This window comes from Erigeron canadensis, chromosome 1 (genome assembly GCF_010389155.1).
Source record: "Erigeron canadensis isolate Cc75 chromosome 1, C_canadensis_v1, whole genome shotgun sequence".
Classification (NCBI taxonomy): Eukaryota; Viridiplantae; Streptophyta; class Magnoliopsida; order Asterales; family Asteraceae; genus Erigeron; species Erigeron canadensis.
Window position 1 is genome coordinate 60173572 of NC_057761.1, and position 62989 is coordinate 60236560.

At 33.1% G+C, this 62989-nt stretch overlaps 5 protein-coding genes and 1 long non-coding RNA gene across 6 annotated transcripts; 5 read left to right on the forward strand and 1 right to left on the reverse strand.

Annotated features, from left to right (window-relative positions):
• The first annotated feature begins 10982 nt into the window (after positions 1–10982).
• LOC122601232 (probable pectate lyase 8) lies at positions 10983–15851 on the forward strand. The gene is made up of 7 exons (XM_043773994.1): positions 10983–11232; positions 11611–11664; positions 12452–12523; positions 13748–14390; positions 14478–14581; positions 14909–15047; positions 15129–15851. Exons 1-7 carry the CDS (start codon positions 11132–11134, stop codon positions 15348–15350), a joined length of 1335 nt encoding a protein of 444 aa, XP_043629929.1. The 5' UTR covers positions 10983–11131; the 3' UTR covers positions 15351–15851.
• Positions 15852–23332: 7481 nt separating this feature from the next.
• On the forward strand, positions 23333–26072 carry LOC122585257. Its single transcript, XR_006321678.1, has 4 exons — positions 23333–23875; positions 24081–24140; positions 25203–25281; positions 25631–26072. It is a non-coding gene; the product is annotated as an uncharacterized LOC122585257 (long non-coding RNA).
• A 3088-nt stretch (positions 26073–29160) lies between these two features.
• Positions 29161–29598, forward strand: LOC122596551 (glycine-rich protein 5-like). Its single transcript, XM_043769159.1, has one exon. The coding sequence runs from the start codon at positions 29161–29163 to the stop codon at positions 29596–29598; it is 438 nt and encodes a 145-aa protein (XP_043625094.1).
• A 5637-nt stretch (positions 29599–35235) lies between these two features.
• On the forward strand, positions 35236–41016 carry LOC122584783. Its single transcript, XM_043756842.1, has 7 exons — positions 35236–35341; positions 35543–35626; positions 35897–36031; positions 36104–36193; positions 36401–36550; positions 37574–39126; positions 40010–41016. Exons 1-7 carry the CDS (start codon positions 35276–35278, stop codon positions 40890–40892), a joined length of 2961 nt encoding a protein of 986 aa, XP_043612777.1. The 5' UTR covers positions 35236–35275; the 3' UTR covers positions 40893–41016.
• Positions 41017–42708: 1692 nt separating this feature from the next.
• On the forward strand, positions 42709–43315 carry LOC122586052 (S-protein homolog 29). The gene has a single exon (XM_043758164.1). The coding sequence runs from the start codon at positions 42748–42750 to the stop codon at positions 43189–43191; it is 444 nt and encodes a 147-aa protein (XP_043614099.1). The 5' UTR covers positions 42709–42747; the 3' UTR covers positions 43192–43315.
• Positions 43316–56391: 13076 nt separating this feature from the next.
• LOC122581242 (probable leucine-rich repeat receptor-like protein kinase At2g33170) lies at positions 56392–59974 on the reverse strand. The gene is made up of 2 exons (XM_043753426.1): positions 57012–59974; positions 56392–56886 (listed from the first exon to the last, which is right to left on the reverse strand). The coding sequence occupies exons 1-2, from the start codon at positions 59920–59922 to the stop codon at positions 56462–56464; spliced, it is 3336 nt and encodes a 1111-aa protein (XP_043609361.1). The 5' UTR covers positions 59923–59974; the 3' UTR covers positions 56392–56461.
• Positions 59975–62989: the final 3015 nt, after the last annotated feature.

Genomic DNA, 62989 nt, shown 5'->3' on the forward strand with positions numbered 1-62989 from the left:
TTTATTTTAAACATATTAAACTTGTATTAAATGTTGACTTTTAGGTGAGGGATCTGTCAATACAACCAATTATTAGACTGGTAAAAGTTGGGGATGTAAGTTAGCACTTTCATTAATTCAAAATGATTATTTCATGGATCGATGGCCGATACAGGTTATGGGGGCACGCAAAGACGGAGGAAGAGGGGGGCTAGGGGGTGCTTGGTCCCCGCCAACAACTCATATTTTTCTTTACAAGATTACTCCACCACTTATAAATGTAATGAAATTCCAATAGAGTCACCCCCAATGTCGATTGATTTCTACATGAAAAAGATGTCATGAGTCAGAAATTTGGGTTTTCTTGGCTGCCTCATGTTCTCTATTAATAATCAAATAAAGAAATAGATTTTTTTTTTCCGCCGATCTACTTGCAGGTGTAGATGGCCAGACGGGTGAGGAAGATGAAATGAAAGTGAGTAGGTATAACTAGGGAATAGATATTATCATATTACTCCATATGTTTAAATCATCTTTCATGACAGCCCCCTGGACTATTATAAGGTTTACTAATTAGTTATTTTAGTTTTCAAAAATCTCATTTAAACCTTACTGTACACTGATGGTTCTAAATTGCATTGTATTTGGTGTATTTGATGTTATTGTTATTCTAACTAAAATACTTAGTTAAATTAATTTTTTTTATCTATCTATATAATCAACTTTCCCATAATTTTACATAGGAAAAGAAGACACAAACGGGCAACAAGTTGTGCCACTAACCCTTTTTCATTAACAAACCAAATTCGTGAAAAAATTAGGAGTGTATATTTAGTTACTCGGCCCCCGTCAACTCGAAATCCTGGCTCCGCCCCTGAGGGCACGTGAATTATTGTATATGAATTGTACCACATAATAACCCAATTGACATGCGATGATGAGCCGATAATTCTTTCATTGAGAGATTTGTATCGAAGTCTTTGAATGAAGTCTAGCGCGCCTGGAGAGATTTAAGTTCAGTATGAACAAATACTGAATTTTACCAATAATTCGATGTCTATTGGTTGGAAGGGTTAATAAGTTTCTGTGTATCGTGGGACTAACGGGTCTTTAATTACTTCGTTCGGCATGGTTGGGCCAACTGACAATAACCTTTAGCTATCGGGTTACCATGATCGATATATATATATATATATGGATTTTGTCCTAACTGAAACCACATCCATTGTATTAGGCCTCTCCTTATAGAAGACACTTATTCCTTACTTCTTACTCACTTCTTCCACTATTCATCAGGTTTCTCTCTCCAATAACACCTCCCTCTTTATACTACCCACTTCTTCACTATTCATTCAATATTTTATTATTTCATTTTTTTACACAAAATTAAAAACAAAACACATTTTATTAATACTTAAACACACATTACATTACTTAAAATTAAATACAATACAATTAAAAAAAATACAATACTGGAAAAAAAAAACATAAAATACATAATAATGATACGGTTACTCTTCATCGTCATCATCTTTGATTGACATTTTTCCTAATCTACGGTAAGCCGTTTCATTGGCCCACCACTTGTCGTATTTTGGGCATTTCACTTCCCACGTTGATTTGCCTTCTCCGCAGTTGTCGTGATACGATTCTGCCCAAGTGCATTGGTCGGTCAACGTATGACCAGCCTTAAAAACATGATCGATCGCCCTCTTCACCCTTTTGCTCTTATCCTGCAGAAAATAAGAATATGTCTCTTCGTGTTTGGAGACCCTGCGACCTGGTGCTTCTATTACCTGAACGTGTTGGTCGCATGGGTGTCTCTTCTTCCGTAGGTAAAGCAGTTCCCCAGAGAGTTCATTTTGAAGGAGGGTGTCCTCTTTGATATCGGCCATGATTCGTGTTTTCATCTCATCTTCGGTGAGACGAGGTCGGTAAACATTTTTATTTGATGATGATGATGAGGCCATTTGGTGAGTGAGTTAGCAGATGAAACAAGTTTGTAGATTAGACACAAGTGGAATGGTGATGAAACTGGTTAAGGTTCTGGGTAGCTATTTATAGAGTGATACTGTAGCTAATCGTTAAGGGACTGTAAATGTAAATTTTTTTTGGTCGTTTGAGGGACTGTAAATGTAAATTTTTTGAAGTTTAAACGTTTGAGGGACTGTTAATGTAAATATTTTGAATTTTGAACGTTGGAGGAGCGTCTGTGACTTCAGCTATAAATACAGTCTCCTTACCAGATATTTCATTTCAAAACTGACACTTTTATACATCTGCAATGGCTTCTTCATCAAGTGCTCCTAACCGAAAACAACGAATGACTGTCGATTAAGTGAATGACAGTATCATGGCTGATATCCTCGACCACCAAATGTGCAAAGACACGCTTGTTTAAATTGGTCTAAAATTTCAAGCGAAAAAAAAAATGGTGTCAAGAACAAATCAAGTATATACAAACGGGGCATTGCACTGAGCTTGAGTGTCAATACTTTACTTATTTGCAGGGGAAGTGTGACAAGATTCAAAAAACTGTGGAAGAAATTGCTTGTGTGGTCATCACCTTGAATGAGTTCATTGACCAAGCCAAAGCAGTTTATGCCTAGAAGAAATAAGTAGGTTGTTTTAATGTTATGTTGTATGTTTTTCTTTATTTCCATTTGTAATGTTATCAAAATTATGAATAAACTTATTTTTATTAAAGTAGACTGATTTTATTAAAATACTTAAGAAGATTACAATAGTAAAAGACAGCACACACTTCAAACAAACAAAACACACTTAAAAATAGTAAAAGTCTACTTCATGATCAAGTGAACAACTAAAAAGGAACAAAGATAAGCTGCCTGAAACAGTACTCGTATCTGAATCTCCTCCCATGCTTCTCCCGATATATCTGATGCGCCGTTGCATAATGTTGCTCATCCTCTCTGTTGCCTCCTTGTGCAATCACCCGTGTCCAAATTGCCTCAAACTGTTTATATTCCTTCCGCATCTTCGACCAGTGACCTTGCAGTTGAGCCTTGCTTCGTGGTCCTCCATTGGTCTCTGCGTTGAACATTTCAGTAACGTCATCCAAAAAGGAGACGACGGGATTGCTCGTTTCACACCTACCCGTAACAGGGTCCGGTCTCCTCGTCACCTAACATCTCGACAAACAAAGATCCTCAGATTGAGTCCACACACTTCTACTCATTGGGAATGGAATGGTTTGTGAAAAATGGTTTAGGGAATGGTTTGAGAAAGATAAAATGGTTTGGAAGTGATATGAAGTTGTTTATTTGAAATGGTAACGTGGATGGGGTATAAATAGAAAAAGAAAATAAAGAAAAAATAAAAAAAGGCATACTAGCCGTTAATTTTTAAAAATTGAAGTTGGAAATTTATATATTTATTTTATTCACCAACGGTAGCTTTGGACCCCACCACCAATCAAAGCCGCGCGTCTAAAGATGGAAGGAACAAGCAGAACGCAGCCCAAGACGTCTCCGTGCTAATTGCGTCCTCCCTTGAAAGTAGGGGTGTTCACGGTGTGGTTTATACCCGGTTAAACTGTAAACCGAACCGTTTAAAAAACCGAAAAAAAAAAAACTGTTTTTGAATTTGGTTTTGGGTTTGGTTTGTAACCGAAACCGAGTTATATATTCGGATTTTGGTTTGGTTATGGGTAAAGGACAATGAATTTGGTTAAACCGTAAAAACTGAATAACTTATATTACTATTATGTATTATTAAAAATATTTAATTCGTATCTTTTTTTTTATGGACAATTATTAATGTATTTTTTACTTTATATGTCTATTTGTTTATCATATTAACTTTTTTTTATGAAATTAAATAAATTCAATTTTAATGAATAATTTTTAATAATGATGATAAACAAGAGTTTAGTTGTTTCACTTATGTTATTTGTTTATCCATATGGTTTAAATTTACTACTTTGGTGAAAATTGAAATTATGAACCTATTTTGATTAATCACAACTTAGACAAAAAGAAATGGTAAATTTGTGTTTTTCATATTTGTTTTTTTCGGTTTTAAACAGAAACCGAACCGAATTCTAATTTGGTTTTCGGTTTGGTTTTTCTATTTCGAATTAGGTTTTAGTTCGGTTTAGGTTTTGAAAAATAAAAATAAAAAAAACCAAAAAACCCGAACCAAATAGACCAAATAACCGAAAACCGAACCAATGAACACCTCTACTTAGAAGCGCGTCGGGTGCCGGAAAGACGTCCTATAAGTTCATAAGGACGGGCCTTAGGGTGCCAAATATAAAAAACATAAGCCATAAAAATTTGATTGAGTGTTAATTAATTATATTTTGATTGAGTGGACAATCATTTTAGTTTTTCTATATCAGTAGACGTGTTGATACGTTTGTGTTTATTACCATTCGTTTTGTCAAAGTGTTGCTAATGGTAGTTTCTAACATAGGTCGTACTTTAATATATATACCGGTCTCTCTTTTCGTTTCTAATTCATTTTCTTAAAGCACACGTTGTGGTTGTAGTTAGGTTAACAAGGTAAAAGGCATTCATCCCAATCTCATCAGGTCATCCATCACAAGAGTTGGTGTTATAGCAGTGGTATATATGGAAGCTCTAAGACGGGTTTGTCAATCTTAGGTAATAAGTAATACTAGTATAACTTTTATAAAAAAAATCTTAATAATAATTAACCTACATTACAAAATATTTCGGGGTTTTTTATTTTTGGTATGTCTTAAAATTAAGACTTTTAAATGTTCAAAATATCCCTTTTACATATAACAATTTTTTTTTATCTTTTAAAATATCTACACTATTATACTCTAATACTAGACGAATAGTTTCGCGATGCGGTAGTGATGGTTGTTGTGGCCGGCGGCATGATGTAGGCGGCGATGGGTAGAGGTGGTAGCGACTGGTGGCTGTGAATTGTTTATGTAAAAGATGTAATATAGTTATTTTAAAAATTAAGAAATATATATATATATATATATATATAATAAATTAATTTCATTAAAGGTGTATGGGGTATTTAATAGTCTTTTGAATAGTTCTAGTTATTTTCGTCAGTGCATTTACTTTACTACAACAAAAATGTAAATTGCACACAATTATTACCTCGCATTTGTAAAAAACTAGACCAATGCCCGGTCGTTGACCGGGTTATGAAATTGACCTAAAAACAACTGATTTGACATACTTAATCAAAACCAATCCACTTAAAAGCATACTTGACTAACCAACTCATCTTACTTATCAACCCGCTAACCTATAAAATCAACTTATTTTACTTATCAACCCGCTAACCTATAACTTGGCCAACTTTGTAAACCGGGGTCGATCACGAGTTGAACTTTTTGAACATGAAACTTTTAATGTTTAGAGTTAGATCAGAGAGTGCAACATGTCAACATAACTGGGTCGTGCTTATATATTATATATTATCGTAATTAAAAAGTCAATATAACAACAAATGGTAATGTAAAAACAATACAAATAAAAATTCAACTTTGTAGTAAAAAAAGGTAATTGGATGGAAATCATCTGATGTACCATTTGGTATCCACTAATTCTGCAGTCAGGCTAGTGTCCAGATGATTCTCAGTCACTTAATAATCCTTTGATTATCTCAAATTTGACCCCCCCTGTAAAGTGGTGGCTAGTGGCTACTGGACTATTACCCAAAGGTTTTCAACTTTGTAGTATGATACACCTTAAACTCTCTATGTTACACAACCCTCACGGATGCCAACAGACAGAAACCGTCACTTACTTTTTAACTTCATGTCCTTACGATAACATTTAAAAAATATTTGGATGCCATGTATTACACGAGCACACTTCTAATCTATGTAAAAACTCTAACATCTAGTTATTTTTGAATCTATGATTACAAAATTTTGCATGTAATGGGCTCCCTTTGGGGGTACCAACGGTGTAAGGCGTTTCGAACCCTAAACATACTGCCCGTTTGGATGTCACTACTCAACTCGATGGAACGACCTTCCCATCCGCCGTTCAAAAAAAAATCTATCATATTCTTTCTTATAGTATTTTTTTTTCTTAGAAATTATAAATTTGGTGTGAGAGTTTATAAGTTTACCATTTACCAAATTAACTAAAATAGAAAACTTCCATTAATTTGAAACTAATCGATCAAAAATGTGAAAATATCAAACATTATTCATCATATATAATTCAAAACTAATTAAATTTTCCCCTCATTGGGTATTTAAAATAGGCATTTCTACTTCGAGTGAGCTCTCTAGCGCGGACACGGTTAAGACAATGTATGCTAGACCTCTCGCTGTCGAATCATGACACGAAATATTCAAGAGAAATTCACCTTTCAAAAAAAAAAAAAAATTTTATCTACTGTAGTGTAAGAATAACTAATTAAAGTATGTTGTTATACATAAACACTCTTATCATTGTCGTATGATTTGTTTTTTTTTAGTGTACTATGTACTTAAATTTTTTAAAGCAATTAGTTAGTATGTTTATACAATTGAAAAGTTACCATGTTTATATCTTTTAACTTTTATAATTTTAGAAATTTGACTTTGAATTTTAAAGGCCAAGATTTAAAGGATTGTGAATTTTAATGGTTAGGATTAAAAGTTAGCTTTATTTTTTTCTCTATGCTATGGTAGCCATATATATATATAATGTGAAAAAAATATGTTAATTTGTTCACATTTAAATTTGTATAAAAAAAATTCACACTTAGAAGTGTGAAAAAAATTAATAAAGTCATATTTTTTTTCACAAGTATAAATGTATAAACAAAATGTTCACACTTAAAAGTGTGAAAAAATGTCAAACATTTTTACACTTAAAAGTGTGAGAGATAATTTGTCACACTCAAATTCCTCGCACTTCCTCTTGTGTGGGGAAATTTGGTGTCACAAATTACTTTCACACTTTTAAGTGTGAACAATTATATATTTTTACATACTTGAAAATGTAAACTTTTTGTTTTTACATATATAATTGTGAAATTTTTTTGATCGTTTAACTTTATTCACACTTTTAAATGTGAGTTCTTTTTCACACATTTATAAGTGTGAACAAATTAATAGATTTTTTTAAAATTTTTAAAAAGTGCGAAGAAATGAGTATTAAGAAATAACATATTTGTTGTAATGTTTTATAGGTAGAAAAATTTTAAAAGTCAAGGAGACAAGTTTGTTTTATATAATAGTAAAAGATCACCTAAATCACCTAAAATACACTTCCCTAAATTACTTGCAATATCCTCATTCTAATGCTGCCATCAGCATCACTGCTACCGATACCACCACCCATCGTTACTCATCTTATGCATCTCAACATTGCATCATCAACAATGGATTGGGCGGATGACCTCCTAACAGTATTATGTTGAAAGTGTTTGCAATCATCCGCAAATTCTGAACCGGCCAAATAAATGGATTACCATCAAAATTTAAAAAATTGCCATAATATCTATTTGGTCCAAAATAAGTATTTTAACCTTCGAATTTATGTAGTTTCTTAAATAATCAATTTTGTTTAAAAGCATGTATTATGAACCTTAACTTCAGCTAATATGGAATGTTTTTAATTACCTAACAATGGCGGTCAAAATAAATTATTTATGCTTGGGCATATTACTACGTATGTTATACATACGTTATAACTGTTTTAAAACACAGTAATTAATACTCGTATTATTTTATTTTATTATTTTATTATATATAGATTTTAAACTCGTGTCCAACACTGGACACGAGACTTACGACATTATTAATATTAGATATTAATACATGTAACTCATAAAATTTTATAAAGTGAAAGTTGAAGATATAAGTAGATACCGAGTGTTCAATTCAAATGCCAAGAATGTTAAGCTTATAGAAAGAAAACTAATGTAATAAAAGAATATTGGAAGTATATACTCTCCTTCATCATTTGAAGACTTATTTATAGACGAAATTTGTTATAAGGTTTTTTGTTTTCTCATCTTTGTCACATATTAGCACCTTAAAGCCCCTTCTCGACTTAACTCGAGATACTGCAATGTACAATTGTTCGTGTGTGAAAACCGGACTTTATAGATAGAAACCAGTTTTAATAACATTGTAAAAATAATTATTTTAGTTATTTGTTTTTTATTAATTAAATAAAATTATGTAAAAACTAAATAATGAAATCAGCGAGAGTCAATTTGATGAAATCGAGCCATATGATTGATTAATAAGTCATTAATTCAACTGTCTTTTAATATATATTAAAATTAAAATTGTACAATTACTACTAAAATCTTAATATATTTACAATAAATTTAATTTATTTTTATATAATTAATTTTATATATATGATAGAACATATTATTGGATATATATTAGCTATTATTTTATTGGATAAACATTAGCTATTCTTTTATCGGATATATATATAAGCTATTATTATTTATTTATTATATTAAAACTATTGGGTAAAAAGTGTAAATTTGTGATGGAAAACAAAAAAGTGTAAATCAAAGTCAAAATTGGAAGAAAAAAAAATCAACATTAAGAAATCGAGAGTTGTGATTGGTCGATAAGTTATTAGAGAAACTGTGCTTTAGTATAATAAAAGATATAGATCCCTAATTGTTTCAATTCTACTATGTCACATTGGTTTTATCGTTTTTTTGGTTATATATCTTATCTCATAATACTATCTTTTGAGTTTTCGATATGGGCATAAATAGCATGGTACCCGCGCAATACGGCGACGGTGGTGGGAAAGGCGGTCTAGTAACTAGTGGTGTCGGTAATGGTACTATTGGTGGTGGTGACGGTGTCGAGCGGTGTAGGTTGTTGTAATTGTGATAGTGAAAACTTTTAAAAGATAAGGGCTTAAAGTGTTAATTCTTAAAAATAAATGTTTAGAGTGTAAATTAACTCATTAAAGGTAAAATATAAAATATGAAGAGTAATTTTGGTAATTCAAAAGTAGAATTATCTAAAATTAAAATGTTTTTTACTTTATAAGAGAATAGAGAAAAGATAGAGACATAGAATAATAAATTATTGATAGGAAGGAAACAAGTCATATTCATAGAACAATAATCTGAAAATATGGAGTACATTTGAACGTTTGATATGAAAATTTAAATAGTCGATTTTTAATTTACCAAATTTGAAAGCTAACCTTCGTACATAATAACATTTTTGTTTTTTTTAAAGTGTGAATTAATTAAAGGGTTTAACATAATTTAGTTATTTTTAGGTAATGACATCATCAAAATAATTAATGGTTAGATCATCATTAGATTAATCCATCCAAAGGCTATTACTTTTTCATGTTAGAATTTAAAAGGCTCTTTTATAATTATTGGTAGATTTATTTTATTAAAGATGAATTTTGCTAAAAATTTCGTTTCACGATTCGACAACGAGAGATCTAGCATATGTTGTCTTAACCGGGTTTGTTTTAGAGATCTCTCTCGAAGTAATGCCTATTTCAAATATCCGATGGGAGGAAAAACCCTTAATCCGCATGAAGGCACGACGGTTAAAAGGGGTAAACCCGGCTCCTTCAGACTTGAACCTGGGTATACCAAGTCAAACCCTTATAAAGGGACTTAATTCCTATGTCTTACCCAAGACTTGAACACAAGACTTTTTGTAAATGGGGATGGTCTTTCAACCATTGAGCTAAAGCTCAATGACTATCTTATTATACAAGTCATATGCCCGCGTAATTCGGCGATAATGGTGGTAGTGGCGCATGGTGGCGGCGGCGGCGGCGGCGGGCGGCGACGACGGCGGTGACAGGTTGTTAGGACGGCAATGCTGGTTAATGTAAAAATAATTGATGAAAAAAAAGGTAGTGTAGTTATTTTAAAGATTGAAAGATTTACGTTCTAAATTATTTCATTAAGGGTATTATAAGTATATTAGATGAAGATGTTTAAATTAATGAATAAAAGAGTATAAATCATCTTTTAAGATTTTAAAAAAATGGTTGATACTTTAAAAGATAAAAATATAGATATAGAATTATAGATATATAGAGGAAGAGTTATTTAAGAACCCACAAATAAAAAAGAACTCAAGAACTATTTTGTACCACACATTTTTTCTCTCTTTCTCTCTCTTCAATTAAATAATAAAATTCACCCAAATCATTCAAAATGTTTTATCTTACAAACCGTAAATCGTTAGACGAAACAAAAAAATGGGTAGTCTTAAAATTTCGTCCTCTTTCATTAGAGATACAATTTGATATACTTTTGACGAATTTTTAATTTTTGTTTTTTTTCCTCTTGTACTTGTGTAGTTGCACATGTGTAGGATCATTGTTTTCACATGTAAATTAGTAAATGAGTATATGTACATAACAATGAAGGTTAAGGTGGAGCCCGTCAATCCATGGCGGAGCCATGGTGGCCAAGGGCAGAGCCTGTCAGTCCATGGCGGAGCCATAACAGCTAAGGGCAGAGCCCGTTAGGTAGATCACCTATCACCGGTCGCCCCCTATGACCTATCACACTCAATGACCTATCACCCCCACCAGCTTTGGTTTATGAACATCCTTAAGGGCGAAGCCCGCTCTGAATCATAAATTTTGTTCAACCTACACATGTGTAAGTTATGAGTAAGTACCAACAAGAAAACGAAAATTAAAAAGTCGTCAAAAGTATATCGAATTCGATCTCTAATGAAAGATGACAGAATTTTAAGACTACCCATGCCTTTTGTTTCTAATAACGATTTACGGTTTGTGAGATAAAATATTTTGAATGATTTGGATGGATTTTATTATTTAATTGAAGAAAGAGAACTAAAGAAAGAATACATGATCCAAAATGGTTTTAGAGTTTTTTTTTTTTATTTGTGGGTTTTCAAAATAACCACCCCTATATATAAAAATATAAATATTGAGTAAGTATACAAACGACGACGGGACGTTCTAAATATGTTTTTTTCTTTTAATAACTTTGGTTAAGAAAATGAAACGGAAGGAATGGAATCCCTATAAATGCGGCCGTTACTCTCTCGTTATATATAGAGAGAAGAGATATCTCCTCTCTAAAACCGCCTCCTAACATAACACAATACAAAACACACATTCTCCTTTTTCTTAATTAGAATTTCCCCCCAAACACAAAAAACACACACATTTTGGTGGTTTTGAAATAAAACAAACAAATGGTAATGGCTGCTCAGGTCCTAATCTCTGTCTATTGTTTGGTTTTACTCATCTCTGTTTCTTCTTCTTCTTCTTCCACAAACAACCCCCCTGCCACCAGGTACCTAATCTCAATTTTGCTTATTCTACTACTATTTTATATCTACTTGTTTGTTTTTTTTAAATGTTAATAATGAGCATTACTCCTTTCTAACATAAATTTTGTAATCCTCTACATTTAATTTAATCTGTGATAGCTTAAATTAAGCTCACATCCTTTTTGTATATTTGTTATTATAAATTAAAATAAAATGATATTATTTGTATTTTTATTTATATCAATTTTGTCAATGTATGTTGTTTGTAACATAATAAATAAATGTCTTTAAATTCACAAATAGAAAATTAAATTTGATATCTTCTTTGTATGTTTATATATTTTAAATGTGTATTACAAATGAGAAAGGAAAGCGGGCTTACAATTTTTATAATGTTACAGCACAAATGAGATGAAAGTGTTGCAGAGCTCCAATTACTCATCAATGGCTGCCAGGTAATTTTCAAGTACAAAATTAAGAAACTCAAAAAAAAATAAAACCACTGAGTCGACTCGTACTTGACTCGTGACGCGGAGTCTGGTAGCATTTTTGACGGTTGATTTTAGTTGGTTGTTTTGTGAGCCATCGGATGTGCCTCAGTAATTCATCCAATGCTACCAATAAACATTTTTTTTTTTTTTTTTTTGGGGTGGGGGCTAAAAACAACATCTCAGCCGTACGTTGAGTTTGTTTTAGATCCAACGGTTAATGTTATTCTTATTTGCATTCTTCGGATTTCCATCCGTGTTGTGTGTATGTGTTTCAAAACAAAAACATTACATTATTTTTTAGGCACATTAACACAGAAGAGTTATTCTAAAGAATATAAATTTTATATTTATGATGATCAGTTATTGTTGTTGATACATAGAAAGAAAGTAATTTAAGTTTGAGCTTCCGGTGCTGGTGATATGGACTTTTATCCGGGTTTTCTCATTTACCCCAAATCTATCATTAAAAAAAAAAATATTCTAACGGTTTTAATCGTAACAAACTAACGGATGTTTTCTCTCTCTCTCTCTCACACACACACATTTGACATTACATTACGGTGTGTCGGTAGTTCATGGAATGCGTGTCACTTTCAGTCATTTATTATTCAAAATCCGTAATATCTTGTCATATAAATTCCAAATTAATAAATTTAAAATAATTATGTCAATCATAATGTTTTATTAAATATTTTCCTAATTTGTAAGTAACACAATTATATGTTTGTATTAAAATGATTGATTGATGCAGAATTAAGGAGATTGAAAAGTTGAATGAATATGCAGTGCAAGACCCCGAGGAAGTTGTTGCCATGGTTGAAATGTACATTTCCCTCTTTCTCTCTCTCTCCTCTATTTCTATATTAAAATTAGCAGATTGATGAATTAAATTTTTTACTTTTTGTATATTAATGGGGGACTAAATGAATTAAATATGTCACCAATATATCACACAGCTTGTGACATTATAAACACACATACACACACAAACACTGAAATTGAAAGTGATGTGTATAATTAAGGGTGTTAATTACATATTATAATAATGAACAACGATAGAGGAGGGCAAAGTAAGTAGCTGAAAAACCTCCGATAACAATTAATGATGGAGGCATAGTTGCTTTCACTGATCACAATTGGAATACTTGATAGATAGATAGATAGATAGAAGATGGGGGAGGTAGGTTGTCGATTATTGTTAGGAGGAAGATTCAAATTTAGCCATATAGAAAAGAAAGAATAAAAAACAAGATAGGATTCAAGGTAGCTACCACCATGTGCTCCTGCTGTCTACAGGAATGTCTAACCACATGCGAGCTTTGCATTCAAATCCTTTCCTTTTTTGCCTGCCTTCACATACATACATACATACATAATAAAACTCATACCTACCAATTTCCTCTCTACTACGGAGGGAGGGAATCATACTTCAAACTTCTGCTTTTTACATTGCCCAAAAACCGGTATTTGAGGTGGACCATCAACCAAAAACGTCGGGGGTTTTAATCTTAATTATGAGGGATAAATAATTATTTGAGAGAGTCAAGGGTGCTCTGCCAGACTTACTTTTATTTGATGTATTGTCATAAGCTTAAATGTGACCATGTCTGTTAAGTTTCAGGTAATTAGAATGTCAGTATGGTCATGTACAATCAAAATCAACCAAACCAGGCTCTTTTTTCCCCTTCATATCTGTGAATATTATGAAAGCTAAAGAATTCCTAATAAGTATCTTAATATAATTTGCTATCTTGTCATGAAGCTGTGCCTCTTGCTTGTTGGTGATTATATATATAAGGTACAATTTATGTCACACCGACGAAATACAGCAATATATAGCTCATTTTGTTTATATAGATTTGTGGTGGACATTTCACAATTATTGAGAATTATTGCACATACATCAGTTGGTCCTCCACATTCAAAGGGTAAACATTATTGCATAGTAATATACCAGATGAACTACATCAAAGAAGTTTTTAAAAAAAAGAAGACTGCAATAAATATCTTTTTACCATAATGATTGGGTGAGGTTAATGTTGAGCAGGAGTATGAGAAACAGCACACAGAGGAGAAAACTCGGATATTTTTCATGTGGTACTGGTAATCCAATTGATGACTGTTGGCGCTGTGACCCAAACTGGAGACGCAATCGCAAGAAGTTGGCTGACTGTGGCATTGGCTTCGGTCGGAATGCAATTGGAGGCCGTGATGGAAGGTATTACGTTGTCACTGACCCCAGAGATGATGACCCTGTTAACCCGCGGCCTGGCACCCTACGCCATGCTGTTATTCAAGAAGCGCCATTGTGGATTGTCTTTAAACGTGACATGGTCATTCAACTGAAGCAAGAACTTATCATGAATAGTTTCAAGACCATTGATGCTCGTGGGGTCAACGTACATATTGCTAATGGAGCTTGCCTTACAATCCAGTTTGTTACCAATATTATTATCCATGGTTTACACATCCATGACTGTAAACCTACTGGGAATGCCTTGGTGAGAAGCTCTCCTTCCCATTATGGTTGGAGAACAATGGCTGATGGGGATGCTATTTCTATTTTCGGGTCAAGCCATATATGGGTTGATCATAACTCTCTATCTAATTGTGCTGATGGACTTGTGGATGCTGTCATGGGTTCAACTGCTATCACTATTTCTAACAATTACTTCACCCATCACAACGAGGTGCGTTATCCTTGTTATATGAAAATAACACACAGTACTAATTACCATTGCTACAACAGAAATCTAATAATTGTAATTTTAACACAGGTGATATTGCTGGGACATAGTGACACTTATTTTAGAGACAAGCTGATGCAGGTGACTATTGCCTACAATCACTTTGGAGAAGGTCTTATCCAAAGAATGCCAAGGTACCAAATATAACATTAAGTTCAAAGAAATTGGTTACTAGGCAATTTCAACTCATTTACTATGAACGGGTCAAACACGTCAAATGGGTTGAGACTTGAGAGTCACCCAAAGTTTATCTTAAATAGTTTGCAATCTACTATGTTAATTAAACTATTTTTGTTACTAATTCTAACACCTTAATTAGAATTTGCAAAGAAATGCACAATCATGGGAACAACCCAATCTGGCTCGACCCATACCAAGAATGACCCGTTTTGACTCTTTAGCCAACCAGGCCATCTTGTCACCTTTAGAAAAAGTGATTAATTATGGTGAACAAAATACAGATGCAGACATGGGTATTTCCATGTGGTGAACAATGACTACACCCATTGGGAGATGTATGCCATTGGTGGAAGTGCAAACCCAACCATCAACAGCCAAGGCAACAGATATCTTGCCCCTGTGAATCCTTTTGCAAAAGAGGTACTTATAAAAATTTGATTATGCTCCTTTTATTCAACTAGAACTACCACTTAGATGATTAAAAATGGTTATGATATTTAGGTTACCAAAAGAGTGGACACAGATGGAAGCCAGTGGCATGGATGGAACTGGAGATCAGAGGGTGACCTACTTCTTAATGGGGCTTATTTCATCCCATCTGGAGCAGGAGCCGCTGCCAGCTATGCACGGGCCTCAAGTTTGGGTGCCAAGTCCTCTACACTGGTTGGTACCATCACTGCTGGTGCTGGAGTTCTTAACTGCCGCAAAGGTGGTCGGTGCTAGCAATCTCAGTCCTCACTCTATTTGGTAAAGCGTCATTTTCGTTCAACAATTTCCATTTTCGCATATAAAATATAGTAATACGTATAGATTTCAAATCCACATATGCCATTACATCACCTCACCTGGCAAGTGAACTTTTTACACATTGCTTTTGGTCAGTTATACTTATCCCATTAATATCTCCCTATGTTTGTTGTGCAACCTCAACCATGCTTCTGTTGAAAGAAAACAAAAACGATACCTTGTTGATTTCAAGGAGTAAGGTGTGAAGTGTTGTCCATCCCTTTTCTATCTTTTTCTCGACCTCAGGATCTAACGATCAATCCTGATTGTTCTTCTTTAAGTGTTATTTGGCTTATGGGATCGGAATGTTTTTTCTTTCCGTCTTCTTCAGTCTCGTGCAATTTTAGTTTCTCGAGTCATATAAGTTGTAATGTGAATTTCAAAAGTGTAACTTGAACCATCAACTTGAATGGAAAGCTATTATTTGTTTATGGATGATTGATGGGATCGTGTTTAGTTTTGAGTTATTTTGTTAATGGTGCAATGTTTTAGCTTCTGTGTTTGATTGTTTGGGTATTCAAGCAACTTGTTAGTGGTAAAATTTTCGAGGTTGACTTTGTCAACAATATATGAGCACGATTACAACTCCTGTAAATACTCCAAACGAAAAACATCCAAATCTTGAAAAACATGCCAGATAATACATAATAAAGTAAAAAGAAAAACAAGATGTATTGCGTTCAACAAAAGTACCATATGCTTAGAAGCTAGGTTACCTGCACGCCCAATACGGAGAAGATGGTGACGTCGGGTGGTGGTGTCGGTAGTGGTGGTTGTGATTGGTGGCGGCGAAAATGGCGGTTATGGTGTGGTTAAAAATTGCACATTTTTTTCACAATCAAGTTTATTTTATTGTATTCATGCTTTTAAGAATATCAAATACTGTTCCCATTATTGATTCTCAAGTTTAGTTGCTGGGGATATACAATAGAATACGACAAAACCGGATATAAAATTTTACATATTTTTATAATTTAAATTTGCATCACTTAAATAGTTAAATTTGCATCCTATTGTGTGGGCTCTACCCCGTCCCTTACACTGCATTGTTGAGTTCATAATAGATGGACATAATATATGGAAATGGCAGGAGAGGAAATGAAATAAAAGTAAAAGAAAAAATTATAATTGTTTATTCTTAAATTGAGAAGAAAGGAAAAGAAAAAGAAAAAAAAAACAATTTTACAATAGTGTCATTTATATATATCAAAGTAAAATATATCGTGTTTCTAACATATTCATTCTTGTATTATACTACGAAATAAACATTTGTCTTCAAATAAATATCAATGGTTAGTTTGTTAGATAAATTTTGCTCCAAAAAATGAACCATTAACAATGGAGAGAACATGAGAACATGACCACTGAAATCTAGCTACATTTTTCTAAAACGTGAGTACCATTATACTTACTAAATAACCAACATGAACACTAACTAATCCATACCAAAATGTTGTCATGTTAATCCTAACAGATTTGATGCACATACAATGACTAATAAAAAAAAAAGAACTTAGCTTTAACAAACTTAAGTGAGGCAATATGTCAAACACCTTAACTACATGGATATACAACCAAGCAAAAATATCTAGTTTTATACGGTATAAAATTTATCCTATTTAATACTATCATAATTATCATCACAACAATCTTTAAAAATAAAATTACAATATCTATGACTTCCTACTTTTTTACTACTACAAACTTTAGGCCGATCAAGCCACATGAACAAAAATAATGATCATTAAAAGGATAAAAAAAAACATGAACAGTAATAATGATGATTAAAAGGATAAAAAAAACCTATCAAACCAGTAGTTATGGATAAAAATTGATATAAAGAAGATGGAATACCTGGAGGCGGAGAAAAATAGTGCTACTTTTGCTAGTGGGGAGGTGTATTGTGAGTAATAGATATAAGAAATACAGAACGTGCAACGGTTATTAGAGGATAAAGATGTCAATTTATATAAAGCCTTGTTGCTATCCTCTCTAATCCTTACTAATCATCTCAATATTGGAGAGAAAAATCTGGCACAAAAAATGCTTGTAACTCCCCCCTCTAATCATTCCCTCTCAATTCTTTTCCACACTAAAAAAAACTTAAGAATTTTTTTTTTTTAATTTCCCTCCCCATTCCTTTGCTTTCTACATTAATAAAAACTAAAGATTACAGCCTTAAGGATTAAATTCATATAAATATACATTTTGACATACTTATATTGGTCAAACATTACTTCCGCTACGTAGAGCAACAACACCTACAAGGCTACAATAAACTCCCTTGGCTATCCTACTTCTAACACTATTTATCAGTTTCTCTCTCTTTTAGACACATCAAGACACACCCCTCCTTATAACCCCCACTTTTAACACTATTCATCAATTATTATATTATTTCATTTTTATTTTTCACAAAACTAAACAAACACATTTTATTATAATTAAAACACATTTTATTATTAAAAAACACATTACAACACTTAAAAAAAAAAACATAAAACACATTACATTTATTTTAAAACTTAAAATTTAAACTAAAAAACATAAATTGTGAAAAATCACATTATTAGGAAATAAAGAACTACGCATTCCGGGAGGTTCCAAACATGTTCAATCAGAGCATTGCGGAGTTTATGATGAGTCCTTTTATCTCGCAACTCCCCGTACATACGAAGCTGTGTTGAACATCTTTCAGTCCACGTGCGAGTTGGGAGGACAGTATTAGCTATCAACTCTTCTTCAAACTGTGTGATTGCGCGCCCGTTATCTTCAACGATCATGTTGTGCAGAATCACACAACATAACATGATACGTTTTATCTTGTGAAAAAACTGAAAGTGCTTCGGTAGCGGTCGAACGCCGTTAAACGAGTGTAAATATCTAGAAGACATACACTCACTTTAGCCGATTCTGATTCTGAATTAGGAAAACAATGTTTACCTGATTCTGAATATATATACTTACTATAACTTTAATATAATATAATTATTATAAACATAAATAAAATATCTAGAAGAAATCCATCCATGACTTTAGCCGATATACATTAATATAACATAAGAAATCTATCTATCAATTTCATTAAGTTATACTTTGTTTTCATTAAGATATACTTTGCCATTTTATTTGATTTTTAACTTTATTTTATTATTACTTAATTAATGATGATGATTAGGCTAAAATATAATTTTTAAATTGTGCTTTAATGATGATTAGGCTAAAGTGTAATTTTTTAAAAGTATGCTTAAAATTATGAATTTAATGTAAGTATGACATCTAGAAAAAAATCTTACATGGTATGATTTCATAATTGCCACATAATCAAAAAACATATCCTCTCTTAGTTTTATAGAGAGATTTGCATATTACGGAGTAAATTTTTATGTATAGACTAAAGTAGTAGAGTTGTAAACTACAATTTCGTTTAGGAAGATAATTACTCCTTTTAACATATATATCTTCTTAAAAATTCGATCTCCATAAGATCATGACGCATATGTGTTGGTGATAAATGAAATATATTTTTATATGTTAGGATTGTAAAATGAAATATCTATTTTGTTAAATATGTGTTGATAAATGTGAGATATATTTTTAATTTATTTTTTAAAATTTTTTTAATACTCTCCCTGTCCCACTAAATGTATCATGTTTTTGAATTTTTAAAGTTTTTATTTATAAACTTTGACCCTTAAATATTTTAATTTGTGTTATTTAATATTTGATGCCAGTTATATGAATTGATTGAGTTTTAAATGTATATTTTATTCGTATAATTTTCATCGAATATTATATAACACTAATCAAAATATTTAAGGTCAAAGTTTATATAAGTTGACTTTAAATATTCAAAATATGACACATTTAGTGAGACGGATGGAGTAATAAATATGCTATATAAAAAATATTTTTTCTGAGAAACTATTTGAAATAAAAGAAATGTTATGATTAAGACTTTTTTGTATATTAAAAAATTAATTTGGTTGGGTTGTAATGAGAATGTAAAAGTTGGTTTTAGTTGGGTTAAGAGAGAGAAATTAGTTTTTTTAATGAATAGTAATAGTGAGTTGAGTTGTGAATGAGGATGATATTACAAAACCACTAATGTATTCCTTATTCCTCCCCATCTTTAAAATAAGCAAACAACTACACGATATTATATTTAACACCCTTATTTATCATGCATCCCCAAATACTTTTTTTTTCCCACTAACTTAAATATTTTCACCTAATTATTTACAACATACATTTATCAATAATTAAATTAACTATATCACTCTTTTTTAAATCAATTACTTTTTACATTAATACCTACATTGAAATTGTTGCCGCAACAGCCGTCGTCATCACCCGTCGCCGCCACCACAACCTGTCACCGTCGTCACCCCACTGGCGCATTGTGCGAGCATTTGTCTAGTCCTTTTTATAGAGATACTGTTTTAAACTTTGAATGTTTTTAATTTATGATATGACTTTCTTAAGATATATAAACAACTCAAACTATGGGTAAGGGTAATACGAGAATTATAATAAGGGTGATAACTTTAAGAATCACTATTTCAACTTTTTTTTTTTTGGTATGACTTATTACTATTGTTTCTCAATAAAACTTATTAAAAAAAATAAGAATAAAAGTAAAAATTTAAGAATAAAATAAAATTTATGTAGGTTATATTTATCCAAAAAATTTACACTTATTCTGTGCATACGTCACATCCATTTTTTTCACACTTAAAATTGTGTATATATACGTGAGCATTTTCTTCACACCTATAAAAGTAAAGTAAAGTAAAACCCAATGTCGTCTTCTATGGGTTTTGGGTCATAATACCGTCTTTGACGGTGTATGGGGGAAGTTGATATGTAGACAGCCTTACCCCTACCAAAGGTAGAGAGCCTGCTTCCAGGTTCTACCCTAGGTAGAAAAGGACCTCTAGCCTTGCCGGGCATGAGGATCGAACCCATGACCTCTGTTTCCAAAGGTATGAGCTTCAACCACTGATCCAACCCTTACAACTATAGAAGTATGGAATTGACATAACTCTTCATGACGCATACATAATTGGGCTTGTAACACATTGTTATGAGGGTGTTAGTTCTCATATAGTGGCGGAGCCACACCACAAATAAAGAGGTTATCACCCCACTTCAAGTTATGTTTTTTAGTGGAAATTTTACTGAGTTTAGCCAGTTTATTAAGTCCCTGATTTTAATGTATTTTTACGGTTAGATTTTTAGGTACCTACCTCGTAAATTTCTGGATAAGTCAAGGAGGTGATGATTTCAATATTAGCAAAAAGTTTATCGTACAAAAAAAAAAATTTAAATAGATTATGCATCAACCAATAAAACATGTGATTGTAAAACTTTACCAAAAAAGTTCGTAAAATTTATAGCAAAAAACCTCAGCCTTAGAATATCAATCCATATGTATGTATAATAATACTATATAGTTTGTTGTTTTATATGTCAAAATTTGAAATTATAGATTTTCGGTTTTTGAGGTTTCATTTACTTGCAGGTGCATATCCTGATATCCTTCCAAGTTCCAATGGCCAATTGTTTTCGGCCTGTGAGATATTAGGCCAGTTGCATATTAATGAGCTTCTGATATGCGATTCTATAAAAGATATCCGGCCCTTGTTTGTGGCCCAGAAGAAGCCCAACGGTAACTTAGTGTTTTGTTTTGAAAAAAGATGCAGGTATCTTTAACTTTACAATTGTATGGGCAAATATATATCGAAAATGATTGATTCTCTTATACATTAGAGCACCCCTAATGTACTAATATGGTGTTCGTATTTGACGTTCAATATGGTTCACACCATTGGGTGTGGGCCGTATTGGATTGTGTATTGGTACCTTATGTGGTGGTGAATATGGAGCGTCAAGTGTGATTTTTTTTTTAATTCAAAGTGGCATAAATTCAAAAAACCCAAGAATGTAAACGTTGCAAATGTAAAAGAAACAACTAGTTTTAGGATTTATTTTAATTTTTTTTCTTATTTAAATATCACCACCTTTCACACATCAAACATCATCTTCTACCTCTCAAACCCCATTCTTCTACTACAAACACAAAAATGTCATACAACCGTTTTCCGCCGACGATTTCTTCAATGCGGTACACAACTTCGTTCCCGCTAACTCGTCAACGGGTGCACATTCATCTGATACTTCACCATCAACACCACAATATCCACCATTTACGCCACCAACTTTCGTACAACCTTACTACCCGGCATACCAAAACGATCCAAACTTCCAACAATGACAACAATACCAACAATGGCTACTATCCCAACAAGCTCGTACGATCCCTCCAAGCCAACCCATACCCGAGACACCCCAACCCGTACCCCAACTTGTCCCCCAACCCGAACCGCAACCCTAAAGTAGTACGAGACATAAGAAGAGAAAAATGAAGAATGTCACAGGTGAGAAAGTGATTAGGAAGCCAAAAGTGGCGTGGTCCCGGGTAGGAAGAAAAACACCTAGCTCTTTGTTGGCTCGATGTATCCGAAGATCCAATTGTTGGCAATTCACAAATTGGTGACCACTTTTGGAACAAAGAGTTTGACATGTATAATGTCGCGGTTTAAATCAAACGTCAACCCGATCAAATCACGGGTAAATGGCGTCTCATCAAGGAGTAAGTCGGAAACTTTAATTCTATTTACAAAAAGTATGATGATGATTGACGTAGTGGCGAAAGTGATGCGCAAGTGATGGTATAAGCTAGGCAAGCGTATACTTTGGAAATGGGTGGGAAGTTTACAATGTATGATGCCTGGACCATTTTAAAAAATAGATTGAAGTTTCTATCTTTTATTGGTGTTGATGGCATGGTGATAAAGAAGAAACGGATCTCCTGCCTGATCGAGTCTAGTGATGAAAACCAAGCTCCCGTGAACCTTGACGAAGAAGAGCCACTTGACACCGACCTCTTCGGCCTAGATGCTATTCCACGCCCCCCACAAAGTCGAAAAAGAAAACGCCACGAACATCGGGATCCTCGGATGCGGACTCATCTCGTTTAAGTGCATCCGACTTGGCCGCGCGTCTCGAACAACTTGGAAGCTCCAAACAAGCGTTTATTGACAAAAAAATGGACGCCCTCGATTCCATTCGCGAGGAAGAAAAAAAACATACCATGTACGCAACATTTTGATTTGTGGGTCAATCAAATCCGAATCCTCGACAACGAAAGTTTATCGAGAAGGCGATGGAGAAGTGTTGGACGAGTACAAGGGGTTCGTTGAGGTGTCCGATGATGAAGACGAAGGCAACGATGAGTAGATTTACTTGTTATGATTTTTTATGCATTATGATTTTTTTTACGTGTTGTTATTTTTTTTTAAAGTGTTGTTTATGTTTTTTTTCATGTGTTGTGATGCTTTTTTTTTTAATCGTAAAATGGTGTTTTAGGATTTTATATAATATTATGTATTTATTTTATAAATTAAATTTGTTTGTTTATTAAATTAAAAGTTGTAAAATAAATATGTTGGAGTGTATTGGAATGTATTGGGTATTGGGTATGAATTAAGGAAAATGTATTGGAAAGAGGTTTTTCTGATGTAGCGCTGATGTGCCAGTGTATTGGTTAGTATCGGAAATGACCATTGGGGGTGCTCTTTGCTTAAAAATCTTTTAAAATTTTAAAAATGTGACAAGTGGATTCCACTTAATATCTAATCTAATATTCTCTCCATGTTATTATCCAATAAATTAAGAGGATTTTTAGTCTAATGAATTCAGAAGATCAACCATTCTCCAATAGATATAATAGAATTTAGTTCTAATATGCGTACAATATACAAATTGACTATCTATATCTATACTTCCTTATAAAGCAAACTGGCTTTAAAGGAGTAAGAACCTGAAATGTTCAATCTACCCTCCAACTTATTACATATATACTTACATTAAAAACTGTTACGAATTGCTTAGACAAATATGCCCTGGTTAATACTGGAAAAAAAAACCCTATGTAGAACTACTTATTTCCACAATTGTATATTCAAAAATATCTAGAATGTTTAAAAAAGACTTTTTGGCGACATGGCGTTTCTCCCTCACATTCAGAACTCTCCCCCCAAAACCCTTCCGCTTCGTTCCAGCAACCCTAACCCTCCCTCTTGCTCTCCGGCCGCTATATGTCTCCATAAACATAAACATCCTAGGTTTTTGTTGTCTCTCCTACCGCTATATAAACATCATTCAGGGTTTTTATCTCATCATTCAGGCCGTATGTCTCTCCCACCGCAATTAACATCTGATCCATCTATTTTGTATCATTAATTTTTGAGGGTTACCATCTGATCGTCAATTTCTGCAAGTTTCTATTATCAATTTTGGGGGTTTGCATCAGATCCGATCATCATATTTGACGCAACCATTACCATCATCAGCTTTTTTTCTTTTATATTATCACTTTTGGGGGTTCATGAAATTAGGTATGTTTATATTATATAATCAAAAAGTTATTAAAATAATTTTGGGTTATGGTTATTGTTTTTTTAATAATTTATAATTCAATGATATCAGGTGAAGGGCTCAAAAGAACCAGAAAACCCTATCAAATCTTTGGTTTTATATACTGATTGTATCTAATTATCATATGTTAATTTAATAAGCTTTAATTCCCTTTTTTTGGGTCAGGTGTATGATTTGTAAGACTTTTGATTCGTTATTCACAATGATTGGACTTTGCGGTCTCAGGTATGTGTATTTCTATATACCAAATTTAGGTTGTAGTTTATGTTTAAAAGTTAGCTATTACCTAATCTTTGATGTTTGACTCTGAGCATTGTTTTTGTTTTTTAAGTCAAGTAGTCAACAAGACTATGATTTATAGTTTCAGTTTTGTTATTGTTCGAGGTAAATTATTTGTTATTTTAACTTTTATGAAACCAACATTTCATGGTTTTAGTTGCTATGAATCATTTAGAGTTATTTGTTATCTGTTATGACCTTTAAATATTGTCGAAGAAGGATTTTATTCTTATCTAATGTTGCACCGAAATTTAATGACAAGCGAAAAGGGTGGATTTTCTCTTCACATGACACTGCCATGTTTAGACAAGAAGCTTTTTGTACATAAGGTATCTGAGTTTAGTTGATATCGAGAATTGCAATCAAGTGTCCTTTTTGTAGTTTAGTTATTTTAATGGGTTTACATAATGTTTCACCATTTGATATGGGTTGTGTATACGGGTCAGGCAAAAAGTTACAGTAAAAGGTTAAATGTCAAACAGGAAGGAAGTTGACCAAGATAAGCTTTTCGCATATAAGTTTTTTTAGAGAACCTCAGATTAGAACGACGGTCTATGTTCATGGAGAGGGATTATATGTGGTAATATTAGCACGACTATAGTTACTTGGAATGTTTCTCATAAAGTTGATTATGTTTTCCTACAAAGTTAATAATTTGGTATATCTTGTGTCGGCTCAAGTATTGTCTGATTTTAGATATCTTTCAAATTTGAACCGCGTAGGTGAAAATTTCACCTGCTATCGAAGATTTGAATTTGCAGTTTCTGTATGTACCACCAGTTTATATTATTTGCACGTGTCCTTCATCATGAGATATTTCTAATGGTTTGGTTTAAATGCCAACAACGATTTGCTGGGAAATAAGCCCAGACATATAGGGGATGAAATTGGCAGTTTGTTTCTCTAATTTTGTTGTGAGCTTTATAGCCCTATCCTTACAAACTTCCAAATAATTTAGGCGCAATTTACGTTATGACGCTTTTGTATCCTCATTATTTGTGATTGCAGGGATTTGTTTGACAATATGTTGTACGGTGGCATCCTGTTTTCGATCTCAAAGCTGGAGCAGCAAGAACTATTGTGATTTGTGAGTTTATCTCGCTTAATGCATGGAAAATCTTTTGATGGTTAATTAATGATAAATTATTAGTAGCGTAATAATTTCATATTGACTGTGTACTAATCTCTCTCTAAACGGGAACACGCAGAACAACCAGATCACTAGCCTCATACCCTCAACACTAACTGTGTATCTCTTATGTGGTTAGTATGTTTAATAATAATAATAATAATAATAATAATAATAATAATAATAATAATAATAATAATAATAATAATAATAATAATAGGGATATTAATGTAATGATGTGTTGTGTCATATTATTATTTTTATTTTTATTATTTTTGGTATAAATTCTATATATGTTGTGAAACAGGTGCTAATGGACGACCTCAGACTCTCGCTTCCCGTCGAGGTAAATACAACTTATTTAACATTTTAACTAACGATTGTAGTGGGCAAAGTGGGTAATTGGTCAATATGAGCATTCCTAACCTGGTCAAAAAGTGTGCCTGCAAGGTCGATATGATTCATATGGTCAAATCGGTCAAACCATGTTCATCTAACTCCAAAAGTAACTTTGCTTTTCTCGGTAAGATACCAATGGATATAAAGAGGCTGTCAATAGATATACAGAAATGAAAGCGAGGTTCCATGATGATGCAACTAAACCAGAATAAGATTAGCGATAGTTGGTTGATTATTTAGCTTTGTATATAATAACTTACAATTGATTTTTTTTTTGAAATACGGATAGACAAGTTTGTTTACATGTTGATAAATAAAGAAAAGTGGGTGATTTTTGATTGTTGTGTTTACATATTGATATTGATAACCCATCTTATTCGTCGTCACCATCACCCGTTGCCTCTACCGTCACACCGCTATCATCATCGCCGACGCATCGCGCGGGCATCCATCTAGTATATTGTAAAGTGAATCTTATTATATGGAAGGAAAAATACTTAAAGCCCAATGGTAACTTATGGCCAGTTTAGTTCGCAGAATGTTTTTAAAAAAATTGGAATCCGTCAATATAATTGGAATTTAATGGAATTAGAATTTAAAAGTTTTGAAATTTGTTACATGTTTAATGGACAGAATTCAATAAAATTTGGTTAAAGAAATTAAAATATATATTATGTCAAATGACAAATTTAACTTCTATTACCCTTTTATTATAATAATAATAATAATAATAATAATAATAATAATAATAATAATAATAATAATAGTCTTTTTCTTAACACACCAATCTACTACGGAGTATTTTGTTCACACACGCCGTCGCTCCCTTTTCTTCTGCACACTAGACACACACACATAATAATCCACCAAATATGTTCACCCCACATAATAACCCACAAACAATAAAAAGTTCCAAAACAATATAACTCTAAAAAGGAAGCTAGAAACACTCTCTGCCTTTGTTCTCGCATACAAACAAACTCACATATACCTTTTCTCCAACAACGGCAATGGCTGACGGAATAAATGGTGGCGACCGGAATAACAGTGGTGGTGGTTAATAACTTAATACCTTACCTGACATCAAATCAGATTTCATAAAACGAAGACTTTTTTATTTTTCAGATTTCAAAAAGAGAAGATTTTTATTTTTATTTTTGATGTTTATTGTAAGTGGACATTTTGGTAAACAAGGGTGAATTTCTTGAAATATTTGAAGATTCTATCATGTTAATGATGGAATTGTAAATTTCATATTTCAACGAATTTGATGGAATTTTTTAGATTTCAATTCTAATGATTTTTCAACCAAACAAGAGAATGAATGGAATTTATATTACAATTCATATGAATTCCAATGGATTCCAATGAAACAAACACCCTTTAGTGTTTTGTTTTGAAAAAGATGTAGTATATATTTAACTTTACAATTGTATGGGCAAATATATAAAATAGAATTTAGTTATAATATCCCTACGATATACAAATTAACTATGTATTGTAAAGTAAATCTTATTATATGAAAAGAAAAATACTTAACGAACAATATTAATCAATCGAATTCTAATGTAATTATGAAAATAACATACACCACATAAATATGATTAAATTAATATTTGTCTTTTTTGTTTATATAAGCAAACGAATAGAAGGAAAAACATCCTATAGGTTAAATAGTTACGGAGTATTAGTTTAGGTTTAATATAAATAATATGAATATCAATGTTAATTAATTAGTAACTTATTTTTAAAAAGAATTAACCGATGTTGTATTGATTTGTTATTATTTATTATATTATTGCTATATACTTCGTATCATTTATAATAGTCATTAGTTACAAACTTATGATATTTGTTTTTTAACTTCAAAGGTGAATTTTATATTAATTGAAATAAATTAATATAAAGTTAATCTTTAAGTTAAAAAAAATCTTAATATTGTAATTAATGATTACAAAGTTTTGTAATTAATGATTTATATACCTTTAATGATTTTGTTTATTAGATATACTAGCGAATTTTCCCGAGTTCAACCCGGGTGTTTTAATTAAAATTATAAAACTATAAAATATTCATGTAATTTTTGTTATTAATATATTATAAATTGATATGTAGATGATGAATTGAATAACATAATAATTATAAAAGGTTTGCAATAAAAGATTAGGAACTTTAAATAAGCATTTAGTAAGTTATTTTTAATTAAAAATAGTGTAAATTATTTATGACATCATAATTAAAATAAAGACCTTTTAAAAAAAGTGTAGACTTGCCAAATCATATTTTTTCTAAAAATATTTTTAAAAGACAATTCTCTTTTATTTAGTATAGAGATATCATTAAACAAAGGGGGTCTCCCAATTAGAAATATAAATAATTAAAACATAGTTTCAATAAAAAAAACCAAGGATATATTATTCTCCAATTTGAGTTTTACTCGCATCTCGAATAAATTCAAGGACATATTCGAAGAAATTTTGACCACCAGTCGGAATGGTTTGTGGGTTCCGAACGGCTGGAGCGGCTGACCCTAATTAGATAACAATTACAAAATAAGTAATAAGTACCTTGTTCTGGACTTGAAATTCTCTGATTTTCTAATAAAATTGTTGGTTTACTTCCACACCGGATAGATCATATAACACATTTAGGGCCCCTTTTTTTTTCCATTAAGTGATAGTGTGAATTAAGTGTGTGTTTGAATTTAGTGTGCCTGAGACAAGTAAGACGATAAATAAATAATTGTTGTTTGTTATGTGTGCTGAATTAACCAAACGAATAATTTAAATTAGTATAATATCCTTGAAATTTAATGAGTGTTTTTTAAAGAAAAGTTTTGAAAGGATAATTATATACCTTTTAATTGCACTAATTTTTAATTAAGTGATGAAATATAATATGTAGAACGAGACTGAGTTAAGTTGGAACTATCTACAAATTAAACTTGGTGGTGTATATGTAGAACGATCGATGGATGTCGAATTATTATGCATGCATGCATATGTATAGTAGTAGAGTGTATATATAGAGATAGGTGTCGTTAAGAACAAGGGGCGGGGTGGGGGGTTGACTTAATTACTATCATAAATTTTGCACATCTTTTGATAGAGAGTCTTAAATTATATTGCCGCACCTAACTCTGATCCCATGCAAGCAAGCAAGCAAGCAACACTACTGAATGGATCATATGCATCAATTTAATTGAATACACACAAAAAAAAACATTAAATGCATGCCGTTTAATTCACTCACGTATAGTACTCGATCAATTAAGTACAGCTGTCCACCACCCTAGCTTTTTTTCTCCATAAATAGCCACCGTGCGTACGTAGTTTCACCACCACCCCACCCCCATCTATCTCATCGATCAAACATATATATATTGTAATTCCATAGCTAGCTAGACGGTACGTGATCAAACTTAATTATTAACAAAATATGGCCTTCTTCTTCCTGTCATCCAACAGGTCGTCGTGTTTTGTAGCAGCAGTTGCACTGCTACTACTAGTTGCAGCTCTTTTTGTGCAGACTAGCAATGCAAGAAACGTACCTACCACGCTAATAAGTGACAAAACTCCGGCAGCCGTCGTGGAGGTGGTGGATACCGCCGCACCAAATAATAATAAGCAGCAGCAGGGGGTTGAAGATGAGAAGAACTTCATTGCGTATGGTGGCGTGGGTGGTTTTGCGGGTGTTGGTGGATACGCGGGCGTACTCCCAACACTTGGGGGAGTAGGTGGTGCTAGTGGGCTTCCCGGCATAGGTGGTCTTGGGGGCGCTAGTGGTATCGGTGCCGGTGGTGGTCTGGGGGGACTTGGTGGGGGAGTTGGTGCAGTCAAAGGTGGCGGCATCGGTGGTGGCATCATTGTTCCTTAATTCCATCCATCAGTTGGAGTAGCATGCAGTACGTAGTGGACCTACCAAATTACGTACTGATCAGTTCGTATTATTAATTAAGATAATATCATGATTGCATGCATGCATGTCTTTAATTAATTAGCTTTTGTTTGTTTCATCATTTTGATTTTCTAGCTAAGTTAATTACTGGTGTAGTACGTACTACGATGTCATCTTTTGCGTTTCTGCATGGTCGGTCCGTCTTTTAGTTTGATTTAAGAATGTCGTGTCGTCGGTATAATTAATTGTACCTCCGCTCCGCTCCCTCGTTATTTTGGTTTGTTTTTTTCTACCTAATATATTATTATCGATCTGTATGTTTTTGATCTTTTTCTTTTTTTTTTTAATTTTTATAACAACATTGAAGAATTAATTATACAAGCTAGCTAGTAATATACATGGATTAATTCATATACATGATCGACGACAAACAAGGACTCGACTAATAAACGATTATGACCAAATTAAACAAATAGAAACTAAAAAACTGAATCAAATTAAGCCATTAGTTAATTAATTGCAATCTCACGTACACATCTCCATATATATCATTGTACGTTGTTCATATCGATCTCCTTCCACTAGCTAGCTAGCTTTACAATTTACATCACTTCAATTTCTGTTTTCATGTTTTAATTAACTAATTTGTGGGTTATCATGTTGCACGTACTCTTATGATGGCTATCACTTCAATATTTTAGTTAGTTTGTGGTTATCGATCATTTCAATATGTTTGTACTCTTAATTATGATAGATGGCTACGTACCATATATGCATGTTTTAATTTGTGGTTATGATCATGTTATCACTTCAATATTTTAGTAAATCTAGTGAGACGACATGGTTTTAAGGCAGAATAAAAGCAGCTGTAATAAGCAGATATTATAGTTGCAACCCGTAAATTAGAATATTAGTATGAGATATATAACGTACACCTTAAATTAATTAAAGTAGAATATTATCATATTATGTTATGTCTGAGTCCTTCATTATTCTTGTTATATTCTTGTTTTAATTTGTGTGTGTATTTTATATATGTTGCCCCTTAATTTTTAGGTTGGTGACTTCAATAATGTTTTTGGGAAAGGACCATCTGAGATCCAGAATTTCGACAACATATATATTGTTGGCTGTTTGGTTTTTGTACCTTGTTCTTCTATTTTTTCTTCATGTTACACTACGATTGATAGATGGTACGTACGTGGTATGGGATGTTTTGTGTACTTAGTACTTACTAGTTACCGTAACTATATAAGGACCCTAGTTAAACAGTGATGGCAGTCAACGTATGTGGGCGTATGTTGTTGTGGATGCATATCTATATGTCCCATCTTTTGAACTCAACTACGATATGATGCTGCCATTTTTGAATTGTATAAAACGACACGAAAAAAAGGTCAAAAATGAATGCAAATTCTTAGAGCATTCACGGTGGGAGATACTCATCCTCTAAGCCTGTCAGCACCATATCAACTCAAAGACTCACCAAGGACAAATCCTTTAAAACACGCACAATGCCAAAACTAGTCTAAGACCTACCATTTATTTATTTTTAAACAACTAAAAATACATAATATATATAAAAAAAACTTAGAAAAAACATTCAATTAATTAAAAAAAACATACTTTATTCATAAAAATTAATAACAAAATATAAAAAAAATTACAACACACATTAAACTAGAAAATTAAAATGAAATTGTCCGCTACATAATAATAATTAAAACAACATATTAAACCAATTAAAAAACTGTAAGGTGCCCTATCGTTGCGTGGATCGTAATAAGATGTGATTCGTTATGTCAAGAGTGCGGAATCCTCTTGAGATAACTAGATAGCTATTGCCTTTTGTTGATTAATAAGTAATTAACCAACCCAAGGAGATGCACAAGGCTTGTGGTTCGTGTAGAAGAACACACGAAGGAACAATTAACCTTAGCTCGTAAATTCGTGAATATCTCTCAAAAATTCGTCAATCATTAACCTAATTTCGTAGATTAGGTCTTGTATTTATACTAGTTGATATTGGGTTGTGTGGGCTTCGGCCTTAATCGCGTAATTAGGCTCGAAATAACAATTAGCCAATCTACCTTGTGCTGACGTCAGCACGAGGGTAATCCTTCATGCTGATGACGTCAGCACGAGGGACGTGCCTTTGACTCTTTGTTTGACTTCGTTTGGCTTGTACATAACATCCAATCATCGTTTAAGTGTTCTACGACACTTATAAACCTTGATTTTATGTTCTTGTACCTGCAAAACAATATATAACACACAAACACAATACAAAACATTAACAGATATAATATTGAAGTTCAAACGTAATCATTAAATATCAACACAAGTTCTTATCTAAATGATTACACACAAGTTCCTAAAAACATAAATGATAATCAAATCTATGTTGCGATTGTCACAACGAATCTGCATCTACAAAAACCAACTAAACACCGCCGGGACCTCAGATGATCGGTGTATACTCTGCCATCAACTTCTTCTTCGCGTCCTTGATGAACCTCTTCTCCTCCTCGTCCAACTCGGTCGTCCCCATGAAAGAAAGTGTTGAATACATCGTCCTTTTCGTTTCTTCCTCGCGGATCCAAGCTAGTGACTCCTTCTGGGACTCCATGACATCCTGTTTGGTGTTACAATGCCTCTCGAGTCGGGCTGCGATGTCGGATGGTGATGATGACTGAGCTGAGCCTGCATCGGAAGAAGCGGAAGTGCGGGGAGTCTTTGCTTTAGTTGGACGCGCATACGGGTTGGGGCCGAAAAGTTCATTTTCGGTTCCAAGATCGATGGGTGCATAAGCGAAAACATCCTCATCAGTGTCAACATCCACAACTCCCGGTCTCCTGTTTTTCATGTTACGACCCAAAACATCCACAGCGGAAGGCGCGAGAATCAACGGCTTGTCCTTCAAAAGTAACCAACAATCATACATGTTAAACGCGACCCCAACTTCCTCTTTGTAGGCAGCCCGCGCCTCTTCCATCACTTGGGTGTCGTTTTCTCCGCTAATTCGGTTATCATCGTACTTGGACTAAATGGCATTGAACTTGGCAACTTAGGCTCGAATCTTCCTCCATTTCGACGTCATTTGATTCTTGTTTCTTTGATATTCCACTTGTGCATTGTAGTTCTCAATCACTGTATCCTAGAAAATATCACCATTTCGATCATTCCCAAAATCTGGATCCTCAGATGCATCGAGCCAACACTCGGTCAGAATCTTCATCTCCAACTCGGTCCAAGCTTTCTTCGAGTCTTGTGATGGCTCGACTGCAACTCCCTTTTTGCGGCTTGCCATTTGTTTGACTTTCCTTTTTGGTTGGGAAGGCTCCGGTGCATTGACTGGTGGTGGCTGTGGTGGTGGTTGGGTTGCGACTTGTGGTGGCAGTTGTGTTGACGGGTATTGTTGTTGGGATACCCATTGTTTATAGTGTAGCCATTGTAGGTATTGATAATCGTTTGGTGATGATATGTGTGGTGGATATTGTGGTGTGGATGGTGAGGTGTGAGATACTTGAGATGGAGCCGACAAGTTGATGGGCGAGTAGTTAAGCGCCGCGTTAAAGAAGTCATCACCCCATTGGTTGCTAAAGTTCCTAGACATTTTGTATGGTTAAAGTGGGTGTTGTTTTGGAGAAATTTAGTATAGAGATAGATATATATGCGGGCTCACAGTATATACATATGTATATATATTGTCTAGTTCATGTTGGAGAAGATGGTCAATGTGACCGTTGCATGCATGTGATGAAGAGGTTTGAGATGGAGCCAACGGTTTATTTTTTCAAATTTGAGACACCAATTAAAAAAAAGGAAACATTTACCCGTCTCTATGGGAACGGATCACTCGAAAACGAACCAACGACGAGCTTGCACACCGGTGTGCACTCGTCCTCCACTGATGGACGAACATGGGAACGAGTGGGAACGAATCCACTTTGATTGCTCTTATGACGGTTAAAAGGATATAAATTAAAATAATTTATATTTTCACTCTCACATCTAGGGATGAGCATTTGGACCGAAACCCGTGAACCGACCCGTCCGAAACACTAACGGGTCGGGTCACGGGTCACGTTTTTAGTGCATTCGTGGGTCACGGGTTGGACGGTCGGCCCGGGTTTTGACCCGTGCACATCTCTACTCACATCAGTCACTCAATACATCTTTGTTTTACACAAAGATACATGTGCTATACACAATTGTACCATAAAAATATTGCTCATGGTCTTCGGCTGTTGAAAGGAGGAATGAAATTTATAGAGAATATTTGAGATTTTGTAGGAACTAAAGGGCCTGTTAGGTAAAGCTCCTTTAAAGTAAAAATGTAATGGGAAAAAGTACACGTATTAATAAAGAGCTCGATAGAAATGGAAAAATGGAGTTTGGAAGGAAATGAGATTCCATTCATAAACGTTCAATTTTTCACTTAAGCTTTTTTTTACCAAGTCAACATCATTTTCTTATCTATTTTACTTTTTTTTTTACTTTAACTATTCACTTTTAAATTTAATACCCATAATAGACCCCACATTATCTATTTCACATCGAATACTATCACCCACATCTTTTCACTTATCATTTTCACTAACTATCCTTATCAATTCACGGATTTATCATATCTTTTCATCTACCCTTTCACCCATCTTTTACAAATGAACTGGGAGTAAGCTATTTTATTTTGTTGGTGCAATTTCTATGCACATATTACTGTCTATTGCAATGCAATTTTATATGCCGTTGAAGTGACGCGTTTTAGAACAAAGATGACGTCATTAAGAACTATAAGTCTGTGCCAAAGTCATCATGTATTGCGATTAAGCTCTTGATGATGTCATCACGAATTACAAATTCGTGTGAAGTTTTTCAAGCCCACGAACTTGTTCAAGTCCAATCCACAAATTTGTTCAAGTCACATATTTAAGTTGAAGATTTCGGGCTATATTTAAAGTCATTCACAAAAACGGGGTAGAGATCTATACTCATGCCACCAGGGTAAATACACATCTCGTGGGAATATAATGCTGTCATTAACTTTATCACATCATATCTTACTATTTTAATCAATAAAAAACATGATACTTAATCATTATTCATTATAAAATGAATATTAAAAAATCCGTATGTGAGGAGTTTTTATATTTAAACTTAGATACAATGATACATTATAACGAAAAACTCATTTTTCTCATATATAGCTAAATAAATAATACCATTAGAAAAAAAGTTATAAATAAAGAAAATTGATAGGTAAAACATGTCAAATAATAGAAAAATAGAAAAGAAAATATTTTTTTGGTGTTAATATAAATGTTATGTTTTGAATTTTCAAGTCTAGCATTTATAACTTAAATCTTAAATAATTATATTTGTGTTGAATAAAACTTATGAAAGTATCGTATATATCTTTCTCAGTGATGGATTAAAATGAAGATTGAGAGGGTAAAAGTGATAATGAAAGTGTATAATGATATAAACAAAACAACACCACGAACGAGGGTAGAAGTGTCTTAACAGCATAGTTTTTCATTTGGGCTCCAATAAAAGTTTACAGGCGGGAAAAATTGAGACTGAAAATTACAGTACAGATAGATACAACAAACACATTGATTTGATTGATTAGAAGAAGAAGAAGAAGAAGATAATGAAGAGGAGAAAGGCCTCGGAAAACGAGCTCCAGAGCTTACTCGATACCATTAAAGCTTCGGATGTACCTTTTCTTCTTATTTTTCTAACTTCCATTGTGCCCTAATTTTTAGTCCCCAATTTCTTTTGGATTACTTAGAAATCAGTTACAGAATAATTGCTGCTTTTTTTTTTAATAATTGGTTACTTGATCTTCTAATTGAGTATATTATACAGGAGATCATTTTGTAGTCAGTCCTAATTGTTGTTGTGATTTATTAAATAGGTGGTCGAGAGGCGTACTCAACTAATATCCCAACTTGGGGAGTTTGAGGTAACGGATGCAGATTCTATACTCCAATTCCTAAGCGTATCCTTTCATGTCCATGCTTTTGGTCTCCTCCTTAGTGTGTGTATGCATTTTAAGCCTCTCCCAATCAGTACGACCTTAATTAACATGCTGCTGTGGAACTATAGTCTTCTCTAATCAGACTTTATATATAGATATATGCATCTTATTGTTTTGATTGCGAGTCGTTATATTTCTAGGATCCCCCCATGTCCTTAACTCCGACCAACATTTAACTTTTATTGTCCCATGCGCTCTGCCTTTTCCCAATGTCACCTTAACTTCAGCTAGGCATTCTGGGAAGACTTCACATGCCTCGATGTATCCCAGTGCATGTTAAACAAAACTATATTGCAAGTGGCTACCACTTACCTAGAATCAGATATATCCAAATGCCCGACTCAGTTTCTTCCTTTAGGAACTAAGGTAATCAGTCCTTTGCTTTTGCACTCGTTAATCACACGCTCTAGACTAAGCTGCTTTTCATATTTATATAAGGCAAGCATATGGTGTAGAAAACACATGAAGATGACACTTATGTCCACCGGTGATTCTCAAGAAGACGAACATTATGGTCTTTTTTTCCAGGTGACAATGTGACATTTATTTGACCAGCTCAACCTTCTCTTTCCCTTTTACATTTTTTTTTTCTTTCTAAAATGCTTTGTATTTTCTTGGCATAAACTGCAGTTTATGATCCAAATCTGATTCTTAGTTCTATCCTAGCCGTGGTGATATCATTTATCTGTCTTAAAGCTATTAAAGGTTAATGAAAAAACCACCTTTTGTTTCTAGGTACTCTTGGATATGTTAAGCCATTCGGCAGATGTTTCATCATCTTTGGCTAGGTGTCCAGTTGCCACAGAGAAGGAGTTAATGTCCATTGTTGAAACATTCATTTCAGAACTCTTATCTTTGACAAAAGACTCGATACAAGAGGTTAAGGTGACTACGTTCAAAATTTTACATCTGCAATTAATCATCTGATATTCTTCATATATAGATGTTATTATGCAAGCATGATTTGTATGTGTACATGGGGAAGCATTTTGTTTTACCTATGATGTACACCATGAATTAACAAAGATACAAGATGGGGATATGCCTGATCAAATTTTGAATGTCATAAAGTAGCAATAAACTTTAATGGATTGTCTATTTTGGTAATTATATCTTGTTATGACCATCTAGGTAATTATGTGTTTATGTCACCAATTAAAGCTTAATTTTTACCATTATAACCAGTAAAATGGGAGATGTGGCAGAAGATAACTTATATGCGTGGGTCCATTGTTACACTGGTAAAAACTAGGCTATAGTCGTTCAAACAAAGTTTTAACTTAAGTCTACCTTAACGGACAATAAAAACTTAGTATCTACCTAGATGGACATTCCCTCAAAGCATATTGCTACCTTATGACATTACCCTTCTTTATACCAAAAAAGAGATGAAACGTTTTCTGTTTCTGTGATTAGTTACAATGGCTAATTAAAAACAAACTTAGGTTTGGGATTGGGATTGGGGAAGAGGAAAACATGATGACATTATGTCACCTCTTTTTCTTAAGTGGTGGCCAATATGGACAAGCTAAGCAAATCAACAACATAGTGAACATTTTATGTATCATGAAATAAATATTTTTTGTATGTTGTTATGTTACATGTCTATTTTTTGCATCATGAAATAGATATTTTTACCTATTTGGCTGTTTAAGTTGTATATAGACAATATATTAACGCTTCACATATCCTTAGAAGTTTTGAATCCCAGTATCTAGGAACCTGTATTCGTATCCTTGCAACATATTTTGAGTAGTGTAATTGAGTTAGTGATTAAGGAAGGATATCAATCCTTCTTCCTATGAACCCTATCTTCCATTGCAATTCAAGATTGTTAGCTATTAAATAACTATATGATCTTTCCAAAAAAAAATTAAATAACTATATGATCATTCATCATTGTGACAGAAAATTCATACATATGGTTCAGAAGTATTAAAGGCGTCACAAGTGGTTCTTGATGCCGTTATATGTCTATGCAAAGCATACTGCAACAATGTGAAGTTGGATGATGATGCCGGAACCGAAAAGGATGTACACACTGAAGTCAAAGGGTCAAACAATGTGAATCATGTTATCAATATAACAAAATGTGCTATCGAAAATTTGGCTGATTTGGGCATCCTTGCTGCTAATGCTGGTGGAGATTTAGTTGCGGTACTAAATTTGTCCTGGAAAGGAGTCGTTATGCTGTTACAGCTATGCAAGGGGGATCTAGCAGTAAAGATAAACATAGCAGAGATTATTCTGTCTCTTATTTCATTGGCCAGAGGAGCTCTGAGTCAGGCAAGTCAAACCTGGTCAACGTTGATCGAGCCGGTCTCTATGGCTGAAGCTAAAAGAGTATTCATTCCAGTTAAATTTTACTTGATTAATGCTGCAAGAATAATTTCTCATTACCCATCTCAAGCATTTTCAATATCTAGAGATATAGTACTTTGCATTCTTGTGATCTTAACCTTTCGGATCTTTTTGGGCAAAGAAGAGCTTCTAAAATCTGCAAGTGAGGCTCTGGCAGAACTTCTGGAGCCAACATCAATTCATCTGCTCAACTCCTTGTTAAATTCAGCTCAATTGGAACACCAGCATAAATGCCAAATTCTTAATTGGGTGTTTAGTGATATTACTGAGTCAAGTTTTGTTACTGGAGGTGACAAATCAATGGATCTGATATTTTCTTTGACTTGTGCTTCTATGCAAGAGTCAAAGCTACTGTTAATTGGTCGTGTGGCCTTATTTGTTAATCTTCTGAGAAGTGCTCCTGATCTAGAGGATGATGTGAAACTCGAGATTGCCAAAAAGCTGGAATGGCTATTGAGTATTCTTATAGATGAAGATGTTTATTCATGTATTCTTGCTGTGCCAGTACCTCTATTACATGGTCTGGGTCATCAGAATATGTTTTCTTCTATTATACACTCAATGAAAACTTTCATGCTTGTAGCTTCTTCAACTGTACTTTGGGGAGAAGTGGAGTCGTTCTTGCTTGAAAATTTCTTTCATCCACACCATCTATGCTGGGAGGTTATAATGGAACTTTGGTCCTTCATGATTCGCAATGCTGAAACCGGCATGAGGAATGACATCGTTGATAAATTGTGCATGCTACTGAAAACCACAGCTTCTTGGGAATCAGTGCTAAATCCCTGTAGCATTCTTCGAAAACTTGCAAGATCGATCTGTATGTTCGTTAAGCATGGTTCACAATGCATGGCAGATAGATTTTTCAATTTCATCATCAACACCAACGTTTCCAATATATCCTCTGTTATGTGTGTAGCATTGCTCATGGAAGGATTCCCACTGAATTCTCTTTCAGATAAGGTCAGGAGTGCTGCTAAACAAAGAATAGTGACCGAGTATTTTTGCTTTATTGATGCATTCGATGATGACATATCAAGATGCAAAAATGGTATGTTTGGTGCACCAGTTTTTGCCATGTCTGCCGCACTGCAGTTTCTGTAAGTAACTGTAGATTTTTTCCTGTTTACATGTAATCTAATAATGCAACCTAATGAATCATATATGCTTCATGAAATTTGGCTGGAAGCAGAATTTGGTTTTGTATGTGAACCTGAACAATCCAGTAAAATGTTCTTTAACAAAGGGCTCACTGAATAAAGATAACAAAATTCCCTGTAATTTTTTTTCTTCTGGATAGTATGATATTATCTTTTTTTAAAGGGTATTAGGGAGTGTTTGGTAGGAGGGAATCATAGAGGATAGAAATGTTAATAGAGAATGAAAATAGTGGGAAAGAAAAGAGTATTTGGAAAGAGAGTATATTCTGTTGTTAGTACAAAACTACAAACAGAGAATTTACATATGAGAAATACAAAAGAGTAAACAATATGAATAAGGAAAAAAAGTACACAACTTAATTACTTTATCTTTTAATAAATAATTAAAATAAATATATAAAACTCCATCAAAACTACAAAAATTCAAATAAACAAAGATTCCATTCTCACCATTATCTCCAATCTATAGAGAATGGAAGTCATTCCTGCATCTCCTCTCCCATTTCCATTCTATAGTGCTAACAAACATAGGAAGTCTTTCACATTTCCCTTTTCTCCTTTCCACAACATCCTACGTAATATTTCCTTATGACTAGGCAGACTAGCTGGTAAACTTGGTATATTGGGTGTAAATGCAGAAATGTCAATTTTTAGCCACGCCAACCTTACATAGTTTTGTAATTGAAAGGTTGTATCCTTTTAAGTATGAGAAAGTAGTACATTATCGAATGTTGGTTACATATATATATGAAATTAGCAAATTATATATTATAAGTCTTGATTACTTTCTGATATTATATTTTCTCCCTTGTGTGTTCTGCAGGCAAGTGAATATATCAGACACAGAATTGAAAACATTAAAGCTATTGAGTGATATCATCCATAAATATGACAATACTAGTGACACCTCAAAAGACCAGTACCTTAAGCTTCTTAGTGAAACTTTAGGGATCATCTCTAGCATGAAGCATATATATGCATATGATGAAATGGAAAAAATAATTTTGGAGCTTCAAAGGCTTTTTATCTCAGATTCTGCTGTCAAAGATACTGGATTGTCAAAATGCAAACCAAATTTAGCTGCTTTTGTGGCAGGACTTGGTCATATCGAATTTGAAGAGACTCATAATAATTTGAAGGTTTCGGCTTCATGGCAGCTGTTTCACTTGCTATTGAAAGAGCGGCACTGGGCCTTGGTTCATTTAGCACTTACAGCATTTGGGTATTTTTCTGCACGCACTAGTTGCAATGAGTTATGGAGGTTTGTACCAGAAGATGCAGCGCTGTCATTTGATTTGAAGTCGGGAGTTGATTTGCATGAGGGAAGCTTTATGGATGAGTTTAAAGTATTCTTTGAAAAGGACGCAGCTATCGTCAAAACTACCCCTGGTATAAACGAGCTTGTGCTGCTCTCTAGAGAAGGTCTAATGCTAAAACAAAGGATCCAAAAGATGATAATCATTGATAGTGATGCCATGGAGATAGATGATACAACACAAACCAATAAGAAAAGAAAACATCCAGATGATATATGTGAAGGAGTTTCATTGTTGCAGAATGGCTTGAGGATAGTTGCTAATGGGATTACTTTATGGAGGCAAAGTCAATTAGATTATTCCGCTCTTCATGGTGAATTCTTGACTCACTTTTTACACCTTGAGGATGCTATTGGACACATGGTTGCAAGCATTTCTCAAACTGAGTAAGTTATTTTTTTCCTCTTGTAATGGTTTGCTTATGCGTTCATGGGAATTCTTGTATAGTATCAATAGCAGCAAATTGAAAAAGGAATTATGATTGTTCTGTGAGTTATATTTCTCGTTCTGGTAAGTACTTGTATACTTGGATCTGAAATGCATCACACACGTTTTAGTCAGTAACCATAGCTACAAGGCTTAATAACAATACATACTTCCTAGTTAGTTCAAGTTGTTGAACACTTACCTTACAAGCAAGAGGTCTTGGGTTCAAGACTTGGGAAGTACATAGGAAGTCTTCCTATGAAGGCTTGGCTTGGGTATACCCAGGTTCAAGTTTAAGGGGGCAGGGTTTACCCCTATTGATCTTCGTGCCTTCAGGCGGATTAGTAGGGGGTTTTCCCCCCATCGGGTATTTGAAATATGCATTTCTACTTCGAGGGAGCTCTCTAGCGCGAACCCGGTTAAGACAACGTATGCTAGACCTCCCGCTGTCGAATCGCGACACGAAGTTCTCAAGCGAAATTCACCTTTCAAAAAAAAAAAAAGAAACGCTGGCATGGTGAGTTTACATGCTGTGGCTATGGGCTAGCTGCCTTTGGGATACAACATCCGTGCAAAGATTTGAACCTTGGTATTCACCCCAAGAGAAGTGAGCTAACACAATCATACTTTATTTAACTCCGGGGCCTATATTATGGTATCCTTGTTCCATTTTTATCCACGCTACCATTTTTGTTTCTTCCACATGAAAATTACTCGTATAAAGTTAAAAGTTAAAAGTCAGTGGCTCATACGTTTTTCAAAATATCTAACTGCATACTTTTCAGCTGCATAAAGTTATCGAAATGTAAATTTAAACATTAAACATACATAAACCATCCCAAAAGGATTAAGATATCTAACATTTTTGTGTTATCCTCTTTTTGGTTGTACCCAGTTGACAATTATACATGTTGGTTCTATTACCCAAAATAATAATTATAATTATAATATATAAATGACAGAAACTTACACAAATGCTCTGAGAGTCTGAGTTATAAAACTTTTGATGGTTTTGAAAACACTAGTAAATATTTTATATAGTATATTTCAGATAATGTTTACAACAACAATGAACCCCAATCCCTATACGAAGGGTACGAGGGAGTTGAGACGTAAACAGTCTTGCCTCTGCCTAAGGATAGAAAGACTGCTTTCATAAGGACCTTAGGCCAAAGAAAAAATACACAGGGGGTGTAAAGACTTTAGTAACCATACATGCTATCCGAGTATGCTGTAAAAGCTTATGTTACCGAGCGGTAATTTTGTTATACTACTTTTATCAAGTGATCTAGTAGTAAGGAGTTATGTCACATTATTGAGTAGGGATGAGCAAAAATCCTGAGTCCCGATCCTAGTACCAAAAAGAGGTATCGAATCTTTTTCAGGATTGGGACTAGTATTCATTTTTGAGCCCGAGATGGAACCACGAAATCCCGTAGTTTACGGGATTTTTCCGATACCGCCTTATATCAGACCAGGACTAGTACCACTTTATATGTTAGGGGACCGGTACTATCGGTACAGCTGATAACTCGTGGTACCGCTGGTAACTCGAACTCATTTAGTATTTTATACTGCATTCGGTGATATCATTTGGATTGCCTCTTTGATTATTTTTGTAGTCAAATTACATTTTTGAAACTTCTAACCACGTTATTATATAAACTGCTTTTATATATATAAATACTATCCCTTAATTTATGCTTATGCCAAGTCACATCACCACCTCTCCTATAAATCGCATTGTGTCTTTGGCTACACTATCAAGTCTTAGCACACATACTTAGCCTTAAATCTGAGATCCAAACAACTTAGCACCATGAAAAGTTGGCAAATTTTTCTGCTGTTTCTGTTAGCTTCATATATGGTGTTCATGTCCATGAAACACCACCAACCTAAATACTTCTCTATCCATGGTATGACATACCAAGTCCGAGTGGTTAATGGTTTCACCAACAACTCCTCTCTCCCTCTAGTCATCTGGTGCTCCTCAAAAGATAGTGGTATTATAGGCGGTCGAGCTCTTCAAGAAGGTGATGATTTCTCTTGGGACACAAAACTCAGTTTTTGGACCTCTACCCCCTTTTTCTCTTGCACCATGAAATGGGATCGAACCAGAAAAAAGTTTGAAGCTTTTCGGGTACATAGAGACCAACCCAGGTGTGGACCTCCTCTAAGGAAAGTTTCATGGTTGGTTAAGGAAGACGGGTTCTATTTTAGAAATGACGAGTGTAATTGGGTTAAGGATTTTTCATGGTCATAAAGAGCAGTGGCGTGCCTACATGGGAGGCAAGAGGGGCAGATGACCCCCTACAAAATTTAGATTTTGTCACGTATATTTGAAATTTTTATGAAATTTTTAAATTTTTCTATAGGTTTTTAACATTTTGCCCCCTTTTAGAATTTTGTTTTTTTGGACTTTTAATTTTGCCCCCTTTCGAAATTTTTCCTGGTACCGCCTCTGATAAAGAGAGCTTCTTCTTTTTGGCTAGCAAAGAGAGCTTCTTCTTTTTGGCTAGCAGCTCCGATCCTTTTACGAACAGAGTATATATATGGGACTAGCTAGCTGCTGTAAATTAAACACATAGCCACTACTCCACTAGTATAATTTTACTTGTTATTTTTGCACTTACCATGGTTTTTTCTAGAGATAAGCTAGGCTGATAAAATGTTTTTTGTGGCATGTTGCATTTTATTTCCTTGTACTTTCATCGGCATATAAGTGCTTTTCTTTGACTCGAATATTAATTAAGAGCCTAACTATTCGGTTAAACGTACGGTGTCATGATTTATAAGAATAGTTTCTGTACGTAGTTGTTAAATTTCACTTGTTAATCGTCATCAATATAGCCTAATAGTTAGGCATTTTGATGTGCTCACAAGAAGTCTCAGCTTCCAAAGTCGTTGGATAAACCTCTTCCATGAAAAAACCTCATTTATTTTATTTAAACTAACTCATTCTTACAAAGAATATTAGTTGTTTTTTTCTTAGTTTATCTTATGTTCATCTTCTGTCGTTTATCTTTAATTTACAAGATGAAACATGTTTTACAAATTTCATTGATATGTGTTTGTTTACTCTATGCGACTATGCACATGCTAAGAGTGTGATTATCCAAACAAGCACCCTTATTTACCATCATGCATATATTTTGATCACTATATATAAAAAGTGGAAGTTATTTTGGGACCACTCCTTATTTTAGGACTATTATGACCAAATCTTAATCATTCATTTTTCACCATCTCCGACCACCATCACCACTACCATGATCATCTCCGACCACCACCATGATCCTCTGGCGACGGCGACCACCGCCACCGCGACTTACACATGTGTAAGTTAATGTGTAAGTCGCGGTGGTAGTGGTCGCCGTCGCTGGAGGATCATAGTGGTGGTCACTGATGATGATGATGTGTAAGTTACATTCTACATGGTCCTAATGGTCCTAAAATTAGCCACCCCAATGGTAAATATAGTTTTGGTTGGATTGTTGTGGTTCAACCGTTCGACAGTAGTATCTATACTAACAGATCTTACAAATTAATATGCTGAGAGTTTGAGAAATAAAACATAGTGGTGTTTGGTTAATTTGGCACCCAAACAGTAGTCCATGATCGATGGTGAATTTGGAATTGCATTTCAATAGGGTTACCATTTTGGCTAACTCTATCAGTACTACATAGGTTCATTAGAGGTAAGGTAACCAGATTTGCGGAGCCCCTTATATGGTTTCGTGTTGAAGTTAGACCCGTTTGCAAAGCAAAGAACAATTGTCAATATGTGTTTTTCTTCTAGTTGCAAGACAAAGCTTTATGACAAGTTTGAAAAAGTCTCTATAACTTGGCCTATATATGAGCTCTTTATTTAGTGATACAAACGGGATGTGAAACTAAAAATCAACAATTAACATTTGCCATTCGCCAAAATAAAAAGGGAAAAAGAAAAGAAAAAGAGTCTCTATGAATCTAATATATTAGGCAGCCTATATTTGTACCACTTAAATTTAGAAGTGTACCACACTGTACAAATAATATAACAGACAGTACAAGTATATGATGCACAATAGTGGTAGATTAATCAAAAAGTGTGGTACGATTATCATTTCTCAATATATTAACCCTATTAATTTCGAACTTTTATACAATCATGCCTTAACTTTGTATGATTGAAAAACTACAAATATATATTTACGCTTCTATTTATCTTCAAATCTCGCTAGACATATTTTGTGACCCGCTAGCTAGATGTATTTGACATATTACTGTTTAAGTGCTAATCCAATATATTTAAAGATAAAGATCGAGTAGTCATTGTCTCTTGGGGTGAATGTTGGTGTGTATGGTTGATGTGTCTATTGATTGTGAATGTTAAGTGGTTTGCAACTTATTTTGGTGGCACAACTACAATGGTTTCCACATGCACATTTTTTACGAAACATAACTATCAAAGATTTTTTTTAAGATTTCTAATTCTTATTGATTTATCTTACTTGATATATATGAAACATAATGAATATATGTGGGGTCCTTTTACTCATCTTGGCATCTTCCATTAGGAAAGGAACATTCTTGTCAAAAGAAGAAAATATGATGTATTGTATTTGTATCATCAAAAAAAAAATGTATTATGTACATAGAAAGAAGTGAATCACACGACTGGTCCCGGTGATTCGTAGGAATTTCAATTTGGATCTCTACGCCCTGAGACGGTTCATTTTTTAGAACGGGTGTAAAAGGTGGTCCACAAAGACTCGCAAAGCCCGAGGGACCAAGTATTTGTATTCCATTTAGAATAGGTTTTCCGATTCAAAAAGAGATAGCGGCGCAACTTATTGTTCGCTTACCCATTATTCAGTTGTAACTTGATTTTTACTTGATCACGTTATAATATGAAATAAGAAAACATTATATAAAAAAAACAAATCATTAAAACTTTTAGTTTAAATATTATATCGATGATCTTTATAGTTTTTTTTTTAATAACTTTTGTCTGCAAGTTACTAAAAATAAATTATATATATTATTGATCTCATTATTTTCTTAGAAACTTTCGTCTTCTAGTATCACTTCATGGGATTTTAAATAAAAGGAGAAGTGAAATGTATACCATATACCACCAAACATTTTATATAATATTATATTATATAATACTCTAAAACACATTTAGTAATATACAGTCAAAAACAGGTAATGTACAGTTAAAAACAGGTAGTATATATATCATCTAAAAGGTGATGACCATTAGTTGTGGTACGTTAAATTGTTCATGTGCATTACACATGACATTAATTTTTGCCTTTTTACTTTGTAATGATCATTCATGTAATTAATTTTTTTTTATGTTAATCTCTCTAAAAATCTCATCTATGTCTCTCTCATATTTCCTGTATCGCGTGTTAACACACAAGATACTTTTAAGTCACATTTGTAAACTTTAAACTTATAATAAAGTAAAATTTTTAACAACTCAGTCAGTTAGTTTCAATACAAAGTTTATAAGATTTAAGATAAATTAATATTCTATAAAAATATGTTGTAAACAAAGAATTTAATTTCTTAGTTATTTTCTATCCTTCATTTAAAAAAATTAAATAAATCACCAAACATAAAATAATCTACTTTTTCTTCTTTATTTTAACAACTTATATACGGAGTATTTGATAAAATCAAACTATGTTTTTTTTAACAGTAGTGGTGATTGGACTCAACGTAATTGCCTTTTCATCGTCCGGCAAAGATCGACTACGTCACCAGCACAGTCAATCCGAGGGCATGACTGGCGGTGGAAGTCTCAATACTGTTCTGGAGGAAACCAGCTAAATACCAAAGAAAACCTTCATGCCTCACCTCATTGGCAAGGACTTCCCAATATGTATTTCAAAGGTTTCAAACCCGTGACCAACATTTTGCTGAAAGACATAAGGGCGTTAAATGTCCAGTTGAGCTACATCCCAAGGACTAAAATCAAACTATGTATTACCCCTTTTAGTTATGATGTGTATATATATATATATATACGAGATAGGTACCCGCGCAATGTGGCGACGGTGGCGGTAACGGGTGGTGCTAGCGGCGGTGGTGGTAACGATGTGGTTATTAATCTAAAAGTAATTGACGTAAATGGTAGTGTAGTTATTTTATGGTTAAGAGATGTATCTTTTATAAATAACTTTACTAAGAATATTATAGAGATATTAGGTGGAAATATTTAAATTAATTAATAAAGAAGATAGATAGTTTAGATAAAAATGGGTGTAAAATATTTTAAGGATATATTGGGTAGATTTTTGGTATGTTAAAGTTAGAGAATTAAAAAGTGGGAATAGTAGTTTGTTTATTAATATAGTTTAGATATATTTCTTGGTTCATTATAACTTATATTCACTTTTTAAATTAAAATAAAAGGTGACTTAAATATAAACTAAAGTAAAGGTTAACAAAGGAATGTTTTAATCAAGACCAAGTTCTTATGTATGCTTGTTTTTGTGTTTAAGGGATTGAAAAAACTTACAGAAAATGTCATATTGGGTTTCATAGCTGTTAAATTTTATGTTAAAATATAAATATAAGAAAAATAAGTAAATAAATGAATTGATAATATATAACATCATTACTTCTATATAATATAAATTATCACTCCTCTTTAATTCAGACTTTGAAATGAACATATTATTCCTTTTTCTTATAATCACTAAGTTAAACATCTTCGCCTAATATACCTAAAATACTGTTAATGAAATAATTTACAACATAAATTATTCAACCATTAAATAACCATACTACCCTTTTTACGTCAATTAATTTCACACTTACCACCACACCACCACCACTGCCACCGGTGCCACTGCTCCCGCCACCCACCGCTAATACCACCATCGCCGCTACATTATGCGGGTATAAGTTTAATATATTTTAAGTCCAATTAAATATGAAAGATTAACAATATAAAGAAAAATAGAATTGATAAATTTTAATTAAGGTGTATAAAATAAAGAAAATAACATTATTGTAATTAAAGTTAAAATTGATATATAATCCCAAGAATGAGTGAACGACAATTTTGTGTTAGGACTTAGGAGGGATCCGTTGGTAGTTTTTGTGATATTTAGAGAACTAAAAAATAAACTATAAAGGATGTATTTATTAATAGTCATAAGTTTAGTAGATTGAATTGAAATGACATGTGGCCAGCGCATGTCCTGCAATGAAGTTTGGGCCTTTAGAGACCAATATTCGAATCCGAGCAAGCAATGTTTTTCCCCAATTTAGCATTGTGCCTTCTGTAACGGCTAAATTGGTGTGTTTTTCCCTCCCTTGTGGTTCCCTGACTTCGTGGATCGGTCGCTAGTGACTGACTGCCCAATTGGATATAACGGCTAGCCGTCTCGTAACACGAACATTCAACAAAAAAAATGACAAGACGCAACGTGTGTGATTGAAAAAAAGACCTAATTCCTTTAATAGATAGGTAGATGGGTCTCTCCAGAGACGAAGTCAGCAAATTTTTAATATGGGGCAAACTAAAAATTTTTAATTGTGACAGGTATCTTTCTAATAACTAAACCAAACTAACTTTATTTAAACTAAACTTAACGTGTTTTATGTATATTAAAATAAAATTTTATAACTACACACGAGATAAGAAAAAATAAACTGTTAATGGAAAGTAGAAAAATTGTTATCATCTATTTATAAGAATTTTGTAAAAGAAAAAACTTTTACTTGAAAAGAAATAATAAAGCTAAACTTTATTATATCTCTTTTATGATTTATTTAGTTATCATGCAAATTTTTAACATTATAACTGGGCATATGCTTTGAAGAACTAGCTAGCAAAGATTTGATCAAAACAAAAACTTAGCAAAGATTTGGTCAAAACAAAAATGAAAAAGGCTATCACACTCCACCCCTGGGCAGTTGCCCCCGCTGCCCCATGCTATCTCCGCCCCTGGGTCTCTCGGTCTTAAGAACAACTATTATAACAAGGTCTAAGACTATCTCCATATAGCAAATGTGCCCTTAGTCACCATGTCATCTATCATGATATATTCTTATAAATTTTAAACTTTTAAAATTCTTAAGTTTTCCTCAAACAATACAAATATCTTTATATTTTCTACACATCACACATCTTTTCATATTTCATATACGTATCATTGGCTGAGGATATTAACCCAAATTATTGCGTTCAAGTGTTAAACAAATCGTTTTCATGTTTGAAACTTGTGTTATTCGCGTGTTTCAAACCGAGTAATACACGATTTGCCATTTACTTCAATATTTAGCTTTTTCAAAAATAGATTTGAATAGTCGAGGCATGTATGTCGATTTGTTGTTTTGGAAAGTGATGCCAAGATCATGAAACCCAGGGACGGAGCTAAAAACGTTTTCATGAGGGGTTAAATATAAAAGCTATTTCTCATATTTATCAGAGTCATATCTAAATTGGAGAATAAAAAATTAGCCCCACGAAGATATTTGTTATATATAGTTTATTCAAATTATTAAAATCTGTATTAAAAAAAATAATCTATCAATAAACTAAAACAGGATTGCATCATCCTTTAATCGACACGTGTCACTATATTAAAACGACAAATGTCCTTTTAGCCAATTTCACTAAAAAAAACCTATTTAATAAATTCTTTATTTTAATCTTATCTATATTCGTATCTAATTAGGATATTCATATGTTAATAAATTCATGTATGTTTTATTAATGATAACTAGATTATTGTCTCGCGTAATACGCGAGAGATTATATTTAATTAATGACATATTATCGTTGTATAATATCGTAAATTGACAAACATAGATAAAAGATTTTGAAATGGACTAATTAATAATATGATGCAAGAGTTGTAAATTAATATCTTGCTCAAATGAGTTAATTTATAAATAAACAAAGTTTCATTAAACAATATTACATTTACAATCAAAGTTGAGATATGTCTCTATATTACTATATACAGAAAAGAAAAAACATGAAATTTCATGACTTTATCTCTACTACATTATAAAACATTTGTTTTCTACAAAATTTGTAACTTTTCACCAATGTACACCTACTAATGCATAATGTACAATATATCTATATACATCTCAATCATTCATTTTTCACTTTTCTCAATTCTCAACCACTCATTTATCTCTCTTCCACTAAGTAGTTAATTACTAAAATAGCGGTGTAGCGGTCAAGGTCCGATATATGATATATTGGTTATAGCGGTGATGTAGCGGTAATTAAAATATTATGCAATATATATATATATATATAATACTTAATATTTAATAATAATATCAATTAATACTTTATACTTAATAGAAATATCAAAAGTCAAGCTTAAAAATGTCAATATTTGAAACACTAGTGTTAATACTTACAAAATTTAGTGTTTCTTTCAAGTTTGGGCAAAAAAAAAAACGCTATAGCAACGCTATTTTACGACTATTTTGACCGCTATAGCACCAATATTGGTAAATGCGCCGATAATAGCTGGACCGCTATTTTGACTGCTATTTTGCTTGAGGACCGCTGACCATTATAGCACCGATATGGCACTGCTATAGCAACGTTATTGATGACATAGCTCATCCATAAATCATTTTATTCCTCTAAATCATTCAAAATATTTTATCTCAAAAATCGTACAGCGATAAATTATAAAAATTATATGGGTCTTCTTAGAGATGTCATTCGTTATATTTTCGACGAATTTTTAAATCTGAGGGCGGAGCCAGTATGGCTAAAGCATTTGGCCATCACATTCTATGATATATCACCTCCTATGAACTATCACACATTGTGACCTATCACCTGTGCCATTTTATTTTTTTCACCTCTATTTAAGAATTCAATTTTAAAAGTTCTTTCTTAAACTTTTAGCGTCAAAAAGTCTACTATATGTGCTCATAGTTAAATTTTTTTTAAAAAATTGAAAAAAAAACCCCGCTATAGCACCGCTATTTTACCATTCTTTGGACCGATATTGGTAAAATAGCGCCGATAATAACGGGACCGCTACTTGACCACTATTTTGCTTGAGGATCGCTAACCGCTATAGCATCACTATTGATAACATAGCTCCTTCATAAATCATTTTATTTCTCTAATTAATTCAAAATAGTTTATCTCAAAAATCGTATATCGATATATTATCAAAATTATATGGGTTTTCTTAGAGATGTCATTCGTTATAATTTTAGCGAATTTTTAAATCAGATGGCGGAGCCCGTATGGCTAAACATTTGACTATCACACTTTATGACCTATCACCCCTGTCATCTTATCTTTTCACAAGTTTTTAGGCTCAAAAAGTCTACTATATGTGTTCATAATTAAATTTTTTTAAAAAATTTGAAAGTAATTTTACATCAAATATATTGAGATTTGTAGATTCTGTATTTATTGTTAAATTTATAGAATTTTAGAATTTTGAATGGTACTATATTAAATGTCATTAACCTCCTATGTATTTGATAAAACATGTATTAATAAAAACCTTAAAATCTTTAAATAAATTTTAATTTAATAAATTTTCAAAGCTCCAAGTGTGAAAAATTAGCAAAACCTTTTTTTTTTTTAATTGGGTTAAGGGGAAAAAGAAAGTCCAAAAACTTTGGTTTTATTTTGGTTAAGTCGACTTAAAAAAAAAGTAAATAAAATATTAAGTTGAATATACAACTTCTTTTTTTGGTATTGGGCTAAGGAAAAAAAAGTCCAAAAATTTTGGTTTTTCTTTGATGAAGTCGGCAGCAAAAAAAAAAGAAGTAAAAATAAAATATTAAGTTAAGTATACTAAGATTTAATTAAAAACTACAAGGGCTAATGTTGTGTTTTTTCAATGATAAATTTGGTAAGGATACAATTATTTTGATCTAAGGGTTGTAACTAAAAGTTTAAACTTATCTAACGGTTCTTGTTTATCCATAAAAGAATTTAGAACCTTGTTATATATAGATTGGTAGATGATATACTTATGATAAAATAGGATTTCTATATCTATTTATTATTTGTTTCCAATATTGTTTTTATTAAATATATGGATGTTGGCATACGTAATTTTCAAATACGTATAGATTTCTATTAGTTTTCTAATTTTTTCTTTTGAAAACTAATAGTTATCTAGAATGTCTATAAATCTAATAATCAATACCAATATTACGAATTATGATCTACATGCACTTATTACTTTTTTACGGTTTTTATGAATCATTCGCCAACTATTACGAAGCTATTACGAATCATATTATTTGTAAGCTTAATCCCTTTTCTTGGTTATTCTTATTAGTATTGATATATTTATTATTGTTGTTCTCATTATAATTATTACTATTTCGTTATAATATTTTAAGTTAATTGATTTGGGCTTAAAAAATTACTCTTTCATCATAATGATGTTGTTTTTCATATTCTCATTTTTTTTAACTTATGAAGTTTTAGGTTATATGTATAATTGACTAAAAGCATATGATTGGATTTATTAAATTTAGACTCATGGATTTACATTTTGTGTTTTTGTTTTTCCTAATTACATGTTATAAATAAAATAAAATATAAATATAAATAATCATTAATCAACCGTGCAGCCGTATTAGTACTAGTAATAATATAAAAATAAAAATAAAATAAAAACCTCAAGATAAGCAGGTATCCACTTAGCCGAAAAAGGTGTGGTGCTTTTGGAATTCCAAATTGTAAACAAGTTGTTTTCTTTATAAAACATCGTATGATTATTTATCCCCACACTTAGAAAGTTTAGAGTGGGATTAATTGCAAAGCTATAACAACTTGGCCAACATATTTATGGTTTTTTTGATTTAGGAGATAAGCTATTTATTAGATATGATCCAAGTACCATCACGTACCTTCTTTTTTTGATCTTCAAATCATAGATAACTATATTATATGGTGTAACACCTTTTCACACCAAAAGCATTCCCACTTGGTTTTAACACTACACAATTAATCATAAAAATAACAGGCTTTTTCATGTGTTTGTCGTCTTGCTAAATTTTCATTTAATATATATTAACATTTTACTTCAAAATTTATTTTTTTTTGGATGCACTTGTGTTTGACACACATGTAAATGTTAATGGATCAGCTGGTTTGTAATGGACAATCATACTTTCATGTTGCTAATGGGCTTTAATCAATCAAGAATTTTATAGTATATATTAGGGGTGTAAGAAATGAACCGGAAAACCGATAAACCGGTCCGAACTGCGTGATCCAAAATCGAAAAAACCAAAACCGGAAAAAACCGAAACCCGAAAAAACCGAAAACATAAAAACCGAAGTGTAACGGTTCGGTTACGGTTTTCAATATTCATTACCCGCGGTTAACCGAACCGAACCGAATTTTGATATATACCTACATATAATCATATATATGTATATTTACACATATATGTATTCCATAAATACATCATTTACATATCTCTTTAGCTAAAGTTTTCTATTTGTTGTCTAAGATATTAACAATTTTACTAACTTTCTTTCACAATCTATAATTAATCTTGAATATTATAAGTAAATTTTTTATATATATACTCTTTTTAAGAAAAGTTGTTAACTTTGTTTAAGATATTTATCAAAAACATTAGTAATATCATATAAAAGACATTTTAAGTAGTAAATCATGATACTCTTAGATAGAAACTTGCATTGTATAAATAAAACGTTAGAAAAAAGTAATTCACAATTAGATAAAATGTATATTTATTTATAAAACAAAATATTAATGTAGTTAAATAACTATTATATATATAAAAAAAATTAATTAATGCAATGTAAATTGACTATTGTAATTAAAACTTAAAATTTATATTAGCATAACTTTAATAAATGGTTAACCGAAAATAAAACCGAAATTAACCGACTTTTTCGGGTAACCGAACTTAACGGTTCAAAAATTTTAACTAACCGAACTGAACCGAAACCCGAAAAACGGTTCGAAATTTCTAGCTAACCGAACCATTTACAGCCCTAGTATATATTATTTATACTAGTGGCTGTTGAGACATGAGAGTCCAATACATGTTAATCACACACTAGCTCTAATGAGTTAATCATACTGAATTTCTTTCATGAGTTGACCTCCATCACGGCTAGAATAATGTTGTTATCTCACGACTCTTCAAAAAAAATGGTTTTGGAAAGAGTCAACTTTCTCGTATTAACACATGGTATACGTATCACAGTATCAGTTTGTGGAAGAGAGAAAGGGTTATCACTCTCTACATATGAACAAAATGTAATTTTGATGCTTTGAAAAAGTTTTATTTTGCTATATATATAATTTTTAACTTTCCGTATATATGCGAATAAAACTAAAAAGCCATGTGATCTAATGTATAATTAATTGTTTTGAAGAAAACATCATATATATATTAGGGATGAGAATATGTGGTTATCATATATCTAAGTTTGGCTATAAAGACCTCTCTTATTTTAATATTTTAATCATAAAAAACATGGGGCACAATCATTAATATATCATGAATATCCTACGTACATACTGTTAGTATATGATCACGTAAAATGAACATATGTCCGAAAATGATTTAAGTCTACGGGGTCACACAAAAAGACACGGGAACTCTATATTATTAATTAATATATTAAAGTAATATATTAATTAGTTTAATCATGAAATGATTAATTTAAATAAGTTAAAGGGTTAATTGTATTAAATTAAAGAGGAGGATTAAATGTGAAAATAGGAAATTAGTGTTGGAACCGAATTTTCCGATTGGGGTTGGGGGGGGGGGGGGGTTCTATCAAGGGATTTTTTTAAGTCTTGATTTAACTTGTTTTCCAAGATAATTAAACCTTAATTATTCCCTATATATAGAGGGCTTAATTCAAGGGTTTTCATTCAATTCACACATAAGTTTCTGTCCTCTTTCTCCCTCCTTTTCTTGGTTCGGCCGAAACACTCAAAAACAAAGGGTTTCGGGTTTTGTTTGGTTTGACTAATAGGGATAATAACAAAGGATTGTTTGGTTCGTGATCGGGGTATTAACATACGGTATAAGAGATGTCTAGTGTGCGATCGTAGAGGGATTTACTTCAAATCTTTTTAAAGTTATCATCTACGTTAAAAGGTATTCCTTAATCCTATTTCAAGGTTAATTATTTGATTACATGGTTTTATTTAATTTCGTTGCGTACTCGTGAATAATGATATTTATATATATATTCCAACACATACTTAATTGTATATATATGGGAAGTGATATTCGTACCTGATTGATGTACCACAATATACAAGTTTTACAGCTGACCGTACAAGCCAGTATTGCACAAGTGTGATACATCAATTAAAACAAATGGTACGAATATCACTTCCCTATATATATACATTAGTGTATATATATTTGTGCTCTACGAATCATTGTGCATCATATTCATCATGATCCGGATCATGGTCACAACTCTTCGTTGTCGATCTCCAAAATGGTTGCAGCTTTTTTAGCATCTTATCTCTTCAAAGTTCCTAGCTTTAAATTTCTCATGTGATAAACCTAAATTGAACTAAGAAAGAGTCATTTTCTAACTAAAGTATGAAAGCACCTAAAGTCATGGTAGGATCAAAAACACTAAAATGAATGAAACCACGAAAAAGTATAATAAATATGTCACATGCTTTCAAATTGGTCTGCATCTGTATAAAAGAGCCATCCTCTTCTCTTTTTTCCTGTTTTTTTTGTTGTTGTTGTTGTTGATATGAGAAGGGCCATCTTATATCAAATTTATAATACCTCATGAAATATACAACGGATCTCAAAATTTATGATTTGATGATAGGTAAAACTTAATTCTTTAACACGTGTTTTTTGAATGAATATGGCAGGGTGGTGAGAATTGAATTTGCACCTAAGTGTATCTAGTATCTATTTTTAGTGATCAGTTTCTTTGAATTGATCCACTGATCAGGTGAAGAAGATGTTTCTTCTGCAAGTGATATATCTTCGCAACAGCATTTAATGATGTATCTTCTAAAGAAAAGAAACCATCATGTCCCTTTGAGTTGCAGAAAGCCAAGAAAATGTTTGCTTTCCAAAACTTTTGTAGAATCCCTTTGACTTTTGTGTTTACATGTTGCATATATGATCAACGCCAATTCATTCAACGGGATTCATATATATGTATATATATTACACATGCTAGTAATTTACAGATGGCCGGCATCCTATAATTAATGAAATACATATATGCACCTATATATTTTATGGCAGTATATAAAATGACGGTAATTTTGAACATCCATCAGCTAATCATATACTCGTATAATTAGTTCAGCTAATAACACACAAACAAGCTATCTATATTTATATATCCCTCAATAAATTCATACCAAGAAAAAGGGTACGTACATGTATCATGTATGTATGTATTTATGTACAATCTCATCATCAAAGGTTGTTAAGAATATCAAGTGGGAAGAAATCATTAAAATTAGAATCACAATCACATTTGGTTAATAATAGGTAGGCACGTGTAGCACAACATACACTCACTACTACAGGCTGACTTGCTCTTTTGAACAAGGCTGATGATTGTGATCATTATCATCATCTAATGTATTAGTAGTAGAAGAAGAAACAAGGTTACCAACTCTTTCATTTGATTCAATCAACATCAACACAACTTCCCTCATCGACGGCCGGTCAAAAGGTGACATATTCGTGCACATTATAGCTACTTTCAAGATGGAAATCATGTGGTTCACCACACGTTCATCATCTTCCTCTTCAACATCCAAACGGCTGTCCAGAATCCCAACATTTATTGAATTCTTTCGAATATAACTTCTTACCCATGTAACCAGATCCCCTCCTTGATCTAATGGTTGTACCGGAGCTCTTCCGGTTACCAGTTCTAACAAAACCACCCCGTAACTGTATATGTCACACTTCTCTGTCACCTTCATCGTATATGCATATTCTGGAACATACACACACATTTATATATTTCAATACATTATATAACCCACAATTTCATCAATCTATATATATATATGCTTATAAGTAGTATACAAGTACAAGCATGAATGGATGTTTTTAGCTTACCTGGCGCTATGTAGCCATAGGAACCAGCAACGGCGGACATGGACTTGGACTGCGGCATATCGATCACTTTGGCCAAACCAAAATCACCCACGTGAGCCTCATCATTCTCGTCAAGTAAGATATTATTGGACTTGATATCACGATGAATGATCCTTGGTTTACAGTCATGATGTAAATAGGCAAGACCTTGAGCAGCCCCAAGGGCAATGGTAAACCGAGTTGGCCAGTTCAAACTGCAAGACGAACCATTATGAAGCAATTCACCCAAACTACCCCTCGCCATATACTCGTAAAGCAGCAAATTAGAGTCCTGGTAATGACAATACCCATAAAGCTTTACAATGTTACGATGCCTGATTTTTCCTAGTGTCAATATTTCAGCCTGAAAACTGTTTTCAATGTTGTTTCCTTCTCGATTGGAAGCAAACTTTTTCACAGCAATTGTCTGTCCAGACTGCATCACTGCCTTGTAAACCGTCCCCACAGCTCCTCTTCCAATAACATAACTGTCGTGGAAGTTCCGTGTGGCCTCAACCAACTCTTGGAACTTGAAACCATTTTTTGGTGGCAAGTATAAATCTGCTGACGAGACCGGAGAAGTTTCTGTATCATCCTCTATCACAGTTACATTTCGTGTAGCTGTTTTTTTCATGAAATATAAGATAACAACAATCAAAATAAGAGAAACCCCACCCACAACGGCTGCGATCATTGTGACTACTTTACCTCTGGCAGCATCGCTACTCTCCAAAGTAGGCGGTGCAGGGGTGGAACCTGAAGACTCGTCACAGCTTGGTAACGGGCCTCCACAAAGACCAACGTTACCAATGAAACTGCTGATAGCCATGTTCAGAAACAACGGTACAGAAGGCAGCGGGCCATAGAGATTGTTGTACGAGAAGTTGCAGGACATCAAACTCGAAAGATTTGCAAATGTACCTGGAATTTCAGCGCTTAAATGATTGTTATCGAGCAGAAGGTTTTCTAGTAAAATAAGATTCCCAAGCTGGGGAGGTATAGGGCCAGAGAGATTATTGTGGCTAAGATTCAAAGCAATCTGCAAACTCGTAAGGGATCCAAGCTCAGGTGGTATCTCACCGGAAAGGAGATTACCGCCCATCTGCAACTCAGTCAAACGAGAGAGATTACCAAGGACGATCGGTATTTCCCCAGAGAGCTTGTTTTCTGAAATCAAGAGTAGCTCCAGCTGAGAAAGAGCACCAAGCTCACGTGGTATCTCATCTGAAAACCCATTCCTGCTGAGATCAAGTCTTTGAAGCATCTTGCAATGCAGAATCCCACGTGGTATCCTTCCTGTGATCAGATTGGAAGAAATATTGAACTGAACCAAATGAGTAAGTTTCTCGATCTCATTAGGCAACTCCCCCGACAAGTAATTTCCTGAAAGATCAAGCCTTTGTAACTTTTTACAGTTCCCAATCTCCAGGGGAATCGGGCCACTGAATCTGTTTTGACCCAGTTCAATAGCCGACAGGTTTGCCAAATTGCACAATGAAGATGGAAAGCTTCCAGTTATCTTGTTACCACTTAGACGGAGCTGAACTAAGGATTTGCAATTCACAATCCCATTCGGAATATTTCCATACAGATCATTTGACTCAAGATTCAGTAACATCAGGTTCCCACGCCTGCAGGCATAAGGTGGGATCTTCCCGGTCAGATCATTGTCGGAAAAGTCAACCACCCAAAGCCTGTTATAGATCCCAAACCCTTGAGGAATAGTGCCGTTTAACGAGTTGCTAAAGAGCTGCAGCTGATACATTCTTGGGAGATATTGAAAACCAGAAGGAATGGGCCCCGTAAGTGAATTTATGGAGAGATCAAGCTTTGACAAGTTCCTCAGGTTAGAAAGCTCATTCGGGATGACTCCATGAAGCTGGTTTTCAAACAGATAGAGCAATGTAAGCCCTTTTATGTGACTAAACTCAGTTGGGATCTCACCTACCAAATAATTCTCTGAGAAATCAATCTCTGTGGCTAGAGAAAGATTGCCAATCTCTCTGGGAATCGTACCATTCAATCCGTTTCTGTACAAGTATAACTTCTTCATGTAGCTAAGCTTCCCAATCTCTTTCGGGATTCCACCAACAAGATTATTTTGATATAAAGCAAGAGTTTCAAGACAAGAACAGTTAGTAATCTCTTGTGGAATGGATCCTGATAACTGATTATTCCAAAGAATCAAATCAGTAAGCTTTGATAACAGCCCAAATTCCTTAGGTATCTCCCCATCAAAATTATTTTGAGCAACCCCAAAATACTCCAAGTTTTCACACCCACCGATCTCTGCAGGTATGTTTCCGGTCATACTATTTTGCCCGGCCCTAAAAGTTGTCAAATTCTTAAGGTTCCCCATAGATGGCGGGAGTGGGCCTTTGAGATTGTTGGTGTATGCCACAAATTCAACAAGCCAAGAGAGTTGACCAAACGACTCAGGGATTGACCCGGAAATCTTGTTGTTGCATATATTCAAATGACTCAAACGAGAGAGGCGGCCAATCTGGTCTGGTATGCTTCCATCAAACTGATTACTGTTTAAGTAAAGCATCTCTAGACTTGAGCAGTTCCCAATCTCCTTTGGAATGCTGCCACCAAAATTATTGGAGGAAAGATCAAGAAAAGTCAATGAAGCCAAACCACCTATACTCGGGCTCAACGTTCCAGAAAGGTTCATGGAATGCAAATCAAGAGACCAAACTTTTGCATATGTGCAATTCACACCCATCCATCCACAAGGTGTCTCATCATCTGCATTCCAGTTGTTTAGATACCCGAATTCGTCTCTAACATTATTTTTCAACTCCAAAAGATATTTCCCATCTGAATTCAATCCCTTGCAAGGTAATATCATAAACATGATCCCAAATAACAACACAAATACTTTACACATTGTTTCTTTCTTACAAGTGATTGAAACTATTAGTCAATAATTTTGCACCAAAGTCAAAGTAGCATCTTCAAGAACCAATATTCAGTCTGCACATCATCATTAAAAAAAACTAGTAAAGATTTGTCCTCTTGGATGAATCAAAGTTCAAAGATTCAGTGAGCCCACAAAAAAACGAGGGTCATTATTGATTGATTGATGAAAACAAGTGAATAGTCCAAAAACAAGATTAAAGATTCAATAAATCTAAAAAAAGGTTATTAATTTCTGAACTAAAACTCAAAAAAAAAGGTAACAAAAAACAAGAAAAGGGTATGAAAGATTTGCATACCTTGAAGTGGTGATTAAGTCAAAGCAATGAAAATCCTGCAAGGAAATTCAAGAAACAAGTTCATGGGGTTCAAAACATATACAACATATATGTAATCTAATTGCAATAATAATCTGCTACTAAAAAGAAGCCCATTCGATACCAAAAAAAAGAAAGAAAGAAAAAGATGAACAAGGTGCATAAAATAATATCAACTTGTTTCTTGGAAAAAGAACAGGTCCTTTCTAAAGAAATCAATTCAAATGCAATGAATCAGTAGTAAAAAATGGCTTCATTTTTTTTTTTAATGTTTGGGGATGTGATTAAATAATTAGTAGTTGATTTTATGGGGGTTAATGAAAAATTAGTAAACACGTATTATATGTTGCCAGAACAAAACGGCAGTGGAAATATGAAGCTAAAATACCGATCGAGTCTAGTATAAGTATTTCCATTTTCTTGTTATTAATTTTCTACTAATATTTATTATATTAATTAATTAATTAATGGGTATTATTGTGGGTTTGAATTGAAGCTAGAATGGCCGACCAAGCATGCAACGCAATAAAATGAAATGAAAACAATCACACCTCTCTTTCTCGCTGGAACTAAAAATTTCTTTTTTCCTTCAAAGATGGGGCGAACGCGAACCTTTTGGACAATAAAAAGTTCCAAATCTTTTTTTTTTTTGTTCCTACTAAAATTATGTAAATTGATGCTATGTTTGGCATACCGGAGCTCATATTTCTACTGATTGGCCCGAGTTTTGTTTTTGTTTTTTTCTTTAAATCTCGCATTTCAAGTCTCATGACAAACAACATTACGAAGTGAACAACGGAAGCATTAAAGACTACTAGTGCTGGCCGAGATAACCATTTCATACCTCCCGTGATTTTCAATTGTCAGTTATTATAATGGGAAATGATTGATCATGCTAACTAAATGACCAAAAAAACCTCCCAACTATAAGATCGTGATATTTGTCAAAATCTAAGAATGAGATTGTTTCGGATAAAAATTACCTAAGATAATTTTATAAAAGGATTTAAGATAATTTTATGACCAAAGATTTGTAAGTGAGGTTTGATGTTTAAGATCTTCAAACAAAAGAAAGTTTTGGTTAAAGATAACTGTGCAAAATAAGAGTTTTGGCAAAAAAGAGTTTTAAGAAAATCCTTGAGACATAAATATGTTGATAAAGCAAGAAAACGGTTGAAGATAAGGGTAAAATGCTAAGGTTCAGTGCTATGATCTTGAAGATAAAAGCAAAACACAACGGCACTATAATTTTGTTGACAGAGAAAACCCTTGATTTAATTAAGAAATCGATCTTGTCTATGTTTTTTATTATTATTTGTTGATGACTACAATACAATGAACAGAAAAAGATGTGAACGATTATAGATAAAAGGTAAAATTGTTGTGTGTATTGATCGGTTTCTAGTTGTATGCTTGTGTCCCTTTTCTTTGCAGAAGATCTCATCCTATTTATAGAGCTAGACGTTGAACCAAATATCCGAAATATCTGGGATCTTCCTGGACTTGTTCGTCACGCTGAAGAAATGGTATGTTAGATCGTTGAGAGCTTTTCCACACATGGTAAAGCAGTTAATCCCGATTCTTGTAGTTGAAATGGTAAACTATCTGTTGAAGCATGTTTCTTCATATTGCAATCTTGTACTTCAATCCTACATACAATATCTTTTGTACTAGATATATATGCGTTAGTGATGTCATAGATCTTGATATATTCAAGATCCTGCCATATCGAAATAAGATAATAGAACTAAAATTATTAGGTTAGATAAGACTACCTTCAAACGGTAATGTTAAATAAATTTTTTTATGAGTTCGAAGTGTAAATTCTATCAGGATCCTAGTAGTGAAAATTTCACTCCAAACAGAGATAAGGTGAAATAATTAATGGAGAATATTTGTCAAGTAGTTAGCGTATTAAGAGCATCTCCAATGGTAAAACTTTTTATAGAGATTGATCAAGTCTTTGCTTCAATGGAAAAAACTTAAAAAAGTCTTTTAAATAAATCTTAATAGCAAAACAAAAAAGAGAAAGTAAAGTAAAGTAACTCCCAATGTCGTCTTCCACGAGTTTTTGGTCCCAATATCATTTTTTTACGGTGTAGGGGGAAATTTGAGATGTATACAGTCTTACCCCTACCAAAGGTAGAGATGTTGCTTCCAGGTTCTACCAAAGATAAAAAAGGACCTTCAACCTTGTCGTGCATGAAGATCGAAATCAAACCCTTGACCTCTGTCTCCAGAGACAAGGGCTCCAACCACTGATCCAACCCAATTAGTTTGCAAAACAAAGAAGAGAGATAGTGTTAAATTTTCTCAATGACTCAGAAGAACTTTAAGCTCTCAAAAAATAAACCATTCATTTTATTGTTGTTACCAAATAACATAATTCATTTTATTTTTTGTTGTTACCAAATAACATAATTCATTTATTTTTTGTTGTTACCAAATAACATAATTCATTTTTTTTTCAAATACTCATTTTTTTTTTATTATTTTCACGCTCTATTACATTTTTATTTCTTTCTACCAAACACCCGAAAATTTTAATAAATAGAAACACCCCTTAATTTTAATAAACATTTTAGCTGTTGACAACTTAGACCTCGACATTTATAACTAGAATAATGATAGATATACAAAAAGTTAAAAAATAGGAGGTGTTGAACAAAAATAAATCGAGAACCCTACCAACACACGATATGTGAATTTCAACATCATATG

Coding starts and splice junctions, on each gene's coding strand:
- LOC122601232 (XM_043773994.1), top strand. CDS start 11,132: ATGGTAATGGCTGCTCAGGTCCTAATCTCTGTCTATTGTTTGGTTTTA. Junction 11,665..12,451: donor TACTCATCAATGGCTGCCAG/GTAATTTTCAAG, acceptor TGATTGATGCAG/AATTAAGGAGATTGAAAAGT. Junction 12,524..13,747: donor GTTGTTGCCATGGTTGAAAT/GTACATTTCCCT, acceptor AATGTTGAGCAG/GAGTATGAGAAACAGCACAC.
- LOC122596551 (XM_043769159.1), top strand. CDS start 29,161: ATGGCCTTCTTCTTCCTGTCATCCAACAGGTCGTCGTGTTTTGTAGCA.
- LOC122584783 (XM_043756842.1), top strand. CDS start 35,276: ATGAAGAGGAGAAAGGCCTCGGAAAACGAGCTCCAGAGCTTACTCGAT. Junction 35,627..35,896: donor CTATACTCCAATTCCTAAGC/GTATCCTTTCAT, acceptor AACTTCAGCTAG/GCATTCTGGGAAGACTTCAC. Junction 36,194..36,400: donor ATTATGGTCTTTTTTTCCAG/GTGACAATGTGA, acceptor TTTTGTTTCTAG/GTACTCTTGGATATGTTAAG.
- LOC122586052 (XM_043758164.1), top strand. CDS start 42,748: ATGAAAAGTTGGCAAATTTTTCTGCTGTTTCTGTTAGCTTCATATATG.
- LOC122581242 (XM_043753426.1), bottom strand. CDS start 59,922: ATGTGTAAAGTATTTGTGTTGTTATTTGGGATCATGTTTATGATATTA. Junction 56,887..57,011: donor CTATGGCTACATAGCGCCAG/GTAAGCTAAAAA, acceptor TGTATGTTCCAG/AATATGCATATACGATGAAG.